This window comes from Monodelphis domestica, chromosome 4 (genome assembly GCF_027887165.1).
Source record: "Monodelphis domestica isolate mMonDom1 chromosome 4, mMonDom1.pri, whole genome shotgun sequence".
Lineage (NCBI taxonomy): Eukaryota > Metazoa > Chordata > Mammalia > Didelphimorphia > Didelphidae > Monodelphis > Monodelphis domestica.
In genome coordinates, this window is record NC_077230.1 from 44,195,036 (window position 1) to 44,267,124 (window position 72,089).

The 72,089-nt window shown below is 35.2% G+C and overlaps 1 pseudogene; it reads left to right on the forward strand.

Annotated features, from left to right (window-relative positions):
- The first annotated feature begins 25,657 nt into the window (after positions 1-25,657).
- Positions 25,658-33,834, forward strand: LOC100619894 (uncharacterized; annotated as a pseudogene).
- The last annotated feature ends 38,255 nt before the right edge of the window (positions 33,835-72,089 follow it).

Genomic DNA, 72,089 nt, shown 5'->3' on the forward strand with positions numbered 1-72,089 from the left:
ATATAAATTATGTGAGATGAGGAAGAGGAGAGAAGAGAGAGTTCATGAAATATGGCCTCAATTTTTTTGATAAAATATGAGGCAAGAATTTTAGCTGACAGGGTGAGCATTAGGAGACCCATAAGAGAATTGAGAAGGGATAAAAAAATTTTTTTTCAAAGAACTGTGGAGAGTGCAATAGTGAAGTGACTTTAATGTGAAGAAAATGAGAAATCAATAATGTGTTTTCAATTTTTATCAAAATATTTATATCCTCATGCCTTTTGGCTTATTTTTGGGTTTGCAGTCATTACTTTTCTGTCTATCTCACATGAATGTGCATTGATTGTGGATTTGGGGTAGCTCAGAATAAAAAAACGATGCTTGTTTTATACTTCACTAAATCAGTCTCATATTATGAGTAGGACAAAAGAAGACTTCTCATTTCAAGTTGAAATATTTTTGTAGGCATAAACTCATTTCTGGAGACAAAAAGTATAATTTAGATAGGTTGGGAATAAGGGGTATTAACTGTTTATGCATAGCTGTAATTTGGATAGACTCCTCTCCCAAATATAAAAACTTTCTTTGAAATGGTTCCCAAGGTATAATGAGAAAAACTTGATTTTTTAGTAAATGCAGTGCATTTTATCTTTAGATATAAGAATAACTTTTGAGTGTGGAATATTTTAGAATCATTAGGTAGTTTTCTTGTTCCTTTAGAGCTTCTATATGCATACTTATTACTTTATTTCATTGCTTACTATTTTATCTTCTCCATAACCATTATAAATTAATTAGGTTAAACTATTTTAATTTTTTAAATTATACAATTTAAGAAAAATCTATCTTTTTTACCTTGCATTTAAAAGTCTCCATAGATTAAAGACTTTACTCATAAAATCTCTAGAGTCACTTGATAATTAAGTAGACTGGATTTTCCATAGTTAGTTGACACATCTCCAAATCAAATTCTATCCCCAGACATTAAATTTGAATGAGGATCATAAGACAGAATTTCTCTCAGTAATATCCAAAAGTGTCTCACTGTGGTCTTGGAATTAATATTGTTTTTCTACAACCAGATCTATTTTTTTCCATATAATTTTCTTTCCCAAAATAGTTTTGGAATCATTTTAGAAATTAATTTCAAAGAACTGAATAGAGAAGTTGGATCATAAATCCTTGCTGAGTTTTCAATTCTGGACCTTGAAAATCAATAGTCTTCCATATAGTTCAACTTAAAACAATACAAACTATGTTTTAAAATTTCTTACCTTCAATACCCATGTGGGAACCTCATTAAGAGATTTGTTGACAATTTGTGATATTGGATGGATTAACAATTGGTACTCCTAAAATGGGAGAACATTGAATGGCCTTTAATCACCTGCTTTTACATAATCCCATTTTACCATGAATATATATATATATATATATATATATATATATATATATATACATACACACTATATCTTTAAATTCAACAATGTTGTTTAGAGATGTGGAGAAACTTGACAAAACTCAGTCTTTGGTTCTTAGAGTGAAGAACTTAACCATAGTTATAGAGTGAAAAGTACCAAATATCTTCTGGAATAGAACAGCATTGAAAGAAGTTATCATTATTGATGATATGATGATATGCTTAGAGGACACCAGAAAATCAACTAAAATTTAGTTGAAATAAATAACAGCTTTAGCAATGTTTCAATATAAAAGATAAACCCACTTAAATTAGTAGCATTTCTATATATTGCCAACAAAGCACAGGAAGAAGAGAAAAAGAAATTCCATTTAAAATATCTTTGGTCAATATAAAATACTTAGGAGTCACCCTGTCAAGAAAATCCCAGGAAATACATGAAAATAATTACAAAACACTATTTATAGAGATAAAGACACATTTAAACAAGGAGAGAAATATTAATTGCTCACTTGATAGGCTGAGCCAATATAATAACATGATAATTCTACATGGATTAATGTATTTATTTGGTACCATGTTATCAAACTACTAATAAATTATCTTATAGTTCTGAAAAAACAAAATTCATATGGGAGAACAAGTTCTAAAATAAATTAGAAAGAACTAAAGAATATTAAGAATATCAATAAAAATTTTTAAAGAAGGAAATTAGACTAGTAGTAAAAATTTCAAACTAAATTACAAAGTTGTGATCATTAAAATAATCTGGTATTGGCTTAGACATACAGTTTTGGGTTAGTGGAATAGAGTAGGTACACAACAGAGTACTACATGATCATAATAATCTAATATTTAATAAACCTCCAAATCCAAGTTTTGGGAGAAAGAACTCATTATTTGACAAAAGTTTCTGGGAAAATGAGAAAGCAATTAGGCCTAAACAAATCACATACCAAGATAAAGTCATAGTAAATACATGAAGGGTGATATAAGAAAATTAGGGGATCATGGGACTAAGTACCTGTCAGATACATGGATAAGAGAAGACTTTAAGACCAAACAAGAGATAAATGAGATTTTTTGAACCATAACAGATAATTTTAATTATATGAAATTAGAAAATTTTTGCACACACACAGATACAGCTAAAGTTACAAGAAAAGCAGGAAACTAGGAGAAATTTTTATAGCATGTTTCTCTGGTAAAAGTCCCATTTCTCAAATATATAGGGAACTGAGTCAAATTCATTAAAAAAGAGCTATTCTTAAATTGATTAATAGTCAAAGATATGAATAGGCAATTTTCATAAGAACAAATGAAAGCTAGTATAATAATATGAAAAATGCTCTACATAACTATTGATTAATGAAATGGTCTAACTATTCTAGAGAACAATTTGTAAGTATACCCCAAGAGCTATACAACTATGTTTATCCTTTGACCTAGGTGAATTTCAAAACTACTCCACCCTATTCAGACCATTCTTTAGAAGATTGAATTTATCTATTTCCTGATCAATAACAATAGAGATACTTGGAATAACAGAATCAGGTCTTGGAAACTATATTCTCCACCCTACTCAGTATAACAAGATTCGGAAGGGCTGCAGCAAACTCAAGATTTACTTATTTGAGAATATGGCCTTCAACAGACATATGCAAAAAAAAAATAAAAAAGACAGACCTCTGGGCAGTTGTAAGTCAAGCTTGAGCCAGCATTGGCACATGTGAGATGTAGGAAGTGGAGTAGAGAACAGCCCCTGGAGTTCTCGGGACTTCCTGTGAGGAGGGCAAGAGTCAGTGGAATCCTGGAGCCTGAGGTTGGAGGAGCCCTCAGACTGTTTTCCTTCAGACTGGTCATGTGAGTGATAAGGACTGACCCCTTTCCCTGCCTTGGCTCTCCAAGGCCCTAACACCTGCTTTGGCTCAGCCCAAGCCAGAGTGGTTCTGAGTTAAACTTCTTTCCTTCTCTCCTTTTCCCTTCTCTCTCTCTCTCTCTCTCTCTCTCTCTCTCTCTCTCTCTCTCTCTCTCTCTCTCTCTCTCTCTCTCTCTCTCTCTCTCCTCTAATATTTTCTTCCTCCTGTTGTAATTAAAACACCATAAAATTTGGCAGCTGACTTGGGTATTTTGTTATTTGGGATTTCCCTTGGTGACCATTTAATTTTAGATTTTTTTCAGTCTCAACCATAATATTCACCCTTTACACCTATTTATCTCAAAAAGATTAAAGAAAAGGCAAAAAAAAAATCTACATGTAAGAAAATATTTATGTTAACTTTCTGTGATAGTATTGAATTGGAATTAAGCCATGCCCATTAATTAGGGAATGACTAAACAAGTTGTGATATTCAATTGTAATGGAGAATTATTTTTATTTTTTTAAATAAATACCTTTCACCTTATAATCAATACTATGGATTGGTTCCAAGGCAGAAGAGTGATAAGGGCTAGGCAATGAGTATTAAGTTCCCAGGGTCACACAGCTAGGAAATGTTTGAGGCCAGATTCGAACCTAAGACCTATATGAACTGATTTAAGGTGTTCAAGTTGAAGTATTTATTTTCTTCATTTCCTTTTATTTTTTTTGCAACATAGATGTAATGGAAATATACTTTGCAATGTTTCATATGCATGATAACCTATTGTTTGCCTTCTCAATGTACTGGACTGGAGGGAGAAATAATTTAGGACTCAAAATTTTAAAGAATGATTATTAGATATTTAAAAAATTAAAAATACATTCTCATTTGATTGTAAACTCTTTGAGGGAAAATGCCATGACTTTAATTTATCTTTGTATTATCTTCAGGACCTATTACAGTGACTAGTTTATAAGAGCTACTTAAAATCTACTTACTGAAATGTTTACTGAGGTAAAATAAATTTAACAAGCACATATAACAATCATGAATTAAAATTTGATATTGAGCCTAATGGAGTTCAAAATAAAAGGACTTTCAAAATTTCCTTCTAAATAAAATTAGCATCACCTTTCAGGAGGCCAAAATGATAAAGGAAATATGAAGGTATTTGCAATTTTCTTGCTTTGTCTATGAATCCAGCCTATTATGTAGAGTCTGAAAAATTAGACGTGTACGTAAAACTTAAGATTAAAAGAGTAATGGTTTCTATTGTTCCCTGACATGATATATAAAACTATAGCTTTTGGGAAAGTTAAGATGTTAAGTAAGAAGGGTTCATTTACATTTCTTTTTAAAAATTTAAAAATTTTAATATCAAATATCCACATAAATTTTCTAAAGGCATATGATTCATGTTGTTTTCCTCCATTTTTCCCTTTGCCTTCTCAGAGCTGGCAAGCAATTCAATCCCAGTTATACATGTATTATCATGCAAAACATATTTACATATTATTCACTCTTATAAGTGAATAATCTTATAAAACCAAAACCCCAAAGCCCACATAAAAAAGTGATAAATCATATATTTTCATTTTCATTTCTACATCAATAGATCTTACTCTGGAGGTGGATAGCATTCTTCTTCATACATCTTTAGATTATTTCTAAATCATTGTATTATTGTTAGTAACAAAGAATTGCATTGTATTGTTCCACAATATTGCAGTTACTGTGTATAATGATCTACTTGTTCAGCTTATTTCACTCTGCATAAATTCACATAGATCTTTTTCCCCAAATTTTTTAGTTTCCCTTCTAATCTTGGTTGCATTGGTTTTGTTTATACAAAAACATTTAATTTAATATAATCAAAATAATTCATTTTATATTGTGTAATGTTCTCTATCTCTTGTTTGGTCATAAAAAAATTTTCCTTCTCCGAATATCTGCTAGGCAAACTGTTCTGTATTCCCCTAATTCGCTTATAAAATCATTATCTTTAAATCATACACATGTTTTGACCTTATCTTGAAATAGGGTGTGAGATATTGATCTAAACCTAATTTTTTTTCCATTTTTTTCCAATTTTCCCAGCTGTTTTTCTCAAGTAGTGGGCTCTAATCCTCAAAGCTGGGAGCTTTGGTTTAATCAAACACTAGATTGCTGAGATCATTTGTTTTCAATAGGAATGAGTGTTGCATTTTGCCAAAGGATTTTTCTGCATCTATTGAAATAATCATGTGATTTAAGTTAGTTTGATTATGGATATGGTCAATTGTGCAAATGGATTTCCTAATATTAAAGCAGCCTTGCAATCCTGGTATCAACCCAACCTGGTTATAGTGAATAATCCATGTGGATATATTGCTATAATCTCTTTGCTAATATTTTAATCAAGATTTTTGCATCAATGTTTATTTTTAAAAATTGATCTATATTTTCTTTCTTTGATTTTAGTTTTCCTGGTTTAGGTATCAGTACCATATTTATGTCATAAAAAGTATTTGGCAGAATACCTTTATTTTACCAAAAAGTTTAGTTTGTACTGGGATTAATTTTTCTTTCAATGTTTGATATAACTCACTTGTTAATCCATCTAGCCCCGGAGATATTTTCTTGGGGAGTTCATGGCTTGCTCAATTTCTTTTCCTGAGATGGAATTATTTAAGTATTTTATTTCCTCTTTTGTTAATTCTAGGACATTTATACTTTGATAAATGTTCATCCATTTTGCCTAGATTATCAGATTAATTATTACATAATTGGGCAAAAAGATCTAATAATTGCTTTAACTTTCTCTTCATTAGAGATGAAATCACCCTTTTATTTTTGATACTGTTTATTTTATTCTCTCCTTTTTAAAAAATAATTAAAAATTGGGACTTCCAGGTAATCATGGCTGCAATCTAGATGCCACACGCTTCCTCTCCCCGGCACCGAATGAAATAGACCACATCAAAGGACTTGATTTCACTGAGAGTAAGGTTTAAGTAATTGCACTTCACGCTCTCTTCCTCTCCTTCTCATATGAGAGTTCTTCCCCTCCCCTTCCCATGTGTATCTTTATATGGGAAAGATTATTCTATTGATTCCCCCCCTATTTCTTGAAGTTATTCTTAGTATTATCGACAGATCCCCCCTCCCTTTTCCTTTCTTTGCCCCCACTTTCCCCAAATCTTCTTAATGTCCCAATCTTTCCCTATGCATGTTTCTTCTAACTACTCTTATGATGATACAATTTATGAGAGTTACACAAAACATTTTCCCCACATATTAATATATATAGTTTGATGTAAATGTAGTCCTTATAGAAGAGAGTTTGACTTAAAGAAAAAGATAGGATTTATCTCCTTTTCCCTTTCTTTCATATTTACCTTTTCATGTTTCTCTTGCTTTCTGTGCTTGGATATCGAACTTTCCACAGAGCTCTGGTCTTTTCTTAGCAAATGCTTGGAAATCTTCTATTTTGTTGAATGCCCATACTTTCCCCTGAAAGTATATAGTCAGTTTTGCTGGGTAGTTGATTCTTGGTTGGAGACCCAGCTCTCTTGCCTTTCTAAATATCATGTTCCATGCTTTGCTGTCTCTTAGTGTGTTAGCTGCTAAGTCGTGTGTGATCCTTATGGGAGCCCCCTTATATCTGAAGCTCTTCTTCTTGGCTTCTTGTAGGATTTTCTCCTTTACTTGGAAGCTCTTGAATTTGGCAATTACATTCCTAGGGGTTGTCTTTTGGGGATTTAGTATAGAAGGTGTTCTATGAATCCTTTCTATTTCTATTTTGCCCCCTTGCTCCAGAATGTGAGGGCAATTTTCTTTTATAATCTCCTGTAGAATCATATCGAGTTTATTGTTTATCTCTGGTTTTTCTGGGAGACCAATAATTCGGATATTTTCTCTTCTCCCTCTGTTTTCCAGATCTGTGACCTTCTCAGTGAGATATTTTATGTTTTCTTCTAATTCATTAATTTTTTGGGTTTGCTTTATTGATTCTTGCTGTTTTATCATCTCACTTTCTTCGAGGTGCTTAATTCTGGTCGTTAGGGACTGGTTTTGCTTTTCAGCCTTGTCTGCCCTTCTATTGGATGCTTCGAGTTCTTTTTCCAATTGAGCATTCTTATCTGTCAGACAGCTGATCTCTTTCTCCCATTTTTCTTTCCAGGTTTCCATCTTTTGGATAAGTTCCAGTTTGAGATCTTCCAGAGCTTGTTGATAGTTTCCATTTTGGGAGGCGTGTTCTGAATTTTTTTGGATTTCCTCCTCATTCTCCTCTTTTCCTTGGGTACTTCCACCATAAAAGTTTTCAATAGTCGCTTTTTTCCCTTTCTTCCTGGAGGCTTGATTTTGGGCCATGTGAGCCATCCCTTTGGTGGTTTTATTCCCCTTTCCTTTTTGGTCTGGGATCTGGGTTATATGGGCGGTTTTTCTGTGAATTTAGGTTGCTTCAGACTAGTTCTTCCCAGCCTCCGAGGTTTCTTAGAGCGCTGGGTCCCTGATCACAGCCACACTGCCCAAGTGTTCAGCTCCGCCCAGATAATCAACACGTGGTCCACCCCTGGTGTTTAGCTCCGCGGAGATGTTCAGCTCAGCCGCCCCAAGTACAGCTCCGCTGAAGAGCTGGATTCTCCAGTGAAACTGCCCTGAGACATTTTTTCCTGGCAGTCCCCAGATCCCAAGGACCCTGGAGTGCCCCCCCCCCAGACAGAGACGTTCCCCACTCACTTGCTGTCCAGGTGAGTGCTCAGGTAGCTCACTCTGGTTTAGTGGGGGAGGTGGGGTGAGGGAAGGGCGGCTCAGTTCACTTTTCTGTGCAAGCTTTTCCTCCTTATTATAGTGTGGAAATGTTCAAACCCCACATACCTTTGCCTCAGTGGAGTACTGGGAGTACTGGGGTGTCCTTCTGTTCCTCCAAAGGTGATTTTTATGCTCCTTTGATGTAGTCTATTTCGTTCGGTGTCGGGGAGAGGAAGCGTGTGGCGTCTAGATTGCAGCCATGATTACCCGGATGTCCCCAGAACTCTTTTCTTAATTGGATTTTTTGTCTCTTTTTCCAGTACCTCAATTTTGTTTTCTAAGCTCTTTTTGCATTACTTTAATTTCTTTTACCCATTTTTCTTTAGAATGCCTGATTTTATTTTTGAATTTCTTTTTGAGCTTGAGATAATTTTTTTTTTTTTTTTAGGTTTTGCATGTGGTTGTTTGGATTGCTCCATTCCTTGTTGATTCAGTGCTTTGCTCTTTGTCAACACAGACATTTTCTAGGGTTAGAAGTTTCTTTTGCTGTTTGCTCATTTTCCCAGCCTTATTATTATTATCATTTTTTTTTTGCCTATGGACTGGGAAATCTGAAAACTGATGATTTTGTTTCTTCTGCTACTAGTTTGCAAGGATTGTCACTGTGAGCTATTTTTCACTGGTGCTAGGTCTTCATCACAGTAATATAGATCTGAATTGGCCCAGTGCTATAGACTTCTAGGCTTCTCTTCCAGCTGGTTTCAGGACCTGGGACTTCAAGGGCTTGGTCTTAAGTGCTTTTTTGTTGGTGTGGCCTGGGTCCTGATATCTGAAGGTGGTTTATGCCCAGGTTCAGAATCTTTCTCAGTGAGTGGGGATGGGGGTAGTTGCCCAGCACTCCTTTGTGTATAGTTTTTTTTTCTGGTTCCCCCTTATCCTGTGAAGATCAGCTCTCTCTTCTCTCTTCCTACCTTTCAAGTTGTGTTTATCAAGAGAGTACCCTCACTCTGTCTTGTTCATGGTTTTTCATTCCTGTCACTTTGAGGCACTTCTTAATGATTAGTTTTGAAGGGTGGTCAGAGCAGTTTCAGCTTTCTCTGCTGCTAAGCTACTATCTTGGCTAACCACTCCCTCACCCCTATTTCTTCACTATGACATTTCTTTGTATTTGTTAACTCCTACTTGGAATAAATATATAAATTAGGGAAGTAAAGAAATTTACTAACAGCAATGACAATTGCATTTTATTTATTAAATTCAAGAATTTAAATATCATTAACCATACAAAGAAGAAATTCATTGAATCATTTGAATAAGAAGTTCACAGGACCTAAGTATATTATGGCAGATTATTTGCATGGATAGGTTTCTTGAACTCTAGTTTCCTATTTTTTCTGAAGCCTTGCAAAATGATTGCTATTTTTTTAAATAATGAATTTAATATAAAATTATTTCAACTTCCCAATTTGGTAATTCTTCCTAAGCCCAATATCAATAAAGTCTGCTAGCTTAAACATTTTCTCCACACACACAAATCATTCTGGAAATTCCTATAAACCATCTCCACCTGTCTTCTTTCTTTTTTTTAACTGAATATAAAACATTTCTAAAAGTGTTAAATGAAACCATACTTACAGTTAAAATACCACAGAATTACCTGTTTCTTCAGTACATATGATCCTTTTAGTACCTGAAAATACTTTTGAAAATACATTTTTCTTCTCTAAGGTATTTGGCGTGCTTTACATGTGTGAGACTACTGCTCATACGAAAATTCTCAAATTGATATAATAGGACTTCAACACATTTTATATACAAATTCCTATTAAATCTCAGAACTTCAGAATTGAAAGAGACTACTAACATTTGATTAAGAATCTAGTATAACATCTCATATCTGTCAGCTTCTACATGAATTATTTTAGGTTGAGGAAGAACTCTTCCTCTTGAAGTATCCCATCCTACAGACACATCCTTTTCCATGCAAGAATACTTCTGCAGACTTTGCTTTGGCAGGATAAATGGCTTCTATCCATTCTTCAGGATATAATATGCCTTCCAAATTCCACATAGCATTCTCAGACAAAGAAAAAGAAAAAAAAAACTTCACAAGATTGCACAGAATGATAGATATATCATAATGATGATAACCACAGTTCCCATTTGACTAAATGTAAAGAGAGACTCCAGCTAACATCATTGGAATAAAACAGTGATATTTTTCTTCAGAGCCAATGAATTTTGTACATGCCTCAATTAAAGTAGGGGTTACCTCCTGAAATAGTGTCTTAATCATTAATGGATCCATATAGACACTCTATTACTTAACATATGCTCTTGAAACTTCATTACCTCTTTTTTCCAACTTGGGAAATAGCTATCATTTGTGTGACTTTAAAGGTTAGTTTGGACCAATTTGACAAATGGGGGACCCCATGGTAGATAAGAATATTATTAAAATAGCTTATGACCACTTGGTCACACAAATCTTGAAATAGTGACTTTGACAAACTTTGAGAAACTGGTGGGATGGGAGTGTTCACAGATGCATTGGAATAATCCAGCATCCATAAATCCTATATTGAATTTTGAAAACAATATGTTGGTTATCACATTTTCATTTTTTGAATGGATTTTATGGTTCTTAGAGGATTAATTTGGTGAATTATTTGCCCCCTTGACAAATCAATCCATTGTATCAGGCATCAGTAATAGAAAATACTAGTCCTAGAAAGATGACAGGTGACATAGTTGTGGTAGTCATAATTCCTATCTCTTTGCATGCATGTTTGTCTATCCTTAGTCCTGTTTCCAAGCCTATTAGAGTAAATAGCAATAGGAATACAAGGTAGGCCAATATCCAGTTCTTTTGTTTTCATTTTAGCAGCATATTTTATTCTTTTATTGTCTTCATTCCCCAAAATATCTTTATACACTGCCCTATCCAAAAAACTATAGCAATAATATATATGTTAATATATATTATTATAAAAACAAATAAATAAATAAATAAAAAGAAAAAAACATTAACAAAACAAAGTAACATACTGACTCAGACAACATTACACATTACAACATTGTACACACACAGTCTCCACATCTTTGCACAAAAAGTCAAATTCTGTCAATTCTTCTCTGATGTCAAGCTTGGACTTTATACTAAACATTATTTATCTTTTCTCTTCTTCTTTGTAGTATTGCAGCCATTGTGTATATTGTGTTCCTGGTTCTGCTTAATTTAATCTGTATCAGTCTTCTTGGAATTCTTCTTATACATTATGCATAATGTATAATTATACAAAATAACAATACAGTTATTTTTAATTCATGTACAATAATTTGCTTAACCATTCTCCATTATCTACTTTGAAAACTGGCTCCTCTTTAAGAACTCAAATAGGACTTCAATCTTTGTTAATGTATAGGATTTCCCTTACAAAATAGTGGTTCAAGAGATTTGTAATCAGTATAGATTGTACTTTGCTTATAGAGATAGATAGTTTGGGAAGTATAATGTAATGGAAAGTTTTAGAATGAAGGTTAAAAGACATCTAACTTTCAGTCTTCTGATATTTACTTGTAATGTGAACACTGGCAAACCCATTAACCTTTTCTAGCCTCATTTTTATCATTTGTAAAATGGGAATAATAATAGTAATAATTATATTTTATAATTTCAATACTTACCTCAGAGGGTGATTTTGAACCACCTAGGTTTTACAGTGGATAGAATGCTTGACCTGAATTCAAATTCAGGCTCAGACATTTTACTGGCTCAGTAACCATTTACAAGTCACTTAACCTCTCTGGGTCTGAGTTTTCTCAATTACAAAATAGGGTTATCAATGGTACCTATTATTGTGAGAACAAAGTAAGATATTTGCAAAGCATTTTGCAAACCTTAAAACACTGTATAAATATTTGCTATTAAATTTTAGCTATGAATTAATGTAAATACTTTATAAACTTTAAAATTTATATTATTAGTCATGAAATTTATTCATTTTTATGATGAGGAATACAAAATTAAATTTTGTTATGAATGTTTATATTGTTCTGTTTTAAAAGTATCAATATTCTTGAGTGATGGGGCAGTTAGGTGACACAGTAGATAGAGTACCAGGCCTGAAGTCAAGAGTCCTGGATCCAATACTGGCCTAAGACTTCCTGGTTATGTGAGACTGGGTAAGTCTCTTAACTGCCATTTGTCTAGTCATTGCCTTCCTGCCATAAAATTGTTACTAAGACAGAAAGTAAGGATTTAAAAATACTCTTGAGTTGTTATGGTAAGTGCTTCAGTATGATCGGATAGCTAATTGTTAGAGACCTCGATGCAAGTAAAATATCAGTGGTTAGAAAAAAATGTGTTATCTGCACTGTAATGTACTAGCACAGTTTTATGATTCAATAACCACTTGACATTCTAGAAAGCATTTTTAGGCTAAATTGACCAACATTGCAGACTAGCTTTTTGATTAGCTGATGCAGCACTTCAGCAATATGTGCAGTTTTGAGGAAGAAAATGACATAAACTGAATGGTTCTAGGAATGCTAGAAGCAGATCTTCAAAGGGAACATAATTAGAAGCTGGATGCATCATTTTCTAGGAGTTGAGTAGCTGTGAAAAAGAAACACTAGAAATTTAAAGTCCTCTCTTGATATTAAGATACTACCAGATCAAAATAATCTAGGCCTTTCTAGGTCTTTCTACTTAATTCATCCTTTACTGGTCTCATAGGAAGATCCTTAAAATATGACAGCACCATGCTACATAGATGTTTCATCAAAGCATTAGGCAATTCCATGGGTAACAGAAAAAAATGTTTTGGATAATGAAGATTGTTGGACAATTATTGAATAGCAACTATTGATACATTTGAGCAATTAAAAGTGTCTGATTACCTCTTTTTTCATTCTTGGTTTTTAATAGAACATACTGAAAATGTATTAATTTTTTTTATGATAGATCAAGTTAGTTTTTTTATGGGATAGATCAGAGATTGAAGTAAAAAAGACCTGACTTCAAATCCTGTCACTTTTTTCTACTAGCTATATAACTCTGGGTGAATCAATTAATTTCTATTAGTTTTCTAATGTGTAAAAAGGAGTGAGTTGAAATAGTTGGTCTCTGAGGTCCCTTCCAGTTATAATTCTATGATCTTGTGATTGAAGTAGCAAGAAAGCCTGGGACACTGATTCATAGAATTGTGAACATACACATAGAATCAAAGTACCTCAGAATTGAAAGGGAGCTAAAATATCTTCTTGTCCAACTCTTGCTTGAACAAGAATACAAAACATGTAATTATTCAATCTCTAAGACCTCCACATACAAAGATCATCCTGCTACCTGAAGCTGTCCATTCTAATTTCATTAGGAAGTTTTCATTACATGGAGATTAAATCTGGTAATCTGTAGTTAAAAAAAACAAACAAACAATTTTCTCTTATTCTGTCTTCTGGGGTGATGGTAGAAGCAAAATTTTAACCCCTCTACCCATCTTGTTTAGTCTAGATTTTTTTCTATAAAAGGTATTGAGACAATCTTCAAAATTTCATTGTTTGGGGCAGCTATGTGGCTCAGTGGATAGAGAACCATGCTTAGAGAAGAGAGTTCTAAACTGTTATCAAACACTTCCTAGTTATATGACCCTAGGCAAGTCACTTAAGTTCAATTGCCTAGACCTTATTGTTCTCCTGCTTTTGAACCTATATATAGTATCCATTCTGATATAAAATTTTATTGGCTGGAGTGGGGCGGGGTGGATTAAGGGCTCAGGCTATTATGGTGCTTGCTTTTTGTCAAAATACAAATCATCTATCAGGAGGTCTAGAATCATTCAACTTGGATGTTGGATGTGATATAACTGTTGGATTTCAGGGTATGGGTTTAGATGTTACTTTAGACCAGTAACCTGGTTTGGGAATGGCTATTCAAACTCAATTCAGGCAGAGCCAGACCCTGAGATGACATACATATACACACAGAGCTCTAGTTTATAAATTATAGGTGTTTAATACAATAAGGATAGGTTGGAAGGGATTTGGTAATACCTTACCCCATTATAAATATGTATACCTCCCCAGATCTACAAATCTGTCCATAGAGAGATTGCTTCTTAGTGGTTCCCTTTTCTATTCCCTATACTCACTATATACCCCAAATTACTAAACTTATCTAATACTAACCCCACCCCTTGGATAATCTAAAGGTAAAAGGTCTGTGTGTAAGTTGACAGGGCCCAGCAATGATCTCATGATCAGGGTTAGTTGTCACAGCACAGGAACTCAGTAGGTGTCAAAAAGGCCAACAAGTACAAGATAATCCAAGTATCAATAAGATGTGATGAACAAGCAGTCAAATTCACCAGGAAAAGCTAATTCTCCTCATGTCTACCCAGAGGGAAAAAGCCATAGTCCTTAGGCTCAACTGTCTCTCTCACCAACAGAAGCTGCTCTCTCAGAATTCCAGAACTCTGCCCTTTTGCTGTCAATCTGCAAACTCACACACATTTAACTTTTACCTACAACAGATGCTTGGATGGTAGATCATGACAAGAAATCCAATTAGATCTTATTGACTATCCTTGTTGAATATCCTACTATAGCTAAATAAAGTTTTTGTGCCCTGCTGAATGAACCTCCAACCTTATTTTGTTCCTATATCACCATTAAATTACTAAGGCACAGATCTAATATAGACCTGTTGTGGAACAGGGAAGAAGAAGAACCTTAATTTTCCTTTCACATGATAGCCTTTGGATTTTTGAAAATGATTATCATCTCCCACTCAAATCTTCTCTTCTTGTGGCCAAACATGTCCCTTTCTTCAACTGAATTTTATATGGAAGATATTCAAATTCTTCTACTGTCCTTTTGCAACCTTGTAAAATTTAGTGACAACATGTAGAAGCTGATGAATGGAAGCTTTTGTATGACAGTCATCTTTCATTCACATTCAGAACACAACTCCCAGCAATATGCAGTGAATTATTATTGTTATCTTGAAAAATGTGTGGTGGTCTCACCAACTTTAGCAATATGTTTGAAGTGAAGTACTGAAGAAGGTGTCTTTCAATTGAGAATGATTTCTGACACAACACAACATAAGTTGACTTCCATCTTTCACTCATAAACATTTTAAAATTTTCTTTCATATCTTTTCAAGAACCTTCTAAATATAATTCAGCTCTGAGGTTTTACTGTATAGTAAGTCATAAAAAGCATCTGCTGCAGACACTGCAAATCACTGTGACAGTACAGAGATTTCTTTTAGATAGTTTTTGAGTGGTTTGCAATCTAAATGCATTGCTCTGATGGTAGAATCTGCACCCCACATCACTGAATCCATAGTCCACTAGTGAGTGTAATTCTTTGCAAAATACACAAAATATCAGAATAATTTAAAAGATATTGTTGAGCCTAAACTTCCTGTTTTCCTGACAATGTTAGTAAGAACTATTCTATGATACATTATATTTAAAAATAGTTCCTTTAATTTCTAGACTATGTGATGTAATGTCAATAGTTAGGGACTTACCTAGGTCCATTATAAATGTCAAATTCTCAGTCATTGTCAGGAACTTCTGGCAAGATGGGCCAGCACATAATTGTTGCTAAGACCATTTTCCATTTATCATCTTGAAACCACAAGATGTGAAACAAATAATGCCATATTATAAACAAGCAAAAGCAATCAAAGTCTTAAAAAATCCTTCACAATGAAAATCACATAGAAAAAATACAAATAGTAAGGAAACAAATAAAGAGATGCCAAGTTCAAGAGATTCATTATCAAGGAAATACTTTTGCAACAGGCCAGAAAGAACTCATTCATTTATTAGAGAGCAATCATTCAAATCATATAAGAATGTACATCAATGACAAAATGAAAATACTAGAATATTGTAATTGGCAAAAATTGTAATAAATGTAAAAAAATACAAGAATTATAAGATTCAGTGCTTCCTAAAATAAAGGACAGAATTGATAAGGAGTCATATTAAAATTCTTGAGGAAAAATATATATGGATAAAAATGGCTTAGAGTAAAATTATAAAACCTTGTAATCAACAGTGGATTCACTAAGCATAAAAAGAGAAAAAAGAATAAAAAGTAAATAATGTACAAGTAAATATTAGTACAAATTCAAAACACAGAAAATGTAAGTGAGGCAATGCAGCATGGTATTTAGAGATTTGCACTTAAAAACCAAGACCTGGGTTCAGGTTCTAGTTTTGGCAGTACATACTGTGTAACTTCTGAGTTCAATGTCAATGATGTCAAATTTAAGTAGAAATGAGGCCACTAAGTTGTATATGAGGACCCCAAAAGGGGAATATCAACTTAGAAAATCATATGTTAACATTATCTATGTTTTATTTCATTTTATGTATTTGTTAAACATTTACTAACTATATTTTAAAATGGTTCTGACCCACTCAAGAGAGTTATGGGTCTTTTCATGAATTTGACATCTCTGCTTTTGTCAATTCCTTAAAAATATAATTTTTGCATGTTGATACATTTTAATAATCATTTTCTGATATTTTGCTATTTATATTCTCTTCTTCTGTCCCTTTCCACTTTCCCTCCCTGAAACCACAGGTAATATAATATAGGTTATACTTGTACTATCATGCATCACATATTTTCATGCTCATCATACCATGAAAGAAGGCATATATTGCTTATATAAGCGGAAAAAAAACTCTTCAAAGAAATTAATTGAAAAATGACCTGCTTTAGTCTGAATTCAGACTCAATTAGTTCCTTCTCTATTGGTTGATAGTTATTTGTTTGTTGTTGTCATGAATGTCTTAAAGTAGTCCTCAATCCTTGCAATACTGATAATAGTTAATTTATTCATAGTTGGTTATCCTACATTATTGCTGTTACCATATATACCATTCTCATGGGCCTGTTCATAGGCTTTTCAGGTTGTTGTTGTTTTTTCCTATGGTCTTCCCATTTGTCATTTCTTATGGCACAATAGCATTTCATTATAATCACACACCACATTTTGTTCAACCATTTCCCAGCTAACAATATGTTTGATGGTGAAAGTGTCCATCTCCATCAGTAAAGAAAGTTTCCCTTCCTAGGACTTCCTTATATCATTAAAATCACAGTTCTGTCATTAGCACTATCCCACAACAAAAAACAATTGATCTGGAAAAAGAAGATGAGGAAAGCCAATTTTTGAATCACGAATCATTAGACTGTCCCTAAATCCCAAAGAAACAAAGATCTTGTATGCCCTATAATGGAAGAAAACTAGCCAAAATGATTAGAACCACAAGTTAAAGTGAATTCATATACAATTCATGATCTGAAATTAAATATATATCCAGAAGGGAAATAGCATTATGATCAATAGTAAGCATGTCTGCCCACTAAAGATTTAAACTAGAGGCTGAAATAATAATGGAATCATAGATTTAGATTTGGAAGGGACTGCATACTGTGATATGGAAATCACATTAAAAGACTGATATATATTAATTTAAGGTCAACAAGGAATTCAGCTATGTAATTCCTAAATGAAAATTCAAGTCAGCAGTCAACCTTTTATGGAGTTTTTAATTACTAACAGGAGGAAGAAAGGTATTAGAGAGAGAGAGAGAGAGAGAGAGAGAGAGAGAGAGAGAGAGAGAGAGAGAGAGAGAGAGAGAGAGAGAGAGAGGAGAGAAGGGAATAGGGCTTAAATACCCACTCTGCTTAGGCTGGGCCAAAGGCCCAAGGCCTTGGATAGTCGAGGCAAAGAAAAGAGATAAGTCCCTATCACTCACGTGACCAAAATGGAGAAATAGTCTGAGGGCCTTCACTCCAAGCACCAGGCTCCAACCACCTCCTCTCCTTCACACAGGAAGTCCCCAGCACTCCTCAGCCGTCCTCTACCTCACTTCCTGTGTCTCACCTGTGCCAATGGTGGCTCTAGCTTCACCCAGGACCGCCCAGAGGTCTGTCCCCTTTGCACATGTCTGTTGAAGGTCATATTCTCAAATAATTAAATCTTGAGTTTGCTGCAGTCCTTCCTAAATCCTGTTACCCTGAGTAGGATGGAGATTGTAGTTTCCAAGACCTGATTCTGTCATTCCAAGTATCTCTATTGTTATTGATCAGGAAATAGCCAAATCCCATCCTCTAAAGAATGGTTTGAATAGGTTTGAGTAGCTTTGGAATTCACAATCCCCCCCCCACCGAGGCCCAAGGGAGGCTAACCTCTCTGATGGGTCTTGTAAACATACTAGCTATGAAATTACAATAGTTAGAGATAAAGGAAAAATAGGAGAGATAGAGAGACAGCAAAACCAATGTTTTGCTGGTCACAATGACAAAAGCCAATTAGGGGGCAGTCCCCTTTGGCAGAAGAGTGTACATTCAAAATAAATTCAATCAACCTTCAGTTCAAGCAACCATACCCCAAGGTTCATTCTTGATCTTGATGTAATGTAGGTTTTCTGGCATCTTTCTGCAACAGTTCATTCTCTGGATTTAGGAGTTAGCAAGCTTCTTCCTTGAAGATGTTTCTCAAACAAAAAAAGAACTTTTCAAAATCTTGGAGTTTTATTAAAATACAATCCCCCCTGAAGTGGGTGTTAAAAAAAATCCAGTTCAGCTCAGGATGCATTGTTGAGTTATGGGGGTATATGAGTCAGTTAGTAAAAGAATTCAAAAACAATAAAAACAAAACAAACAAAAACAAAAATATATAAAGGGAAGAAAAAAATTTCAAAATCAGAATCAAAATAACAAAATCTATGTATAAAATGTTGAGTAAACCAGAATAACTTCATAATGGGTCCTTGTAAAGGTCCAATTTACAGTAATTTCTATCCCACAAGTCTGTAGGACAGAATGTAGTAATATGTCACTTACCAATTGCAGCCAAGACTACAGGAAGTTGTCATATTTTAAGAAGGAAAGGAACTAGAATATTATTTTGATAGGGAAGAGTCATTCCCTGGTCTGACTTTTTTTCATTCTCAAGGATATAGGGAGCCAGCATAATAGTCAAATTTTTGTACTTGTATGAGTACTTCATAAAGAGTGTAGATACAAGGAAGTCCTACAACGTAACGTATGTCAAGCGTCGCAACCTCGAGTCCACATTAGTATTTCCTGTGTGCTCTTTGGGCAATATTCAGGTAAAGTCTGTGCTTCTTGTTTTTTTCCCATTTCCTGGAATCAGACACAAACATTAATAATAGTCCCATTACATTTTATCAATAAATGGCAGGTTCCCACAGTCTAAAGCTGTTTGGGTATGTATATTTAAACTTATATTACTGCAGAGAGAGAGAAAAAAATTAATTGTATGTACCTTTTGTACAAGAAATGAGGAAAGGGGAAAAATTAAAATATTCAAAAGAAAAGCAATAATAAAAAATAAGTGAAAGAGAAGAAAAAATCAGGAATTCAATGTGTTTTTGAAAAAACAGCATCCAAATGTCATGGATTATTATCTTCAATGCATGTGATAAAATACAGCCAATCAGTCTCAGCAGAAAATGCTCTCTTTACATGTGAGCAATGAATCCAAGAGTCCTTTTTTCCAATCTTTATAGATGTTGGAGTAGTTAACAATATTTGGAATGGTCCTTCCCATGAAGGCTGAGTTGCTCCAGTATGCTGGAAATTCTTAATATACACCTTGTCTCCTGGGTTCAGGTTGTGAAGTGAAAAGTCTAGTGGTCCGGCTTGTACTGCACCTCCAGATTCATGAAGTTCATGCAGTTTATGCTGTAATTCCTGTATATAGGAAGCAAGAGTAGTATCTCCCCCTAATAGTGATGTATATGCCGGGGAGAAAGGCTTAGCCTGTTTAGGCGGATGTCCAAAAACCATCTCAAATGTTGAAATATGTAAATCTCCTCTAGGCCTGCTTCTAAGATAAAATAGGGCCAGAGGGATAATTTCAGGCTATTTTAAATGGGTCTCAGTGCATAATTTGCCAATCATAGTTTTAAGTTCTTTATTCATCCTTTCAACTTGGCCTAAGCTCTGGGGATCATATGGAACATGGAATTTGGGAGTTATCCCCAAGCAAGAATATATTTGGTTTAAGACAGAATCAGTAAAATGACTTCCTCTATTGGAATTAATATGTGCTGGCAGGCCAAAACGAGGAATAATTTCTTTTAAAAGCACCTTAGCAACAAAAGCCACCATGGCTCAGGTCGCAGGAAATGCTTCCGGCCATCTGGTCAGTTGATCTACTATGACTAGACAAAATTGATAATGTCCGGCCTTTGGCATTGTTATGAAATCTATCTGTAGGTGCTCAAAAGGTGTGTAAAAGAGAGGATGCCCACCGAAAGCTTTGCCATGAAAGGCATGTTGGTTATATGCCTGGCAGTTAGTGCAGGATGAACACACTTTAGAGGCTATGGTAGTTATACCGGGGGCTATCCATACTCTCTTAACAGAGTCCCCAATGCCCTGGGTACCAAAGTGACCATTTTTATGCACAGATTGGCAAATTTGGTGATATAAACTTCTAGGGAGCAGGGGTTTCCCTTCAGACGATACCCACACTCCATTAATCTGTTTTGCTTTAAATTTTTGTTTCCATTTTTCCACTTCCTTTTCATTATAGGCAAGTGATAAATTTAAATTATCAGTGGTTGTTAATGTTAAAATTAATCCAGGTCCTTCTATGGCTGCTAGTTTTGCAGTGGCATCTGCTCGGTCATTTCCTCTAGAGACAGGGTCAGAGCCACCTGTATGGGCAGAGCAATGAACTACAGCTAGGGCTTCAAGCAGTTTGAGAGCATAAAGAACTTCATTAATCATTTCTGCATTAGCTATGGATTTTCCAGCTGAGGTTAAAAATCCTCTCTGGAGCCATAGCATCCCGACTGAGTGACAAATGCCAAAAGCATATCTAGAATCCCTATAAACTGTTGCCTTTTTACCCTTGGCAATTATACAGGCATGTTTCAGAGCTATGAGTTCTGCCCCCTGAGCGCTAATATTAGAGGGCAGCGAAGCTGACCACTCAGTGGCAAATTCTGTGACTACAGCAGTTCCAGTGTAGCCTATGCCATTTCTCATAAAAGAAGAACCATCAGTAAATAAGACCAGATCTGAGTTGTTTAAGGGAGTGTCCAAGAGATCATCTTGAGGCTTTTCTGCCATGGACACTAGTGTTCCACAACTATGTAATGGTTCTCCTGAAGTTGGTAAATCTGGAAGCAAGGTGGCAGGGTTAAGAGTTGAACAGCGTTTAAGGTAATGTTTTCATTGTTTAACAAGGTTATTGCATACCTTGCAATTGACTGATCAGAAAATGCCTGTGTTCTGTGTCTTAGCAAAAATGCTTCTACCTCATGTAGGCACATAATTGTGAATGGGCATCCCAACACTAGATCAACAGTTTTTGTCACTAGTAAGGCTGTAGCAGCTACTCCTCTAAGACATGGTGGTGCTCCTGATGCTACTGGGTCCAGTTGGGCAGAATAATTGGCAATTGGCACCCTGAAAAGGTCCCAAAGTCTGAGTCAAAACACCTGAAGCTACCCCTCTTTGTTCATGTACATACAAAGTAAATGGCTTGTTGTAATCTGGGATGCCTAGAGCGGGGGCAGACAGGATAGCCTTTTTTAGATCTGATAGAGCTGACAGGTGTTCTCGTTTTAATTTGAGAAGTTCAGGGACTAAATAGCACTTGTTAGTGCTATAAGGGGTTTAGTAATTTCTCCATAGCAAGGAATACATTGTCTACAAAACCCTGTTGCTCCCAAAATTGCTCTCAACTATTTCTTAGTGGTAGGTCCACTTAAATTTTGAATATTCTCAATTAGTTTGGGAGAAATCAAGCGGGCACCTGCAGACAGGATGAACCCCAACAAGTATTCTACTTTAGGGAGGCACCACTGGACCTTATCCTTCCAGATCTTATGACCTCTTTTGTGCAATTCCAAAAGAAGGTGCTTGCTATCTTCCTGACATGTTTGTGCATCTGTTGAGGCCAAGAGTAGGTCATCTATATACTTGATTAATTTGCTGTTTTTAAATTTTATATTATCTGTATCTTGGCTCAAAATTTGCTCAAATAAGCTCGGGATGTCTACGAAACCTTGTGGCAAACAACTCCATCAGTATTTATGGCCCTGCCAGGTGAAAGCAAAGATATGTCTTGAGTTCTCATGTATGGGTACGGAAAAGAAGGCTGAGCACAAGTCTACTACTGTAAAGTATTTAGCTGTCTAGAAATAGAAGAAAGAATAGTATTGATATTGGAAACTATGGAGTGTCTCTTTTTAACGTGATTGTTCACAGCCCTCAAATCCTGCACGAATCTATAGAGGTGTTTGCCATCGGGCCCTCTTTTTGGTTTTTTAATGGGCAGGATGGGCATGTTGTATTCAGATTTACAAGGGATTATTATTCCCTGTGCAATTAATGAGTTAATTACTGGGGTAATTCCCTCAATTGCCTCTGATACTGAGGAATGGAAGGAGGTGGGCTAGATTTAGTTTTTATCTGCACAGGAACAGCCGACTTTAGTAAGCCTACATCGGAAGAAGATGTGGCCCAAAGAGACTCCGGTATATCTTCAGGTATTGCAAAGGTGGGATTCTCTTTTTTCTCCTGACTCTCTGAGAGAATTACAAGGAGTAAATTTAAAGATTCCTGTGGTACTTCCAATGATAAAGAACCATCTGGGGAACAGGTTATTGTGGCTCTGAGTTTGCATAGAAGGTCCCTCCCCAGAAAATTTAAAGGGGAGTCAGGCATCAAAAGGAAGGAATGTTGTACCTCTAGGGGTTCTACAGAAACCATTCTAGGGGGAAGTCTTTTAACTCCTTGGGGGTATTCCTGATACTCCCATTAAATTCTCTAAGCCAACAGAATAACATTGTAAATCAGGTGTTCTCTTTAATACAGACCAGGAAGCTCCAGTGTCTAATAGACAATCATAATAGATGTTACCCACCTTTAAAGTAACATGGGGTTCATTAGTATGGGGGGTAGTGGATAGGGACAATGGGTAGTAGGACATCAGGGTCTGGAAAATAAAATGTTGTATCCTCTGATTCCTGTGCCCCAGCCCCCCCCCCCCCGGACACCTTCATTGTGTTTAGGAAGTTCCTTGCGTACCCCCCTGAAAAGTGCCCCCCTGAAGGGCACCTCCCTGAGGTGCATTACCACCTTGAGTATTTTTTGGATGAGCACCATTTTTTATATTTTGTTGTGGAGTTATTTCATTTGAGTTATCATTTTCCCAATATCCATTCCTATAGTCATCATTCCTAAAGTTGTGGTTTTCATTGTCATTATATTTATTTCTATAATTATCACTTCTGTAGTTGTCATTAAACTGAGTATTCCTTCCTATAATCTTGAGAAAAGCTCTACACTGTACCGTATTGTGGCCCTTCTTCCCACAGAAGTGGCAGGTAATGAATTGATAATTAGATTTCTGGAAACGGGCAATTATCGTTGGTTCATTATCATGCCCACTTTCTAATTTAGTTATCCTATCTATTACACATCTCATTTTTTTCTTCATTTCCTCCATGTCATCATTATTTTCTTCTTCCTTTTCTTTGTTTCCCTTTAAAACATATATAGCTGTTTTTCAAAATTATTCAAGGTCCATCTCTGACCATCTTGGACATTGTGTTCTAAAATAATTCTTAATTGCTTTGCAAGAGTTATTGACAAAGATCCTTCTAACTTCTGTTAAGCTAGTTTCTTTAGTTATGTCCCAATCCAGGTATCTGGCCACAAACTCGATTATTCTATCCACAAATCTGGAGGGTGTTTCTTCCTCCTTTTGCTTAATTTTTTCAAGTTCCATCCACTTATCTGTATTGTCTTCACATTCCTTCATTGCCTTAAGGATGGCCTCTCTACAACGGCATAGTTGTAGATAATCCTCAGGACTGTTATAGTCCCCTTCGGGATCCTGAGATGGCCAATGTGCTGCATTACACCCCCGGGTTTTGTTGACATGAGCAATTATTTTATTTTTTTCACATTCAGTTAAAAAAGCCTGTAGCAAGTTCTCAATGTCCTTGTAAGACGTATTATACTGAAAAAAATATGTCTCCCATCTTTTTTGTTACTATAAAGGGATCTTGTTGGTATGTTTACAAGACCCACTGGACAGACTAGTCTTCCATAGGTCTTAGGGGGAATGTATAATTGAAAATCTGTTATTTTAAAAAATGAATTACATTTCCCAAAAGCCCACTGACTTCCTGTCATTATGTACTTCCTGTAGAGTGAGGATAAATTCAGTAGGAGTTGAAGCTCTTGCTCTTTTCTTTTTGCATGCAGTCAGTGGTAATGGTGATGAGTGTGTATTGTGAAAATGAATAACCAACCATGGTCATGTGGTATTTATTTTGAATTCTCTTTATTCCTTGATTTCTAATGATTGTTTAATAAATCTCTTAAACTATTAAGATTTAATTTTAAAATTTACAATGTAGCCAGTGTTTTATTTGTTTTGGGGATTTGGGGGGATGGGATTAGATATTATTTAGGCCAGTATCAGAAGGGTAACCTGGTTTTGGGAAGGTGACCCAAGCCCAGTGCAGGCAGAGCCAGATCCTGAGATGAGACACACACAGAACCTGATGTTATAAAATAACAGTTGTTTAATAAAATAGGGACAGGTTAGAAGGAATTTGGATATAACTTACTCTAATAATAACTATCTACACCTCCCCAGATCTACAAATCTCTTCACAGATATTGCATCTGAGTCTTTTCCCTACTCTATTCCTATACTCCCTATATAACTCCAAATTACTATACTCAGCTAAGCTAACACTTAACCCTCTTTTTGATAATCTAAGGAAAAGGGTCTGTGTGCAAGTCTGACAGGGCCCAACAATAGTCTCATTATCAGCTGGTAGTTGTCACAAGAGCAGTACAGGAACTCAGCAGATGTCAAATAGCCAACAGGGTATAGGATAACCCAAACAGCAGGTAGGATATGAAGACAAGCAGTCAAAGGCCACCAGGAAAAAGCTAATCTCCTCAGATACATCCAGAGAGAGAAAGGCCACAGCCCTCAGGCTCAACTGTTTCTCTCCAATAGCTGTTGCTCTATACCAGGATTCCAGAACTCTGCACTCTGCTATCCATCTGAAAACCTACACACCTTACTTAATTATTCCTATAACAATCTTCACCTGAAAGAAGAATTCTAGGGAGTTGATTGGAGGTCATTGGAAAATGAAAAAAGAAATTGTACAAATAAAATAGGAACTGTGTTTTATTTTTTTCTTCCAGTGTTTTAAACTTAATGAATAATTGGAAATTCAATCAGAAATATAATCAACAAGTAAGAGACTTCTTTAAAAAATTGTATGAGTTTATATATTATTTTTTTAATCAACTACATCAACTCCAACAGATTTAAAATTGCCAAATGTAATGATAGAAGAAAAAGGAAAACAAAGGGAAAATGTAAGCCAGATACTTTCAACCTCTGGATAGTGTAATTGAAATGGAATGGTATGATTAATTGAAAGGCTAGACTTAGAGTCGAAAGATGTTGTTCTTTAAATACTTGGTAAGCATCTGTTAGACCTTGTATAAATCAATTTATTATGACAATTGAAGTTTATATCTTATTTTATGATTTACCAAGTGTCTTATATGCATGATTTCATTTGACTATTATAACTGCACTATGAGGTGAGTTTTTAAAATATTGTATTTATTTTAGAGCAAGAGAATAAAGTTCAGAGAAGTTTAACGACTAGCCTGACATCATGAAATAATTGAATTAAGCATTCAATATCCATACTTGGTATAGGCTAAGCACTGAACTATAAGATGAATACAGAAAGGCAAAATGAAGTTAAACCTACTCTAAGGATCTCTGAATCTATTGGAATGAAGGAAGAAAAAAATCAAGTGCCTACTATGTTCTATACCCTGTGCTATACATTTTACAAATTTCATATGATTTTATCTTCACAACAACCCTGTGAATAGATGTTATTATTATCTCCATTTTACTATTGAAGAAGCTGAGGCAGACAGGTTGCCTTAGCCACTCATAATTAGCAAATATCTATGGTCCAATTTGAACTCAGATCTTCCTATGCCCTATCTACTGTACCACTTAACTATATTTATTAAAAATATTACCTTGTATTATAAAAGTGCATATGGAATTAATACAAGATAAATTGGAGGAGGGAGACAATTGTAAGGAAGTCCAGAAAAGGTACTCTGCTATAGGAGACTGAATTTGAAGGAAACCAAGTATTGTGTGCAATAGCATTTTTGAACCAAATCTCAAAAACAGATTATTAAATTTTCATTGTGTACATTAACACACCATAAATCAACAAAAACAATAAATCATGGGTTGATTTTTTTTGTGGTTATTGATGATCTATGTTAGATTTTAGAAAGTAAAGGAGAAAATGTTAACAATGCATATTAAACTTAAAAAGTGGACCATATATACATTTATTGGGGGAGATAGCTACTAAATTTCCAGACTCTTGATTATAATAACCAGAAGTGAAGAGAGCATGCATTCTAGGTACTAGTGTAACCCATGTAAAGGTACAGAGTCAAGAAATGTATCATCATGTGTAAGGAGTAGTGAGAAAGAGAGTGAATATTTTACATTGGTAGGACTTGAACAAAAACATATTTTTATCAAAATTTAGTTCTCTTTCCCAGATGCAACATTATCTGTTCAGTTAAAAGTATGAAAAAAGATCTTTATCACCCCACATTAGACCTAATTAACTATTCAGTTAAGTGGCATTAAGTTGCAAAGCTCCTTTGTAAAAAAAGTATTTTTATTTCACTCTTTTATTTATTTTTCCTCTAAAACCTCTTAGACTAATGTCTTTGATAATTGCTGATTATCTTTTTTCTTGCTTCAAATCAACCTGCTTTTTTGTGAAATGTAAATTTTCACTCTTTCCTGTCTGTCTGTCTGTCTCATCTTAATATCTTTCATGAAATCAATCATCATCTCTATGCTGATGATTCCCAAATAAACATATCTAAAAAGATTCTCTCTCCTGTGTTCCAGGACCAAGCACATATTCAACTACCCGTTTGATATTTATACATTAATATACCTTTGTATCTCACATATGTCCAAAACAGAACTTATAATCTTTTTTCCTGTAAACCCATCCCTCCTTCTATCTTCTCTACATCTGTAGAGGACATCATCATGATTCTGACTGTGCACATTTGCAATCTGAATCATCCTCAATTCTTTCTTCTCCTTCATTCTGACATACCTAATAAATCGCCAAGTTTTCACAAATTATATGGCTCACTGCACTGTAATCTTTATGGCCCTCAGATGCAATATTGTGTTCAGTTTTGAATGCCTAAATTAAGGAAGGACATTTATAAATTGGAGAGTTCTCTGAGGACAGTAATCATAATATTATTGAAATCCATAACAAATGAATATCAGTAAAAGGAACTGGGCAGTAGTAGTCCAGACAAGAAAAAATTTAACATGGTAGCTTGTTTTAAGTATTTGAAGGTCTATTATGTGAAAGAGGGATAAGATATGTTCTGTTTGGCCAAATGGAACAGTACCAAGAACAACTGGTAGAAATTACAAAAAGCAAATTTAGGTTGGATGGCATAAATAATTCCCTAAAAATTAGAGTTGGCCAGAACTGGAATATTTTGCCTTGATAGGTAGTTGTGTCCGTCCAACTCTTAAACTCTCAATTATTCAATCTTCTAAGGGGTTTAGTGAGAGAAAAAAATCAATAAGATAAATTAATCATTAAAAACTACCAAACATCCATTTCATGAGTCTGAGATAAATATATTTTCCACTAGCAGAGTTCAATCACTGGTTTCTGCTGCAGACCTTCTAATCAAAAGTACTTCTTGAACTCCCCATGATAATGAAAATTCCCAATTGATATTCTTCAAACATTGTGGATAGTAACAAGTAATCAAAACTGGTTAAGAGATGGGCAAAGTGGTTGAAACTGTGACTTTATTGATTTGGAGAAATTCAGTGTAAAAATCTCTTACTCTCTAGCTATGTAAGTCATTTCTATCTTAAGTCTTAAGAGCTCCGATTAGATCACTGAGAGATTTAAATACTTTACAGTCAGCTGGTATATATCAAAGGTGGAGTTTGAGCTGTAATATTTATTGGGAAAGGATGGAATGGGGGGGATAATGGGAGGTTTGTATGGGGTATTGAGGAATTGAGGGGAGAGAGGGAATATTGCTCAGTGAGGCAAAGGAGAGAGATGCCCCCTGCTGAGAGGAAGCAGCAGGGGTTTAATAAGGTCTGTTTATCTTGAATGACTGAACTGATAATCAGCTCCCTTTATGCCCAGAAAAGATAGTCCACTTATTTGACTGAGAATTCAAATAATATAAAGTTTAATAACCAGTTGGGATTGGAGTTTTTCTCAGCTTCAGAGCTGAGGCCAGGCCCCAGAGGCTGGAAGAGGGTTTCTCCCACTCCCATCTACTCTATGTCAGTCTTCGCTTTGTCTAATTTAGAATCTTAGCAGTAGATAGAAAGCAAACAAGAACAGGTCTAACCTTCAGAAGTGATTGGGCCTGAATCTTCAGGCTTAACCAAGAAGAGGCACACCACTCAGACTGGGCTGAATGAGTTCCTCCCTCCTCCAACACCAGGAAGCAAGTATACCCCAGCAGGAAGGAAGTGCTAGTCACCAGACCCAACTGCCACTCCTGGCAGGAAGGAAGTGCTAGTCACCAGACCCAACTGCCACTCCTGGCAGGAAGGAAGTGCTAGTCACAAGACCCAACTGCCACTCCCAGTTGCCCCTTCCCCCACCAACTGTTAGTCTATTTTCCTTTCCACAGAGAACAGGTTAAAAACTCTCATCCTCTATTGACCACACCTAAATATCTTTCAACTAACATTATTTCATTCATATTTATAAAAGAAACCAACTTTCAGTAATGACAAATCTAGTAGTCTAAGGTACCATTGTTGTAAAGTAAAGAAAATGATTGAATGGATATTTTGCAACTTTTATCTACATTCCTTGCAAACCAAGTTTATACTTGTTGTTGTTGTTGTTTTAAACCACCCTACATTCACCAATATTTATATAGCAAAGAATGAGGGACATTTTGTATGGGGAAATAAAGACATGCCCAGCCAATCAATTGATTATTTATGGAGAGTCTTCTGAGTATTTAGCACTTTTGTAGGCATTCTAGTAATATGAATGTAGTGGATAATATAGAATTGCAAAGCACAAGGGAAAGAGACAATTATGATATGTATTTCCTTATGTCATCCAGCAATCTTGCAAATGTGAATCACAGGACTTATGAAATACCACATAATTGGGGTAAATAGCTCACCTTTAATTGCTACTGGAAAATCAGTGACATAACCATTTACAGAAGACCTGTGCCACTTAGGGGAGGAAGACAGTAGCAGGGGAGAGAAAGGAAGTCTTTCTATTATAGGATACTGTATATAATCTAAATTTGAAGTAAACTAAGAATTTTAAAAGAATGTGCTTGAGCATTCTACATTTGAAATGTAGATTCTTAAATTTTCATTGTGAGCATTTACTCATCAGAAATCAGAATACAATACAAATCAACATTGTATATTGTTTTGTTCATTCCCTACACTAGACTTGAGAAAATAATGATCACAACTCCTAAATACAAATGTCCTAAATGCAAAATCAATCAACAAAAAGTGTATTAGCCACCTACTAAGTACCAGGCACCTACTATGTAGTATGGGCAGGAAGGTGGCGAAGCAGATGGAGTACCTGGCCTGGAATCAAAAAGACCTGAGTCTAAATCCAGCCTTAGACACTTACTAGCTATGTGTCCTTTAGCAAGTCACTTAATGATTTTTGCCTCAGTTTCTTCATCTGTAAAATGAGTTAGAGAAGGAAAAGTTGAACAACTGTGATATCTTTGTCAAGGAAACTCTAAATAGGGTAACAAAGTGTTGAATATGACTGAAAATGACTAATTAGTGAAGGAAATGATTTTACACAGGGATGAGATGGAATGCAGGAGAAGCAGAGATGACAGACAGAGGCAGTTGGAATTATGGGGAACAAGGGTCTCTGGGAAAGCAATGAACTCTGAAACAGTTCAGTTTCTGAACCCTGGAGAGACAACAGATCCTATTCCCACTTCAGGATTGGCACAACTCCATTCCTGAGGATTTTCCCTGCCATATCTGAAGCCCATTGGAACTCTTTTACTGATCCTGTCTCTCTGTAAATTCCAGACCTGTGTGGACTGATAAGACACAATAGACATGATAAGCCTGAGAGGGTTTACCCTGAAGGGCAGGCTGGGTAAAGCCAGAACTTCTTCATCCATGCCAGCTACACCTAAAGACATTGGCTGCTTCTTTAGTTTAGCTTAAGTTAGCTAGCATAGAAGAATCAAGAAGACAGAGAAGGCTTCCAGTCTAGTCCCCGTGATTAGCCAAGTGCTAAAAGGACCTGCCACCAGTCTGTGTTTTTAGCATAGTGAACCCTTGTTTGACCTTCTTCCCTAACCTCACCCTTGTTGTACTATCCCCAAATAAATATCTGTCATTGTTTAACAAGCAGTCAGATCAATATCAGCAAGAAGAGGGAAGGTTGGTGTATAGCTTTCTCAGATCCAAGTCAAGTCAAACTCCTGGATCAATTGTTACTACTCTTTCTCTCAGGCAACTTTCTGTGTAGAAGAGGACATTGTGGGAAAGGCTATGGTTAGCAAACATCCTAGCCAACCAATTATCCCCTTCTCCTGAGGTGTTCTCTATCTTGACACAGATTGCTGCAACTGCTAGCCCACCAAAGTGCCTAAGGCATAGAGTAGCATTTTGCTCTCTGTCTGGGAGAGGATGGGGGGAAGGAATACCCTGACAGGTCAGGTTGCTCAAAATACCCAATCACTCATCTGTATCATCAACCCAGGGTTTCCTTCCCTTCTTTAATCAGCAAAAATGTGCTAGGTATTGTACAGAATGGCAAAATTGATCATGAACAATCTTGAGTCATTCAAAATGCAAAAATATTTTGAAATAGGACTTGAAGTTGACCAAAGATGAAACTAATTTTAATAAACTAGGGACAAAAAGAAGTAATTGGTATATGTGCAAAATCTGAGATCCTGGCTATAATAGTTTTGAAAAGCTGAGAAAAACTTTTGAACTAATTTCTACATGGGCAGTCTCTTTGGTTATGCTTAGTTCAAATCATCTCTATTAATACAATTAGTTTCAAAAGCTACATTGACTGTTTTGCACATTATCACATTAATTTATATACTATAAATGTGAAAAAAACAGTTTAGGCAAGCAAAAACTTCCCTATTCCCTTAAAAGACATGAAGGCAATTCTGGGGAGGAAAGCAAAAGGATTGATGGAGCCTCAGAGTAGCTATTGTTTCTATCCATTTCACTGACATATTAGGTTTCCTGATGGGAAAAAAATAAAAGGAGAGTCGCCCTAAAGAAGTTAAATTTAGAGACTACTTTTAGCATAGATACACAGAAGAAATAATAATAATAATAATAATAATAATAAACAGAGGAACAAAGAAAATTCCTCCCATCTCCCAAAGCAAATTAGAGAGGATGCTCAGTGCAGAGATGCACAAGACAATTCCAGGAGACAGTGAAAATGTAAGCCTTTTTTTACAAAATTTCCCAAAGAAACCTTGGTGTTTTAGCAGTGTTCCATTCAAGACATTCTTTAGTTCTCAGGTGACCTGTAGAAGAGTTAGACAGCATAGCCTTGTTTAAAGAGATTCTGCCTATTCATTTCTAGCATCAGTCTCTGTCTTTATTCTTCTCACTGTCATTTCATTGAGTTTACCAAATGTGTTTCCTTGAGATCTTGCAAAATGACTAGCTAATATAAATAATTATCCATACTCAAAAGCAAGGAACTCAACTCACAAGGCATGGTATAATTAAGCAACTCCAGTCTCATGAGCAAAATAAAGGATGGGACCTATTATATTGCTCTTTTAAAATATTAAACAAGCCTATTGAATTACTAACACTTACTTTACATAGCACTGAAATTATAATAGTTCACATTTGTGGAGTTCTTTATTTACAACCACCTCCAATACATTAACAAAATTGATCCTAAAAACAGTCCTGTGAGAGAGGCAATACAAATATCATTATTTCCAATTTTTTAAAAATTTTCATTGTTGTTTAGTTGTTTGACACTTCATGAACTTATTCTGGATTTTCTTGGCAAAGATAATTGGATGGCTTGCTAGAGAACTGCTTATTTTGCAGAAGAGGAAACTGAGGCAAACAAGGTTAAGTGACTTTTCCAAGGATACATAGCTAGCAAGTAATGAGGCCATATTTAAAATGACTAAGATGAATCTTCCTAACTCCAGACCCAGCAATTCATCCACTAAACTATTTAGCTACCCAATACCATTTTAGAGATGAGGAAATGGAAACTCACAAAGATTTCAAGATTTACCTAAAATCAATCAGCAGAAAAGAGAGCTCTGCCTATCTGACATCAGAACCAGTCCACTTTCTCCAAGTCAATCAAACTCTAGAAACAACTTTGTGAGTTTTTTCATATAAATATTCAATTACAAAGAAAGGTAGCATTGTATCATAAATAGGAAACTAGTTTCAACCTCAGAAAAAAACTGAATTCAAGTTCCAAGAGATTGGAAGATAATAATTCTTAAGACATCAAGAAACAATAAAATAAAAGCAAAAGAATAAAAAAAGCAAAAGAAAACATGAAATATCTCATTGAAAAAGAACAACTGACCTGGAAAATGGATCCAGGAGAGACAATTTAAGAATTACTGGATTAAAAATCATGCTTGAAAAAAAAAGCCCAGACATCATAATTTAAGAAATTATCAAAGTAAACTGCCCAGATACTCTTGAATAAGAGAGTAAAATTGAAATTGAAAGAATCCACAGATCACCTCCAGAAAGAAATTCTCAAAGGACAACTCCTAGGAATATAATAACTAAATTGAAGAGTCCCTAAGGCAAGGAGAAAATATTGTAAACAGCCAAAAAGAAAAAAAAAATTCAAATACCATGAAGCTGCAATCTACAAAAATGATCACACAGGATTTAGCAGCCTCCATATTAAATGATTGGAAGGCATAGATTTTGCTATTCTGTAAAGAAAAAAGATCTAGGTTTATAAAACAGAGTGACATACACAGCAAAATTGGGTAAATTCTTTTGGGGGTGTCTTATACTTGGTGTCCAAGAGTCTTCAGAGGAAGATGAATGTTTTGGAGAAGACTATTCAATAGATGACAGCATTTTCACACCACTAGGTTGTCTGCCAGCCCAACTCCAGGCTCAAGCATATAAGAATGCTTTGGAAATTATCAGAGGTGCCAAGTATGACATCAGAGAACTCTTGTACCAGCTCTATGAAACAATTGAATTGACTCATCAAAGCAAGCAAGGGTCTGAGAATCGCCAGATTAGCCAAAAGGCACTATTTGAACGATGGATCAAGTGGAGTAGGAACCAGTCAGAAAATGCGGATGGTTCACAGCTCCTTGAATCCCGAATTCTGGCCATGCCCCTTAACATTACCCTAAAATTACATTCAGCCTTCATGGACCTCATGCCTAAAATCCAGCAGCCTACAAGACAGGCTCCAATAGGCCTATTGTGACATGTAGGAGCTTCATACAACCTTTTCCATGAGTAATGGATTTAAAGATCTAGAGAGGTATCAACTGACCCAAAGCCAGTTTAAGCTGACCCAAGCCCAGGGAAGTATGGAACAGCTGCTATGTTTCTTAGAAAGTAGTGTTCCTTCTGAATGGGTTGTAGGACCACTATGCCCTCTGACTTACCAAAGAAAGATGTGGTAACCCCTAAGAACTCTTGAATTGTGATACGGAATCAGACTGTCACTTCCCAGACTTCTGGCAAGTAGTCTTACACTAGTATATAGTTAATAAGTGTACTCTGTAATTTTTGGATTGTGAAAATAAAGTTGCATTGAAAATAAAAAAAAATAATAATTCAATAAAATAGAAGATTTCCAAACAGTTCTGTGGAAAAGATCAGCCTCAAACAAAAAATTTGAAGTCTAAACACAAAATTCAAGAAAAGCCTTAAAAGGTAAATAAGAAAGAAAAAATGTAAAGAACTCAATAAGCCCTTTAAATAAGTCAGACTATATGTATTTATAATTTTTTACAAGCAGATGGAGGATATTTGTAATTCTTTAAATTCTTATTCATAGTAGAGTAGTTAGAAGGAATATACTTAGACAAGGGGTGGGAAAGTAAGTTGATTAGGATGATATGATATGAAAAAATTAAGGGGTAAAAAAGAGATTTACACTGAGAGAAAAGTGAAGGAAGAGATGAAATGGGGTCAATTATGTACTCTAAAGAGACATGAATTACAGAGGAGGGGAGGATGAGGATAGTGACAGCCAACACTTAAATGGTATTTTCATCATAATTGTCTCAGAGAGGGTATAGTATCCTATCCTAATCTATAAAGAAGTATAAGGGGAATAAAACAAGGGAAGGGGGGTGGTGATAGGAGGGAGGGGGAAATGAGGGGTGTTATAAAAGCAAAACACTGAAGAAGAGCAACAGAGGGAAAGAGAATAAGAGCAGAATCAAAAGGGAAAAATAAGTAGGGGAATACACAGTTGATAATCATAACTGTGACTGTGAATGGGATGAACTCACCCCAAAAACAGAAGTGGATAGCAGAGTGGATTAAAAAATGGAACCTACTATATGCTATTTATAAGAATTACATTTGAGGTAGGGTGACACACTACCTCACTCTTGTGTGGAAAGGGACTGGAGCAGAATTTATCATGCATCACCTAAATTTTTAAAAAGCAGGATAACCAATCATGATCTCAGACAAGCTAAAGCAAAAATAGATCTGATTAAAATAGATAAGGAAAGGAATCATATTTTGCTAAAGGGCACTACAAATAATGAAGTAATATTCATACTGAATATAAATGAACCAAATGGTATAGTCATTAAATTTTTCATGAGAAATTAAATGAATTTCAGGGAGAAATAGACAATAAAACTGTACTAGTGGGAGACCTCAACTTCTTTCTTTCAGATCTAGATAAATCAAATAAAATAAATAAATAAGAAAGAAGTAAAGAAGGTGAATGAAATCTTAGAAAAAGTAGAACTAATATATCTCTGGAGAAAATGGAATAGCAATGGAAAATAATATACTTTCTTTTCAGCAGTATATAGCTCCTATGCACTTAAATTAATAAAATAGTGAAAATTCAGGTCCATGAATTGGAATGTAATTAATTTTTTTTAAAAAAAGGACAAATGAAAAACCTTCATTTAAAAACTAAATTAGAAATCCTATAAATTAAATGAAAAATTAACAAAAGTTAAAATGAGAGAACCACTGAACTAGTAAATAAGAGTAGGAGTTTATTTTATAAAAAATAAAATAGACAGTATTGGTTAATTTGATTTTAAAAAGAAAAGAAGAAAATCAAATTAGAGCATTTATTAGGAGCTATTTTGCCCAATTATATGCCAATAGATCTGACAATCTAAGTGAAATGGATGAGTCTTTACAAAAATACAAATTGTCCAGTTTAGCATAAAAGGAAATAGAATCCTTAAGTAATCCCATATCAGAAAAAGAAATTGAACAAGCATTATTGAATTCCCTAAAAAAAAATCCACAGGGTCAGATGCATTCACAAGTGAATTCTCCAAAACATTTAAAGAACAATTAATTCCAATACTGCATAAATTATTTGGTAAAATGGGTGGAGAAGGAATCCTACCAAATTCTTTTTTTATGAAGCAAATATGGTACTGTTATCTATGCCAGGAAGAACAAAAACAGAGAAAGAAAATTATAGGCCAATTTCATTAATGAATATAAATGCAAAAATTTTAAGTAAGATACTAGCAAGAATACAACAATATTCAAAAGGATCATTAACTATGAGCAGGTGGGATTTGCATCAGGAATGCAGGTCTGATTTAATATTAGGAAAACTGTCAGTAAAATTGACCATATCAATAACCAAACTAACAGAAATCACATAGTTACTTCAACAGATGCAGAAAAGACCTTAGACAAAATACAACATCCATACCTATTAAAAACACTAGAAAGGGTAGGAGTAAAAGAATTATTCCTTAAAATAATGAGTATATACCTAAAATCTTCAGCAAATGTCATCTATAATGGAGATAAATTAGAAGCAATAAGATCAGGGTGAAACAAGGTTGCCTATTATTATCACAATTACTTAATATTATATAAGAAATGCTAGCTTTAGCAATAAGGAAAGAAAAGTAGGCAATGAGGAAACTGAACTATCACTCTTTGCAGATTATATGATGGTATACTTAAAGAATCCTAGAGAATAAACTTAAAAACTAGTTGAAATTATTAATGTTTTTAGCAAAGTTTCAGGATACAAAATAAATCCACTTAAATCATCAGCTTTTCTATATATTACCAATAAAGTTCAACAGAAAGAATTAAAAAGAGAAATTCCTTTTAAAATCACTCTAAACAAAATAAAATACTTGGGAATCTACAAAGGAATCATATGAACATAATTATAAAATACTTTTCACAGAAATGGATCTAAAGAATTGGAAAAAATATTATTTGCTCATTGGTAGCCAAACTAATATGATAATGACAATTCTACCTAAATTAATGTATTTATGCAGTGCCATGCCAATCAAACTACCAAGTAATTATTTTATAGAACTAGAAAACAATAACAAAATTGGTCTGGAAGAACAAAAAGTCAAGAATATCAAGGGAATTAATGAAAAAAAAATGTGAAGAAAAGAGACCTAGCTGTATCAGATCTCAAACTGTACTATTTATAGTACTGGCGACTGGCCAAGGAATAGAATGATACATCAATGGAGTCAATTAGATACATAATATAGAGGGCTAAATGGCCCTGAAACTTTGACTCAGCTGGGGAGGGGACATGAATAGCACTCTATTATGGCTGATCTAGCCACAACAGAAACCCTTCCTCTAGCTCCTAGAAATATCACAATAAAAATATTTGACTGCATGTAAGATTTTATGAGCAATGACTATAAGGAAAATTGGGGAGTTGGAATGGGGAAGTCGGGGTCCCTGATTTATTCCCCCTAATGGTCATTCACTCAGGCAGCTGTGAAGACAATCTAAGTTTCACCAACCCTTACCCACTAATTCTCTCAAACCTGACTTTCAGGGGGGCTCAGGTTATTAAGGTCTGAGTTCCCCCCAAACTTGAGGAGGTAGGAAAAGGGTTTAGATAGAGACAGGGACCTACTTTTCCCACTTTCCTTGTCCCATTCTTCCCTGCCTATTATTCCTTTTGTATTATCTGATTGAGTTAACTTTAAAAGTTATCTGTTCCCTGAGCTTAGTGTGAGTGAACGGATTGAGGGGAGAACTTTTGGTCTCGAGTAGTGGAGGCTTGGAGAAAAGAGGGACAAGAGAAAATTGGGGAGAGCAGCTTTAGCTAAGGAGGGAAGGCAGAAGGGAGAAATCTTCAAACCCCCTCTCCTCTCTCTGAGCCAATCTATTAAATCTGCTGTCTCCCCTGTACCCTGCTTTGTGGAGTAGGAAGCTCTCCTTCCCTTTCCCCATCTTTATACATTGGGGTCCAAGCCTCCCCTCTACATTCCCATCCTTTTTTTACTTTTTTAAAACACCTCCCATTAGATTGTAATCTCCTCGAGGGCTTTTAGTTCTTTTTGCATTTCAGTGCTGGCACATACTAACCTCTTCATTGATTAAAATTAGACACATGATTGGCATTTTGGTCACAAAATATAACCTTCCCTACACATACACAAATCTGAATTCCACTAAAAAAGGAAAAAATCAAAGATATTATCAAATTATCACCTCAACTTGTTGACACCTAAGACCACATCCTGTAAAGGTACTTCACTGGGAGCCAGGAAACTTGGGTTCAAGTTGTGACACTACTGTTTACTAATCCTGTGATCTTTGGCATTTGACTACTATAAGCTATAACATTTTGTGATGGTATAGTTTCTCAGTTGGGTTATAATATGGCTGTCAGGGTGGGAGTAAAGGAAAAAAAATACAGGGTTGTAGCCTCAAAAGGAAAGATGGCAGGATCCTAAAGGCGATTGTTGCCAATTTCATAATTTTCTTCAAGATATTCCTAATAAATTTTAGTACACTGATACTTATGCTTGCCTCATCTTAATCTTATAGAGCACTGTCTGACATCATGGTAGATATAATTGAACAGAAATTCACTTCCATTTATTTAGATTGATATAGGAAAAATTGATATAATATGAAATAGACTTTAGTTTTGGATAACTTCTTTAATGGAAATAAAACTTTTTAAAAAAACTCTAAAGATAGGGATCAATCTCATGGATTTACCAATAAGCACAACTTTCAGGCAAGGAAGGTCAATGCAGAACAATATCTCTCCAATTTAGTCTTGGACATTAAGCTATTAAGCTGGGACTACCAAATAATCATGGCTGCAATCTAGACGCCACACACTTCCTCTCCCCGGCACCGAACGAAATAGACTACATCAAAGGAGCATAAAAATCACCTTTGGAGGAACAGAAGGATTCCCCAGTACTCCCCAGTACCACACAGAGGCGAAGGTATGTGGGGTTTGAACATTTCCACACCATAATAAGAAGGAGGAAAAGTTTGCATAGAAAGGTGAACTGAGCGGCCCTTCCCCCCCCCCCACCTCCCCCACCAAACCAGAGTGAGCTACCGGAGTACTCATTGGGACAGCGAGTGAGTGGGGAATGTCTCTGTCTGGGGGGGCACTCCAGGGTCCTTGGGATCTGGGGACATTCAGGAAACAACGTCTCAGGGCGGTTTCACGGGAGAATCCTGCACTGAGCACAGGGGGCCCAGGGAGCCATACTCGGGGAGGTTGTGCTGAGCATCTGGGTGGAGCTAAACAGCAGGGGTGGACCATATGCTGATTATCTGGGCAGAGCTGATCACCTGGGTGGTTGCACAGAGAAGAGGGGCCTGTGCTCTAAGAAACCTCGGAGGCTGGGAAGATCTAGTCTGAGGCAACCTAAATTCATAGAAAACCCGCCCATATCACCCAGACCCAAGACCAAAAAAAGAAAGTGTTATAAAACCACTAAAGGGATGGCTCACATGTCCCAAAATCAAGCCTGCAAGAAGAAATGGGGGGAAAAGTGACTATTGAAAACTTTTATGGAGGGAGTAACCAAAGAAAAAAAGAGAATGAGGTTGAAATCCAAACAAAATCAGAACATGCCTCCCAAAATGGAAATTATCCACAACCTCTGGAAGATCTCAATCTGGAGCTTACCCAAAAGAAGGAAACCTTTTGGGAAAAAAAATGGGAGAAAGAGATCAGCAGTCTGATAGACAAGACTTCACAATTGGAGAAGGAGCTGGAAGCATCTAATAGAAGGGCAGACAAAGCTGAAAAACAAAACCAGTCCCTAATGACCAGAATTAAGTAGCTGAAAGAAAGTGAGATGATAAAACAGCAAGAATCAATAAAGCAAAGCCAAAAAATTAATGAATTAGAAGAAAACATAAAATATCTCACTGAAAAGGTCACAGACTTGGAAAATAGAGGAAGAAGAGACAACCTCCAAATTATCGGTCTCCCAGAAAAACCAGAGATAAACAATAATCTCAATTTTATTCTACAGGAGATTATAAAAGAAAATTGCCCACACATTCTGGAGGAAGGGGGCAAAATAGAAATAGAAAGGGTTCATAGAACACCCTCTATACTAAATCCCCAAAAGACAATCCCTAGGAATGTAATTGCCAAATTCAAGAGCTTCCAGGAAAAGGAGAAAATCCTACAAGAAGCCAAGAAGAGGAGCTTCAGATATAGGGGGGCTCCCATAAGGATCACACATGACATAGAGGCTAACACACTAAGATACTGCAAAGCATGGAACACAATATTTAGAAAGGCAAGAGAGCTGGGTCTCCAACCAAGAATCAACTACCCAGCAAAACTGACTATATACTTCCAGGGGAAAGTATGGGCATTCAACAAAATAGAAGATTTCCAAGCATTTGCGAAGAAAAGACCAGAACTTTGTGGAAAATTTGATATCCAAGCACAGAAAGCAAGAGAAACATGAAAAGGTAAATATGAAAGAAAGGGAAAAGGAGATAAATCTTATATTTTTCTTTAAGTCACACTCTCTTCTATAAGGACTACATTTACATCAAATTATATATATTAATATGTGGGGAAAATGTTTTGTGTAACTCTCAAAAATTGTAGCACCATAAGAGTAGTTAGAAGAAACATACATAGGGAAAGATTGGGGCATTAAGAATATTTGGGGAAAGTGGGGGCAAAGAAAGGAAAAGGGAGGGGGGGGAACCGTCGATAATACTGAGATTTACTTCAAGAAATAGGGAGGGACTTAATAAAATAATCTTTCCCATATAAAGATACACATGGGAAGGAGAGGGGAAGGAGAGAAAGAGAGCGTGAAGTGGAATTACTTAAACCTTACTCTCAGTGAAATCAAATCTGAGAGGGAAGAACATCTAGATCCAGTGGGATCCAGAATTCTATCTTATCCAACAGGGCAAGAAAGAAAGGAAAATTAAGGAGGGGGAGGGAGGGAGTATAAAAAAGGAGGGAAGGAGAAGGGGCATGGGAAGGGAACAAAAAATGGGAGGGGCTAGAAAGGGAAGAATATCAAGGGAGGGGACTAGGGGGACTGACCCAAAGTAAATCACTGGTTCAAAAGGAAATAGCTAAAGAAGAAAGATCAGAACTAGGGGAAGATATCAAAATGCCAGTGAATCCACAAGTGACAATCATAACTTTGAAAGTGAATGGGATGAACTCACCCATAAAACGTAGACAAATAGCAGATTGGATTAGAACCCAAAACCCTACCATATGTTATCTTCAATAAACACATATGAGGCGGGTTGACACTCACAAGGTTAGAATTAAAGGTTGGAGTAAGATCTTTGGGCATCAACTGATAGAAAAAAGGCAGGAGTTGCAATCATGATATCCGACAAAGCCAAAGCAAAAATAGACCTGATCAAAAGGGAGAGGCAAGGTAAATAAATTCTGTTAAAACGGAGTATAGACAATGAGTAAATGTCACTAATCAACATGTATGCACCAAATGGTATAGCATCCAAATTTTTAATAGAGAAACTAGGAGAATTGAAGGGGGAAATAGACAGTAAAACCATATTAGTGGGAGACTTGAACCAACCACTATCAAATTTAGGTAAATCAAACCAAAAAATAAACAAGAAAGAAGTAAAAGAGGTGAATGAAATCTTAGAAAAATTAGAGTTAATAGACATTTGGAGAAAAATAAATAGGGACAAAAAGGAATACACCTTCTTTTCAGCACCAAATGGCACATTCACAAAAATAGATCATACACTAGGTCACAGAAACATGGCACTCAAATACAGAAAAGCAGAAATAATAAATGCAGCCTTTTCAGATCACAAGGCAATAAAAATATTGATCAGTAAGGGTACCTGGAGAGCCAAATCAAAAATTAATTGGAAATTAAATAATATGATACTCCAAAATTGGTTAGTTAGAGAAGAAATCATAGAAGCAATTAATAATTTCGTTGAGGAAAATGACATCGAGACATCCGTTCAAACCTTATGGGATGCAGTCAAGGCAGTACTTAAAGGAAAATTCATATCCCTGAGTGCATATATTAACGAACTAGGGAGGACAGAGATCAAGGAATTGGAAATGCAAATCAAAAAACTTGAGAACAAATAAATTAAAAACCACCAGAATTAAATCAAACTAGAGATCCTAAAAATTAAGGGAGAAATGAATAAAATCAAAATGATAGAACTATTTAGCTAATGAACAAGACTAGAAGCTGGTACTTTGAAAAAAACAGACAAAATAGACAAAGTAATGGTCAATCTAATTAAAAAAAGGAAAGAAGAAAGGCAAATTAACAGCATCAAGGATGAAAAGGGGATCTCACTTCCAATGAAGAGGAAATTAAGGCAATCATTAAAAACTACTTTGCCCAACTATATGGCAAAAAATATACCAACGTAAGTGATATAGATGAATATTTACAAAAATATAAATTTCCTAGACTAACAGAAGAAGAAATAGATTTCTTATATAATCCCATATCAGAAAAAGAAATCCAACAGGCCCTTAAAGAACTTCCTAAGAAAAAATCCCCAAGGCCTAATGGATTCACCAGTGAATTCTATCAAACATTCAAAGAACAGCTAACTCCAATACTATCCAAACTATTTGACATAATAAGCAAAGAGGGAGTTCTACCAAACTCCTTTTATGACAAAAACATGGTACTAATTCCAAAGCCAGGCAGGCCAAAAACAGAGAAAGAAAATTATAGACCAATCTCCCTAATGAATATAGATGCAAAAATCTTAAATAGGATACTAGCAAAAAGACTCCAGCAAGTGATCAGAAGAATCATTCACCAAGATTCATACCAGGGATACAGGGCTGGTTCAATATTAGGAAAACCATCCACATAATTGACCACATCAACAAGCAAACCAACAAAAATCACTTGATTATTTCAATAGATGCAGAAAAAGCCTTTGATAAAATACAACACCCATTCCTATTAAAAACACTGGAAAGCATAGGAATAGAAGGGCCGTTCATAAAAATAATAAACAGCATATATCTAAAACCATCACCTAATATCATCTGCAATAGGGATAAACTAAATCCATTCCCATTAAGATCAGTAGTGAAACAAGGATGCTTATTATCACCTCTATTATTTGACATTGTATTAGAAACAATAGCCATAGCAATTAGAGAAGAAAAAGAAATTGAAGGCATTAAAATAGGTATGGAGGAGACAAAATTATTGCTCTTTGCAGATGACATGATGGTCTACTTAAAAAATCCTAGAGATTCAACCAAAAAGCTAATCGAAATAATCAACAACTTTAGCAAAGTTGCGGGATACAAAATAAACCCACATAAGACATCAGCATTTCTATATAATTCCAACACAGCTCAGCAGCAAGAACTAGAAAGAGAAATCCCATTCAAAATTACCTTAGACAAAATAAAATACCTAGGAATCTATCTCCCGAGACAAATACAGGAACTATATGAACACAACTACAAAACACTTTCCACAGAACTAAAACTAGACTTGAACAATTGGAAAAAACATTAACTGCTCATGGGTAGGATGAGCCAATATAATAAAAATGACCATCCTACCGAAACTCATCTATCTATTTAGTGCCATACCCTTGGAACTTTCAAAAATTTTTTTTTACTGATTTAGAAAACACCATAACAAAGTTCATTTGGAAGAACAAAAGATCAAGGATATCCAGGGAAATAATGAAAAAAATTACAAAGGAAGGGGGCCTTGCAGTCCCAGATCTCAGACTATATTATAAAGCAGCTGTCACCAAAACAATCTGGTACTGGCTAAGAGACAGAAAGGAGGATCAGTGGAATAGACTCGGGATAAGTGACCTCAGCAAGACAGTCTATGACAAACCCAAAGATCCCAGCTTTTGGGACAAAAATCCACTATTTCATAAAAACTGCTGGGAAAATTGGAGGACAGTGTGGGAAAGATTAGGTTTAGATCCACACCTCACACCCTACACCAAGATAAATTCAAAATGGGTGAATGACTTGAACATAATGAAGGAAACTATAAGAATATTAGGCGAACACAGAATAGTATACATGTCAGACCTTTGGGAAGGGAAAGACTTCAAAACCAAGCAAGACTTAGAAAGAGTTATAAAATGCATAATTAATAATCTGGAATACATCAAATTAAAAAGTTTTTGTACAAACGAAACCAATGTAACTAAAATCAGAAGGGAATCAACAAATTGGGAAACAATCTTTATCAAAACCTCTGACAACGGTTTAATTACTCAAATTTACAAAGAGCTAATTCAATTGTACAAAAAATCAAGCCATTCTCCAATTGATAAATGGGCAAAGGACATGAACAGGCAGTTCTCAGCCAAAGAAATCAAAACTATTAATAAGCACATGAAAAAGTGCTCTACATCTCTTATAATCAGAGAGATGCAAATCAAAACAACTCTGAGGTATCACCTCACACCTAGCAGATTGGCTAACATGATAGCTATGGAAAGTAATGAATGATGGAAGGGATGTGGCAAAATGGGGACACTAATTCATTGCTGCTGGAGTTGTGAATTGATCCAACCATTCTGGAGGGCAATTTGGAACTATGCCCAAAGGGCAATAAAAGACTGTCTGCCCTTTGATCCAGCTATAGCACTGCTGGGTTTGTACCCCAAAGAGATAATAAGGAAAAAGACTTGTACAAAAATATTCATAGCTGCGCTGTTTGTGGTGGCCAAAACTTGGAAAACGAGGGGATGCCCATCAATTGGGGAATGGCTGAACAAATTGTGGTATATGTTGGTGATGGAATACTATTGTGCTAAAAGGAATAATAAAGTAGAGGAATTCCATGGAGACTGGAACAACCTCCAGAAAGTGATGCAGAGCGAAAGGAGCAGAATCAGGAAAACATTGTACACAGAGACTGATACACTGTGGCACAATTGAAGGTAATGGACTTCTCCATTAGTGTCAATGCAATGTCCCTGAACAATCTGCAGGGATCTAAAAAATACTATCCTCAAGCAGAGGTTAAACTGTGGGAGTAAGAACACCGATGAAAAGCACCTGCTTTACTACAGGGGTTGAGGGGATATGACTGTGAAGAGACTCTAAATGAACATTCTAATGCAAATACCAACAACAAGGAAATGGGTTCCAGTCAAGAACGCATGTGATAATCAGTGGAATCGTGCGTTGGCCATGGAAAAGGGAAAGGTGGTGGGAGGGGGGGGCGGGGAGGAAAAGAAAATGATCTTTGTTTCCCGTGAATAATGTTTGGAAATTACCAAATAAAATAATGTTTAAAATTAAAAAAAAAAGAAGAAAAAGATATTAAACCACTTGCCCAAGGTCACATAGCCAGTACTATCAAAGATTGAATGAAGGCAATTGTTTCAGGTGTTGAGGTTAGTTCTCTACTCACTTCTCCCATTTCTTTTTCATTAATATTTACTGAACTTATATTCTTATTCATACCTTCACTTGGGGTTGTTGAACATGTCTGGAATGTACTCCCTCCCTATTTCTGCCTGATTGAGTTCTTATCGTCCCTTAAAATATATCTCAGAGTAGTGGCAGAGTCAAGATGGCAGCATAGAGGCAACAAACATTCAGACTTCTGAAAACCCTTCCTTACTGACTACAAACTAAATGCTCCTAGGGGTCTGAAAATCAAACTAACAAGACAGAGCAAAGGAACCCTCCTGCTGGACTCAACTTAAATGGTATTCCCCCAAAAGCCAGAATTTGAGAACACTTCAGTTTAAGGGAAGGAAGAAGGAAGGTCCCAGGATTCCTCCCCGACCTAGAGCACTAAGCCACCAGAGGCAGCTGGAACCTCTGGGTGAGCAAAGGCACTGGTATGGATGTAGAACCTTGTGGGCAAAGCTGTGCCAGGCTCAGAGCATCCAACAGAGGAAGTGGAGAAGCAGATAGAGGAGAAATGAAGAGCACAGAGTGGGAGGCATAGTTACAGCAGTGGAGACACTCCATATTGATTCCCCCATTCCTGAGGTTTTGGGCCCAGGGTACATCCAGCAACTCAACCGAACTTAATCCCATTAAAGATTCCAGAGGACAGGGTAGCTCAAGCTCCAAAACCCCTCCTCCACAGACTACTGAACTTAATCCCATCAAAACTTCCAGAGGGGCAGAGAAGCTCTAGCTCCTCCACCACAGACTTCACTGAGAGATTTACTGACAAAACTCCAAGGGTGAAAGCAGAAAGAAAAGCCCAAAACCACACACACACTCACACACACAAAAATAAAAATGAGAGGAGTAAGAGCTCAGGTAACTTCAGTGAGTAAAGAAGGGGTAAATATGAGCAAAGAACAAAAAAAGAAAAAAGAAATTACAATAGACAGCTTCTATACAGGCAGTGAACAAAGAGTAAACAAAACAGAGAAGGATGAAGGAATCCAAGCATAAAAACAGAAAACCCAGCGAACTGGATACAGACTCTGATAGAATTCAAAATACAATTCAAAACACAATTAAGAGAAACTGAAGGCAACTTTAAAAGCAAGATAAGTCATTTGGAAACAGAAATCAGTGTCTTGAAAGCCAAAATTAATCAGCTTGAAAATGAGGCAAAGGAGATGAAAGAGGAGGCAAAGACTATGAAAGATGACCTCCAAAGAAAATCAGATCAGAAGGGGAAGGATGACCAAAAATCCAGGGATGAAATCCAGTCTTTAAGAACCAGAATACAACAATTAGAAGCAAGTGACTTCACAAGGTAGCAGGACACTATAAAACAAAATGAAAAGAATGGAAAAAATTGAGGAAAATATGAAGCATCTCATTCGCAAAACAGAAAATATATTTCAACCAGTATGTAATACTCAACTTCTTTGATCTTCTTCCCCCAACATTTCTAGTTCTCTCTCTTTCAAAGCAACTTGTTGATATTTTTATTTATAGCATATCTATCATGTCTTTATTTATATATGAACTTATTATTGCCCCCCTTGGAAAATGAGATCCTTAGAATGGGAGATTTTGCATTTACTTTATTTATATTTCCAATGTGTAATACAGTGTTTGGCACATTATAGATGTTTAATAAATTCTAACTGATTGGTAAATGAAGAAAGTTTTGAAGAATGCATCAATTTTCTATTTGTGTATGCCCATAATGACTAAATATTGTGTTGGGTGAGAAATTTTTCCCTCACACAACTTTCTGGATTCATGGTGATATCAGTGGGACCATTTTAATGAGTTAAGTAGAGGTTGGTTTATCATGAGCCTTAACCAAAGTACTGTGATCAAGGCTTTGTTCTTGGATACTAAACTTAGAAGACAATGACATATGTAATTTGGAACACTGAGGTCAGCTTCTTCCTTTCTCAGACCTACTCCCCTATTCCATGGTGACTTCTTCAGAAATGACCTCATACTTATATTCTGGTCATCTTTATCATTCCAAAAAGGGCATTCTTGGACTTCCCTCTTACAATAAGCCACAAAAAAGCCACTGTGCAAGCTCAATCAAGGATATTTTTGTGACATTTTCCTTGGGGAAATATTATAGCTATAGTTCTGTATTCATCTCAGAATAAACACTGAAATTAGGGTATGTATCTGTGAAGTATAATTCTATGACTTCCTGAATTAATTGGAGACCTAAAATGTAGACTTAGAAAAGCTTTAATATGACTTTTAAAAAAAAGCCTAACCATGGCATTTAGTTATGGAAATAGCAAAGAACAAAATTTTCAGCCAGAAAGGAAAGCATTTGGATAATTTAAATGCTTAGGGTTTGTTTAGGATTTCTTCTTTTATCAAAGGTCACTTTAGTGTCATCTTCTCTATGAAATCATCTGCCCCTAGACCCTAACACAGCAGAAAATTTTCTCTCCAGCCTCAAAGTTTTCTAGGTCACTTTAGCTCAATATATTGCAGATAATGGTCACATAATAAATATTTGTGTTTTTTAAATAGATTTACAAAACAAGAACCTTGACTGGACCATAAAGATCATCTGTTCCCTATTTCCCTATAATGATAATTTCATTTCAACTAATAAATAGAAGAGCAGAGAAATCAGGAAGAAAATATTTCCTAACTATTAAAAAGGGGGGGGGGGCAAAATTAGAAAGAAAAATATTTGAGAATTATCTTGGAAAAACCTCTATTGAATTCCAACTATCATATTGGAACAGATGAATACAACAAGCACAAGTAAGTCTGATTTTTTAAAAAATTACTCTGAGATATCATTTCACACCAATAAGATTGGTTCAAATGATAAGCAGGCAAAAGGATAAATGTTGAAAGGAATGTGGGAAAATGGGTCCTCTAATGAAAATACAGTGTTGTTGGAACTATGAATTGATCTAAAAATTTTGGAGAGAAATTTGGAATTTTGCTCAAAGAATAATAAAACGGTGTACACCTTTTGACCCAGGCATACCACTATTACATTTATTTCCTACAGTGATGCGAGAAAAAGGAAAAGAACTTATATGTTCTAAAATATTTATAGCAGCTCTCTTTGTGACGGCAAAAAAATGGAAACTGAAGCCTATCAATTGAGGAATTGCTAAACAAGTTGTGGCATATTATTGTGATGTAATACTACCATGTTGTTAGTAATATTGATCAGGTTTATTTTGGAAAGACTTTGAAAGACCTTCTATTTGAAATTATGAAGAGTGAAATGAACAGAACCAAGAAAATGTTATGCACAGCAACAGAAATATTGTTTGAAGAATGACTTGTAATTGCCCACCTACAGAGAAAGCATAGACAAGTAAAACTAGACAAGAAATAGTTTTATACAGAGATACCTTTTTGTCAAATGATGATCACTCTAATAGTTGGAGGTGAGAAAGGGAGTAAGGTAACTGGGTATTTTAATGTAACAAATCAATAAATAATATGTAAAAATAAATAACAGAAATGGCAGGAGTTTATAGTACTTAAGGAGTAAGTTATATAAATAAAAATTATTTATATTCTAAATGGCTCTCCTATGCATATAGATTTTATATTTTCAGCATAAATAAGAATTGAAGTCAAATGACATAGGTCCAAATCAGATTTGCATTTTATGACTGTATGAACTTGGATATGTCACTTAATCTCTCTTTTTCAATTTCCTGATATTTAAAATTAGAGTTACATTTAAAGATTATAAGGTCCATCCCAGCACTTTATTTATGAGCCTCTGATATATTATTTCATAGGCTTCCTCTGTCTGTATTGATATAATTGTGTACTCTTGATTATTCTATTTTTAATATGAGTAATTATGAAATTGTTTTTCTGTGATAGAACTAGCCTTGTTATGGAAAATTTAAAAATATACTGATCTAAAATTTTGTTTGCGATCAATTTAAAATATGTATCAAGAAGAATTGTGATAGTAGTCTTATAGTTTCCTTCTTTTATTTTTCTTCTTTTTAAAACTTGTTTTTCTCTTCTTGGTTTAGTATCAAGACAACACTGGTGTCATGAGAGGAATTTGATAGTATTTTCTCAGTTATTGAATAAACATTAAAGCATAAACTTTTTTTACTTTAAGCTTCATACATTTTTGTCACAGTAAAGTTATTTTTAACTTTTTTCATTTGTCTATTTATTGAGCTATTTATACTTATTTGTATTTGGTATCTCCTTTGTGTTTCATCCAATTTTGCTTTCTGAGAGGCTAGATTTGATAAAGATCTTGGTGTCTTATTTTGTGAATTTGAATATTCTTGAAGAATCTTATAATCAGTTATTTAGAATTTGAAGAAATATTTGAGGTAATGTAACTGACTTCTTCAGTTTATCTAGAGAGATTTAATGCTTGGTCAGAACAATAAAAACAGTAAGTAGAAGGCAATCCAACTTGCCTGACTCCACATTAGTCACTCTTTTCATTGGCCTATGTTTTCTCCCTATTTTCTAAGTAATCATTCATTCCTTTTTAATTCTCAGTTTTGCTATCATATAAATACATGCAGTTTATACTAGGTATTTTTTGTTTTTATTCTTTCTCTTCATTGTCAATTTGCTTATTTTTAATTTTGTTAATTTTCTTTTCCTTTATCTTTTCAAAAATGAGATTAACTAAAGTCACTTGACCCCCATTGCCTAGCCCTTACCACTCTGCTGCCTTGGAGCCAATACACAGTATATATATATATATATAGATCTTAAGTCTATTCAAAGAGCCAGATTCTAGGTTTTTAAAATTTTTCAATGTTTTCTGTTTTTTATTTTCTCTATGTATAATCTAACTCTCAATGTTTAATCTTTTGTGTTTAATTTGAGTTTTTTATTTTTCAGATTCTAAAAATATTCTTAATTTATTCTTTTACTATTTTATGTGTGCTTATTTTCAGGAGTTCAACTTTTTTCTTTGGTCTATAATTTTTCCATTCAGAAAATACCCTAATTCTTACAAATAACTTTTGCAACAGGTTTTTTTTCATATTTTTTTTTGTTTTCTTCTCCTATTGTTAAGTCTATCTCTCCCCCAAGACCCCTTACCACTCTTTTTACTGTTTATTGTTATTGCCACAAATGCCCTCTTTTAGAGTCAGATATATTCCTGTATGCACAGCTTTTGGTAACAGAAATTGATCTCGTATTTTTTCTTATGAGTAGATAAGTGGTGCAGCAAATAGAATGCCAGACCTAGAGTCAGGAAGACTCATCTTCCTGAGTTCAAATCTGGCCTCGGACATTTATGAGGTCTGTATGATCCTGAGTAAGTTTTTTTTTTTTTTAACTCTGTTTACATTTCCTTATCTTTAAAACAACTTGGAAAAAGAAATGGCAAACCACTGTAGGATGTCTTTGCCAAGAAAACCCCAAAAAAGTCATGAAGAATCAAAAATGATTTTATGACAAGTAAAATTTTCCCCATTCTTTCTAAACAAAACCCTATCATGAGGGTTCTAATTTTTGACACATACACACATACACACACACACACATATATGTATACATACACACACACACACATATATATAAATCTTTCCTTAGATGACATTGGGATATTTTAGTAGCATTCTTTCATTATGCAAATAAAGCATATCTTAAAGAATCAGAGTTAATATTTCTTTAACTTAATCCTAGGCTTGCCTTTAAGCAAATCATTATGAGAGAGAGAGAGAGATCACCTTCATGTTTCCTACCTCTCAGTTTCAGGCCCTCCTATCTATTTTCTCATGGCTACCTATTATCATAGAAAAAATTAAAGAAATTATCATTTTTCTAGCATTATAGACATACATATATAGGGATATATTCATATACACAAGTATTTATATATTTGAATATATGTACATATTATCAACATATTTAAATAATAGCCATACTTTCTATAATCTAATCAAAATCATCATGGTTTCTTGTAAGCATATGTCAATAGATAGCTCTATGATTCTCCCCAACATAACTTTCATTTCCCAGTTTAAATCATCTTTCCCTGTCCATTAATCCCCTATATATGTTGTGTCCTCCTATTTGAATGTAAGCTGCTCTGAAATACCAATGAAGCACTAAACTATGTACTTCTGAAAGAGAGGTGATGAATTCAAGATGTAAAATGAGATGTATATTTTCAAAAATGACCAATGTAGGAATTTATTCTACTTAACCATACATATTTGTTATAAGATTCTTCTTTTGGTTTAGTTTGGGAAGGGGATAGGAGAAAGACAGTTGTTTCATATTCTCCCTTTCCCCTGAAATTGGTTATCATTGAAACTCTTGAATTAATCTCTATATGCCTTGCAATTTCAAACATAAGGTTTTTCTCTGACAGGGATCTGTAGATGTAAACAAGTAGTACTTGATTTCATAGTCAAACATTTCTAGTCCTTTTTCTGCATAATTTCTTGCAGGATAGTACTGTTTCTTTTAAATTTATTTTTTTTGTTGTTGTTTTTAGTCTCATCAACTTGAAAATATAACCTCTGTTGTATCGTGTCTTTGACATCAGTCACTCTTACAGAATTCACATGACAATCAAATATGTTGTCTTTGATTCTGTTTGGTCAATTTTTCTTCCATTTTTATATTTGAATTTGTCAATCTCTTTTTGTATACTCTACTTTAGAAAGGTGTGCTCAGTTATTTACTATGCTATTTACTAAAGTCGCTTCAGTAATAAGAGATCTGATTTCACCTGTTTTTCAACCTGAAATCTTGACTTAAGATATTTCTTTTTCATTTTAACCATTGTGGAGTCTCCGACTATTGGTTTATATTTATACAGAAGAGGTATTGTTTTCTTTGTCAATGGTGGTCTTTAATTTCTTTTAATATATTAATATCATTTTTGGAATTTTACTTATAGTTCCTCCTGATTTATCAATTGAAAAAAATCTTTTTGCTAGCTAATGCCAATATGAGTTATGTGTGTGTTTGTTTTTCTTTCAGCCTTTTTCTTAGATACTATGCATATTGTTTCTAATTGTCTGTCTCATCATTTGTCCTCACTTCCTTATACTGTTTAATATTTATAGGTAAAATGGGTGGGATTGAAGAACAGGGGATACTGAAGGTTTTATAACAGGGAATGGAGGAGTTGAAAAGAGAGAGGGAATATGGCTGCTGGTGAGGTAAAAGGAGAGAGATGCCCCCTGCCGAGAGGCTATTTTTGAAAAATGGGGTTCCCAAGAAATGGGCCACTTATGATAGCCTGAGGGAATGTCTTCTCTATGGATTGATATGGAACATACCCCAGAGCAGGTAAGCACAGTCCCTCCTGAGGCACAAGCCTCTCCCATACCAAGGTCACCCAGCAGAGGTCCAATAAGGACAGTTTATAGTTGAATGGCTGTCCTGAGGTTCAGCTCCCTATATGTCCCCTGAAATATTAGTCCTCTTATCTAACTGCGATATTCAAATAAAGATAAATTTTAATAACAAGTTTGGATTGGGGAGGTATCAGGGAAAAGGGGAGAGGGATTTCCCTAGATGAGGTCTCAATTCCCCTAGATGAGACTCAAGTCTCTCTCAGCTTTTGAGCTGAGGTCAGGCCTCACAGGCTGGTGGAGGGTTTCTGTTATTCCTGTCTAGGCTAATCTGTGCTAGTTTTCTTAAGTTCCAAGTCTTAGCATTAGACAGCAAGATGGAGAAAAGTTCTTACTTTCAGAGCTCATTGGGCCTGTCTCTTTGGGCTGATGCCCTAAAGACTGGCCTTGCAGTCCAAACTGCTTCCCTTGAGTCCTTTTGTCTGATGAACATGATCACAAGGATCCAGGTAGAGCACACAGTTGGGAAATTCAGGAATAGAGGCACTTCTATCCAGAGACAGGGAGAGAAGCTCCTTCCAGTTCCAGGGCTAGGGCCAGGAAGGAAGTGCGAGTCACAAGACCAACTGTCACTCCCAGTTGCCCCTTCCCCCACCAACAGTCAATCTTGTCAGTATCTTCTCTCTAACACTCCAACTGCTGTTGGTTCCAATTCAGTGGCAGAAAGTCCAGAATTTGCTTTACTTTTCCTTTCCACAATCTATATGCTATATGGACATGCAATTTGGCAAGGAAAGAACACTAAACCAGCTTACATCCCAATGATCAGTGGAGATTGTCAATTAACAAAATATGTTCAAGCTTTATAAAGAAAAATAGCAGAGTTGCATGAAATGGGCTTGATACAACAAACAGTACCCCTGGATTACAATGTGTACACCACCAAACCAGGAGACAGTATACTTAAAAAATTTCAATAGAAAATTGGCTACAGACATAAAATGAACTGGACCACATGAAGTATTGCTTACTACTCCAATAGCTAAAAGAATTTCAGGGATAGACTCATGATTCCACTGTTCCCATGTAAAGCCATAAAAATTCAACATCACTGTAATAGACATAGAAGATAATTAGACAAAAGATAGTGCTGAGAAATGAAAACAAAAACTGATTAACATCAAAAAGTACACCACAAAGAAACAATAGCAACACATTATGTTTGAGACAACAAGATCCCAGCAGTCAAGCATGCCACAGTGAGAAGACAACTTTCCAGCCCAGAGGAAAAGATTTTAAACCAGCCCAGAGGAAAATATTTTAAAGCATCCCAGAAGAAAAGCATCAAGAAAAGTGGCTAGAGAGAAGAAACAAAGAAAGAAAGAATGAGCTGAAATGGACTGCTAAGACTTTGAACTTTGTAAATTTGTTTACATAAGACGAGGACAGATGGGAAACGAGATTTATATGTAATACTGAGTGTGCTGAAATAATAAAACAAAAGTAATGTCACATATTAAGGAAATAGCATGCAGTATTACATAACTTGGAAGAAAGAAGAGATCCATCAGTCAACATGAGAAGTGGAAACCTGAAGAAACTTGATAAGTATTAATTCAACACAACACTATTAGATACAAAACACAAAATCACAAAGTGACATATTGGGAGACCTTGTTTAAATAAACAAATGTCTGAAACTGTATTTATGCAAAATGTAAATATGTATATATTTAGTTCCATAAGGTCTTAGGCAAATAGAAAGATCAATAGATATTTTTATTTGACTGACATTAAGATAAGGGAAATATGTATATTATTGTATTATATGTAAATAATCTCTATAAATAATGTATATACTATAATTAGGTTAGTAAGAGTAATAGAGTCTGTAAATATTTAGCATAGCATGTATATATGTTGTATGTAAGATTAGGCTATAGATTAGACTAGAGACGTAGATAATAGTTATAATAAGTAGGGAATAGATTAGGAATGAGTTAAGTTAAACATAGCATAGACAGTTATAGATAGCAAAAGACAGGCTGCTTTTGCAGATAGAAATGTTTTATTATTTATTGTAAAGCTGATGCTGAAATTGTGTTTAATGGAAATATATATATAGATAAAATAGTTTGCAAATAATAAGATGTACAAAATAGGAAAACTGTTTGTTTTAGTTAACTTAGCAAGAGTAAGTAGTATTAGCACTAAGATTCAAATTTTTTGGCAATGCTTTTGTTCAAACATTTATTGTATTGAATTTATTGTAAAACCCTAAAATAGCCTCTCGGCAGGGGGCATCTCTCCTTTTACCTCACCGGCAGCCATATTCCCTCTCTCCCTTCAACTACTCCATTCCCTGTTATAAAACCTTCAGTATCCCCTATTCTTCAATCCAACTATTTTCCCTATAAATATTACAACTGCTCTGGAATATATATATATATATATATATATATATATATATATATATATATTTCCTCCTGCCCTGATTCATACAACATTTTAATCTCCTGAATTGTCACCACAAAATCATTCTATAGAAAAAAAAATGTGATTTGTATAAGTACATCTAGATAATAGGTAGTGGAGTTGTAGAACCTGGTTCCTTAGTCTCTCAACTCAATGTAATTAAACTGTGTAGAAGCTACTTTCCAACCAACTCATCAACATGCTGGTAAAATTGAATATTCTTAAGAAAATAATTTTATTGGTATACTTTTTTTAATATCTGCTGTATTTCCCATTTTATCCCCATTTGCTACCAGATAGTCAGAATCTATAACAGAACAAAATATGCATTAAAACTATACAATTCATTGAAAAAGATCTTTATAGTTATAATTTTACAGCATGCTATTTTGGATGTTTCATTGTTTTTTTCCTATTTTTGCTTACCTTCACTTTGATATAAGTTCATGTTTCCCCATAATTCTCAATATGTATTCTATCCTCAAATTCAAAGTATTCTTGCCAAGAATTTCAGGTGGGGTTGGGTTGGGTACTTAACCTTTGATTTCATTGATTTAGAAGCTTTCTGTGAGGAACTTCTACTAGTGTTTCCTGTCATGTTCTTTTCAATATAAAGTCTTAGATAATAATCAAGGGGCACTGATGGATTAAGTAGCTTGACCAGAGTCACACAGGAAGTATGTGTCAGAGGATTCACTTGGCCTGTATTGGTTCCAGGCTAATTTTTTTTATTCCCTATACCATATTGTTACTCAGGTACTTAAGCCATACTGTATACCTCTTGAAGAATAACAAAATAATTATTTTACTTTGTATATATTATTTAATACACAGTTGTTATGGAGATAAAATATCTTAACCTCATATGAGTTATATATATCATGATATTATGGAAATACAAAAGCATTTATATAGTGTCTCCTATGCACCAGACACTATTAAGTGCTTAACAAATATCTCATTTAATCCTTATAACAAGCTAAGACTATGAGCTAATATTATCCTCATTTTTAAGGTTAAGGAAACTGAGGCAAACATGGGATAAATGCTTTGCCAAGGATCACATAGCTAGTAAATTTTGAGCCCATATTTTAATCCAAATCTTCCTGAATACAGGCCCAGAGTTATATAGGATTTTAATCTCTATGACCCAATTTGGAGTTTTCTTGGCAAAGGTACTGGAGTCGTTTGCCAGAGGCAAATGGGGTAAGGGACATTCCCAGTACCACAGAAAGTGTCTGAGGACAGATTTGAACTTAGGAAGATGAGTCTTTCAAAATTCAGGGTTGGTACTCTATCTTCTGTACCACCTACCTGTCTATTAGTTACAGGATTTCTGTGTTAATATAGAAGCTGTAATTCCTTGAAAGGATTAATTTTACATAAGACTGATAATATTCTCAGTTCTGAAGCTTAATGTCAAAATTATAAAATGAGATAGAGATCTATGTCATATCAAAGTTTGAAAATCTTTTATCAATGCTGGATTGGGTAAAAAAAAATCGTCTGTCATGAAAGAGTAAGTCATGGACTCAGACTAATAGAATATACCAAAAGGAAAAAAAAAAGAGATAAAACATCAAAATGGAATTTCATTGTCCATTAAAAGAGGTTAACACCTTTTAGGAAATAACTGAAAAGATACATTGGCATAGTGGAAAGTATGAGAGTGAGGAAAATAGTGGACAAGAAAATTAAGAAGAGAATTTGTATAGGGGAAAACAGATAGCAAAGAAGAATCATATTGTCAATTCTCTTTGGGGCATTCCTGAACCAACAACAACCCTGAATCATCTCTAAAATGAATTTTGAATATACAAGCTTAAGACTGAAAGCATTCAACATAATCATATGATATTCACCCCAGGTTAGGGGTCAGTCCCCAGAAGAAATGACTAACTCTCTGCAACAATTAATCATAATGATGAGGATGAAATTATGGATGCAAATTTATGACCAGCCCATGGGAGTGCTGAGAAATTTTTGCTGGCAGCCTCCTGGCCAGCTAATGTTATTAACAAATAGGAATTCCAAATGCAAATCAATCTCACATCCTTGCATCCAATTTGCTCTTTAACCATTTGCATAGTTGACTAGTAGGTAAAAGAAGACAGAGCAAGAGGAGGAAGACACAATCCCTAGAAGGAATATTTTAAATTATTTTTTTAAAGATATATCAGATACCAAAATAGATAAATAGACAAAATAGAGAAACAAAGGGAGCTGATTCCATTCTTCCTTGCAAGTACCAATTTGTTCTTTGAAAATATATATTATTTTTAATATTCTTTTTTTTAATTTTGATTTCCAAACTCCCACCAGTCCTTCCCCTATCCACTATAACCATAATAAGATATCAATTATACATATGAAATCATGTATAATCTATTTCTTTATTAGATATGTGATAAAAAGAAAGAATATATACTTCAATTTTCCTTTAGAATTTTTCAGTCCGTTTTTTTAAAATTTAGATTATTTTTTCCATGGTTACATGATTCATTATCCGCCTTCCTTTTATCTCCCCATCCATGAGCTGATAAGTCATTCCACTGGGTTATACATATCATTGTTCAAAACCTATTTCCATATTATTTATATTTGCAATAGTGATCTTTTTAACATCAAAACCCTAATCATCACGCTATCAAAGTATTTGATAGATCATATGTTTTTCTTCTGTGTTTCTGTTCCCACAGTTCTTTCTCTGGATGTGGATAGTGTTCTTTCTCATAAGTTCCTCTGGACTGACCTGGGTCATTGCATTGCTGCCATTAGAAAAGTCTATTACATTTGATTGTGCCATAATGTATCAGTCTCTGTGTACAATGTTCCCCTGGTTCTGCTCCTCTCACTCTGCATCAACTCCTGGAGGTCATTCCAGTTCACATGGAATTCCTTCAGTTCATTATTCATTTCAGTACAATAATATTCCATCACCATCAGATCCCATAATTTGTTCACCCATTCCCCAATCAATGGACACCCCCTCATATTTCAACTTTTTGCCACCCAAAGAGTATGGCTGTAAAGAATATATCAGTTCTTGAAGGAGATAGCATTTTTCATCATAACTCCTTTAGAATTGTCTTGATTCATTGTATTGGCTAGAGTAGTTTATACTTTCACAGTTAATCATCTTTAAAAACATGCTATAATTCTGTACAATGATCATCTGGTTATACTCCCTTCACTCTGCATCAGTTCATATAGGTCTTCCTAGCTTTTTATGAAACCATCCTTTGTCATCATTTCATATTACACAATATTATTCCATCACAATCCTATTCCAGAACTTGTTCAGTCATTTCCCAAGTGATGGTCATCCCATCACTTTTAAATTCTTTGCCACCAAAAATTAATTACTATAGTATTTGTACAAATAGGTCATTTTTCTTTTTCTTTTGTCTCTTTGGGATACAGGTCAAATAGTAGTATTACTACATCAAGAGGTATGCACAGTTTTATAGCATTTAGTTCACAGTTACAAATTTTTCTCTAGAATCATTGGACCACTTACAATTTCACCAATGATGTATTAGTGTATCTATTTTCACACATCTTTCCAGAATTAGTCACTTTCCTTTTCTTTCATGCTAGCCAATCTAATGGGTCTAAAGTGGTCCCTCAAACTTGTTTTAATTTGTATTTCTCTAATCAGTAGTGACTTAGAGATTGTTTTCATAAAACTATAGATAGCTTTGACTTTTTTATTGCTATATATGATTTGGGAAATGGCTCATATTTTATAAATTTTACCAAGTTCTCTCTATATTTGTGAAATGACTAAAATTTTTTAATGTTGCTTCATTATTTATTGTACTTTTTGAAAAATGTATTATGCTTCTTATCTTTCTAAATATTTTAAAATTAGGTGTATTTTATGGTTTTGCTTTATCTAAGATCATGATTGCTATCTGTATCATTTTTTTAACTTCAGGTGAATCATAATAGATTCTTCTGTAGCCCATTATTTTAACTTGATGAGTTTGACTTTCTGATTCATCAATCTCTTGAAAATGATATATAGTTGAATTCTGGTTCCTAAGATATTTTGTTAGACATTTCTGTTTTAGGGTCAAGTTCATCCATTTCACAGGGATAATTAATATGTATTTCCCTTTATTATATTTTCTTCTGTTTATCCTTCATCCTAGCTACTCTCACATTCCTCTAAAGTTTGCTTCCCTTCTAAACACTAATTTCCCTAATCAGATTTCCCATTTATCACACCTCCTTTCTCTTCTCCACTTCTGAATGTACAAATATATTCTTCCCTCCTTGAATCAATTTTGATGAGTACCATTTAACTTCCCCATTTGTCTCTCCATTGAAAAAGCTCTCCATTGTGTACCAATTTTATGTGAAATAAAATTTCCCATTTTTCCTCTCTATTTACCTTCTCCCAATGTATCCCTGCTTCCTTCTCATCTATCCAATTTTTGGAATTATCCCCAAATAATTGGCTTATGTGAACTTTAAAACTACTCCACCCTACTCAGACCATACTTTAGAAGATTTGATTTAGCTATTTCCTGATTGTAACAATGGAGACACTTGGTCTAACAGAATCAGGAATATCTTGGGAACTTTATATCACTCCACCCTACTTAGTTTAACAAGGTCAGAAATGTCTGCATCCATACTTAATGATTAAGTATCTAGGAGGATGGTCTTTGATAGACATGTGCAGAAACAGCTGACAGACTCCTGGACTGTCCTAAGTCAAGCTAAGATACTATTGGTACAGATAAGATGCAAGAAAGTGATGTAAAACCATCTATATAGGGCGTGTCACTTCCTCTCTTCACTTTCCCTGGAGAGGTGGATCTGGCTGATCACTTCCTATGAGCATCCTAGGTGCCAGTTCAATCCTGGAAATCTAGCTTGGAGGAGCTTCCTTGAGATGGTCTCGTGCTGAGTGATTAGACTGATTTCCTTTTCCCTTGGACTCAGGGGAGGCCCCTTTGGCCAAGGCCTTTAACTCCTACCTGGCTCAGCCTGAGCTGGAGCAGTTTAAATTAAATCTTTCCTCTCTCTCTTCTCCTTAATTCCTTCTCTATATATTAATTAAAATCACCATAATTTCCAGCTGATGTGGGTATTTTATCATTTGGGATATTCCATGGTGACCAATAATTAATTTAGATATTAAGTCACAACTATAAAATTATCCTCACTTACATCCATACCCTTTGTCTAAATAGTTTCCTTTTACTCACCCTAATAAAAGAAAAGTCCTTATAAATTACATATATATCATCTTCCCATATAGGAATGGGAAAAGAGTTTTACCTTATTAAGTCACCTAAGAGTTATCTTTCATATTTATCTTTTTATGCTTCTCTTGAGTCTTGTGTTTGAATGTGAGATTCTCTATTCAGTTCATCTTTTCGTTAAGAATGCTTGAAAGTTCTTTAATTTGTCAAATATTTGTGTTTTCTCCTGAAGGATTATAATCAGTTTTCCTGGGTAGATTATACTTGATAATAATCATATTCCAATCACCCTGCTTCTTTAACCTTGAAGGTGGTAAATCTTGTGTGGTCTTGCCTGTGGTTCCCTAATATTTGAATAGTTTCTTTTTGGATGCTTTTCTTCTTGAATATGGAGCTGTAGAAATTGGCTATAACATTCTTGAGAGTTTTCATTTTGAGATCTTTCAGGAGGTGATTAGAAGAGTCTTTAAATTTTATTTTATGCTTTGGTTCTAAGAAATTATGGGAGTTTTATTTATTTAATTTCTCAAACTATGATTTCAAACTATTTCTTTCATCATGGCTTTCAGATAGTTCAATAATTCTTAAATTCTCAATTTATTTTTCAGGTCAGTTTTTTTTCTGATGAGATACTTCATATTTCCCTCTATTTTTTATCCTTTTGCCTTTATTTTATCATTTATTGATGTCTTTTGGAGTCATTAGCTTCTAATTGGCCAGATTCTAATTTTTAAGCTATCATCTATTCTGTGAGCTTTTGCATCTCTTTTTCCATTTGGCCAATTTTTTTATTCTTTTTCTTCAGAATTTTTGTGACTCGTATTAAACTGTTAATTCTATTTCCATAATTTTCTTGTACCATTTTCATTTCTTTCCCCAATTTTATAACACTATTCATCTCTTTTAAATCTTTTAGAAATTCTTGCTGGCCTTCTATCCAGTTTATTTTTTTTCTTTGAGGTTTTGTTTATAGATGTATTCATGTTTTTTTTTTCTTTTTTCTGAGTTTGTGTTTTGGTCTTCCCTGCCACAATAGTAACTTTCTTTGGTCAAAGTTTTATTTTCTTTGTTTGCTCAGTATTCCAGATTATTTTCTTGCATTTGAATGTTATGTTGAAGGTAGATTGTTCTCATTTTGGCATTGGAAGAATTATTCCAATCTTCAGGCTCTTCCATCAGTGCTGTTTTCAGAGATAGTTCTGGGGGTTTGAAAATTTTTAGTGCTTCCAATATTGAATAATAAAGAGAGAGATTTCATCTGCTCTCATTGTTTGTTGTTGGGTTTTTATTCAGGAAGGATCCCTGCTCTCCTGCAGCTGCAAGTGTTCTCTGCCCTGGGACTGTGACCACAGTTCCTATTTCCTTGTGATTAACCCCAACCACTCCTCTCTGTTTTGGAATTGTAACCTAGAATACATATCAGCAATAGAGTTGTCAAATAGCACAAAGTCTTGTGCCAAGTTTCAGCTCAGAAGCCTTTATAATCTCTTTCTCACAAGTTTTCTTTTCCTTTACCCTCTCTGGGCTGAGCATTCTTGAGTTTCACAAGCTGTTGTCAAAATTGCCTTCAGGATACAGGGCTACTCTTATAGCTACATGTGCTATAGGCTGGCTCCTATTTTAGTGTATCAAACTTCTACTGACTTCCTAAGTGGTTTTGGACTGGTAAAATATCTTACCCCAGTTTTTGCTGGCTTTCTTGCTAGGGAATTCAATTTGTAGCATTATTTTAAAGTTGTTTAAAAGCAATGTCGGGAGAGTTCATTTGAATTGCTATCTCTATTCTGCCATTTTGGTCACAAATATCAATTTCTGAGGATCGGGTGGCCTAGTATCAAAGTAGAGTAAACAAAACCCTTTGGGAAATGTCTTCTTTATCCCCATGTTTCTGCTTTCTTCCTAATGCTGATTGCATTAGTTTCATTTGTATAAAATTTTTAATTAATATAATCAAAATTATCCATTTTACATACTTTAATGTACTCTATCTCTCATTTGTTCATAAAAATCTTCCCTCATCCATATATCTGACAGATAAACTTTTCAAAGTCTCCCTAATTTTCTTTTATGTTTATATCATGTGCCAATTTTTAGCTTATCTTGGTTCTTGATCCTATTATTCTTGATCATTTTCTATTTTTTTTCATTACAGGTTCTCCTAGTGATCTCAATTCTCATAGGTTCAATGATCTTCATTGTACAATTAGATGACTACAAAATTTATACATCAGCTTTAATTCCTCTTTTGTACTAAAGTCCTGCATTACCAAAATCCTGCTAGAACTACTCTTTTCTGGTTATCTCAAAGACATCTAGAACTTAACATGTCAAAAAAGAATTCTAAACTCATACTTTTTTTCCAATATTCTCTTTTTCTATTGAGGAAATTATTATCCTTTCAAGCATCCAATATTCGCAATCATGGTATCCTCCTTAATTCTTCCTTCACTCTCATTACTTGTCAATTCCATATGCACAACATCACTTACATATGTCTCTACTTCTATCCATTAATATACTCTCTATGCTTACTCAAGTGTAGGTCATCTCTTGTATGGATTATTGAATTAATAACTTAAAATTGGTCATACCACTTCTAGTCTCTTCCCTTTTCATTTCATCCTTAACACCACTGTCAAATAAGTGGTTGTAAAATATCAATCTTGTCATTCTGTTATTCAGAAATTCTCTGTAAGTCCCTATTGCTTCTACAGTAAAATGCAAAATCCTCACCTTAATATATAAAACCTTCTACCATTTGACCCCTACTTACTTTTACCGGTAATTTCACATTCTATTTCCCTGTTCTGTGACATTGTATGCTCTATCTCTTGTATCCAGAATGCACCTTTCTGCTGACATCTCTTAGAATCCCTAGTTTCCTTCAAAGTAAATCACAGGTATCAAGTCCTCCTGTCAAATGTGAGATATTTTCTTATTCCTACTCCTTTCTTATTCCTAATCTCTATCTCCATTATTAGAGCTCCATTCCCTTTGATAATGCTTTGCCTTACTGTGTATATATCTTGGATTTAGTTGTATGTGTAGAGGACATTTATCAGATTAGATGTAGCTCCAGAGTCTCTGATCTTCCATAAACATTGCTAAAACTAGCATATATTTGGCAATATTTTGGTGCCAGCATATTGGTCAAGTGAAAATGAATGGGCAAGTGTATAGTGTCAAGGTCAAGTTAAGAGATTAAAAGGGATAAAATGGGAAGTTAATGGTTGCTCAGTACTATAACCTGCCTGCTGGCCATACCTATTCATACCTCAACTTGTGAATAATGAGGGTCCTATTTCTTTTCCACTCAAAGGAAATTGTAGCAGACCTTCCAAGGCACTCACCTCTGCAGGCAGTGGTATGCTAGTCCTGTGACTTTTGTTTTCTGTGTCAGGGAATCTTGACTTAGGAGGATACTAGGGAGATTTGAAGTTCCCAGTCAGGATAATGGGAGAAGAGTCATAGAAGACCTGAGTTGCCACACTCTTTTAAGTAACTCTAGTAAGTTATTTCTCCTCATTTCTTCTTGCTCTACTGGAAGACAGGAGCATTGTAAATGCAGAAAACCTCCTGATGTTTTTTTTGTAGTTGTTGTTGTTTCCTGCAGCTCAAGAATGTTAAGAAAATGTGCAAAGTGTTTTAAATTGGAGAGGGGAAGGAAGAGGTTTTGCCAAAAAAAAAAAAAACTTTGCTCTTGAACAGTGATAATTCCTACTGAAATCAGGCTTTCTATTCAATGTATTTACATGGAACCTATGGTGTTTGACATAAGCATACTTTTTCTAAACTAATTGAAGAGTTCTGTTAAAGTGTTATTCTAAATAATGTGGCTCAGTTGAAAGAACACTGAATTTGGAGACATAGAACCTATTTTCAAATCCTAGCAATGTGATTCAATGCCTCTGTGACCTTTGGGAAAATAGTTTTTTGCCTCTCTGTATTTCACTTTTCACAAACTATATAATTTGCACTAAGTAATCCTTAACATCCAATCTAGCACTAAATCCACAATTATTTGAGCCTTTGAATTTATCAAGAGCTATATCTAAGAGGAGGAATGCTGCTGTTAAGAGTTAAGTGAATGTCCAATTCATCAAGTATTATTTTTATAAAGTTTATTATCTGACAAAATAGAACCACATAACTAAATTAACCTACCTGCTCAAAAATCTCTGCTCCACCAAAATCACCAATAGGAAAAAAAGAGAGCTAGACACAAAACTCCACCCAATTTATCTCCTGACTACATTAGCACATAATGACAGGAAGTGAGTGGACTCCTGGGAATTGTGGTTTTGCTGGGAAGAGTAGTTTTTAGCATAGCAGATTCCAATTCCAATTCCAAAAAAAGAGCCTTTGGAAGACTAGTCTTCCCAATGGATCTTATAAACATAACCAGCTTAAATATTACAATAATTCATGGATAAAAGGAAAAGATAACAAAACCAATGATTGCTAGGCACATTGACAAGAAGCCAATTAGGGGGCAGTCCCCTTTGGCATAAGAGTATACTTACAAAAAAAATGTGTTACAACCCTCCACAGTTCAATTTCACTACAACCCAAAGTTCATTCTGGATCTTTTGGTGCAGTGTGAGGTTTCTGCATGCATCTCCATGGTGCCTTCTCCAAGCAGTTCACTTCCTGGATTCTGGGAGGTAGCTCCTAAAATTGCTCTCAAACAAGAAAAAACTTATAAAACTAGAATTTTATGACACTTATACAATCTCCCCTGGGGAGGGTGTTGACAAACAGATGGATCAACTCAGGTAGCCACTGAAGCTCATAGCTTTCAGTCTTGGCTGAAATGCTCCCTCTTTGGGATCATTTAGTGGTACCCTGTCCCTTAACTTTCCTACCTCTCATAAAAGACTTGATTACCCATCACAGGGTAATCAAACCCCTTGGTTCTGCTCCCTCTTTGGCATGAGACTGTAAGAGCTCTAAAGGCATGTCTTTTATATTTATATTGTATTTTGTAGGCAAGGACTAGAATAGTGAAAATCACTCCAAATTTTCATAAATGCAGAGGTGGGGAATATAATAGGCACTTCATTCCAGAAGGCCCTTTAAAATCAATTTAATTAAAAAAAATTTAAATAATTATATTTTCCTGGATTTTTACAATGCTATAATGTTGTTGTTTGTCACAGTAGCTCAATAAGACTAAGTCTCAGAAGAGACCTGTCCAGAGTTTCCCTACATCAATAGCATTATTAAGCCTTAAGCAATGAAGGCTTATCTTTTGGATCCAGTTTGTATTTTAAGAATTGCTGATCTCAGTCAGTGGCATAAACTCCTCACTGCTCACAACAGATATACAATCTCATATTTTGGTTGCAGAAGCATGCCAAGGAAGAAGTTAGAAGTATAGGAGGATAAGCAGGAGGAGGAGGAAGAGAGGGAAGAGGAGGAGAAGATGGAAGAGAAAGGAGAGTAGGAGGAAGAAGAAGAAGAAGAAGAAGAAGAAGAAGAAGAAGAAGAAGAAGAAGAAGAAGAAGAAGAAGAAGAAGAAGAAGAAGAAGAAGAAGAAGAAGAAGAAGAAGAAGAAGAAGAAGAAGAAGAAGAAGAAGAAGAAGAAGAAGAAGAAGAAGAAGAAGAAGAAGAAGAAGAAGAAGAAGAAGAAGAAGAAGAAGAAGAAGAAGAAGAAGAAGAAGAAGAAGAAGAAGAAGAAGAAGAAGAAGAAGAAGAAGAAGAAGAAGAAGAAGAAGAAGAAGAAGAAGAAGAAGAAGAAGAAGAAGAAGAAGAAGAAGAAGAAGAAGAAGAAGAATGCTACTTTGCTAAACCCCTCTGAATCCATAGGCCAGGCAGCAGAAGCCTGAGGCCATGAATGCTATCATTATTATTGCACTATTTGTGTATTTCTTAACCATTTAATATGTCTAAAACTGCAATAACCTTTAAGAAGATACCTATATTTTTTATGTGCCACTGATAAAGTTTGGATGTGTTGTTCACATAGCCCCATTTTCCAATGACACTGACATTTTATTGAATAATTTTGCTTAGTGAGGTGATTTTTAGGAAGGCATATTTCATTTTACAGCAGAACTTCTGTACAAGGAAGCAAGACAATTTCTGCCCTCAAGGAGTTGAAATTATAAGGGGGAAAGACTACAAAAAAGATGAAGGAAATAATTTAGTGACCTGATTCTAAGCAAGATAAAGTAAAGGAAATTTTATTTTATGAGTTCTGAATGTGTCTTGATAGGTTAACTCTTAGATATTTTATGCATTTTGTTGTTATGCTGAATATACTTTATTTTTGTCATCTCTTCCTGGCTTCTGTTCATACTTAACTAACTATATCTACCTATATATGTACATATTTACATATATATGCACACATATACATTCTGATGATTTTTGTAGATAGATTTTATATTTTACTTTGCTAAAGCAATTAATCATCTTAATTAGTTTTTGATTTTTTGGAGGCTTTATAACCAGAAAATCAATCATAAATAGCTTAACCAATGCTTGGAGTATGATTTTTAGAATTAAGGGGAAATTTTTTTATTGTAATTTATAGTATGAATTTAGTGCCAGGCAAAAAAAAAAGTCTTTGTATGTAACCAGATTAAGAACATACTCCCAGACTTATGAAAAGAATGCTCTCCACCTCCAGAGAAAGAACTGTTGAAGTAGAAATGCAGAAGAAAACTTATGATCTATCACTGGTTTATTTGGGTATATATTTGGGGGTTTTGGTTTTAAAAGATTACTCTCTTATAAAAATGAACTATATAGAAATAGATTTTGAATGATATAAATCATGTATTCATGTATGACTTATAACCCAGTAGAATTGCATGTCAACTTTGGGAAAAAAAGGGAAGAGGGAAGGGAGAAAACATCAATTATGTAATTTTGGAAAACTTATGTGTAAATTTGTTACTGGAATAAAATAAAGAAAAAATATGTATATATAGAAATATCAAAAGAATACAGTCCCAGGATAATTCCTTAGTTATAACTTAAAGTGTGTGTATTGTTATACATTTTATCATATTAATCTTGTGTTATATTAATCATAAGTCATTTACTAGCATATGGGAAGAGGAAGACATGCCCCCAGAACTCAGAGATGCCTCCATCGTAGCCCTATACAAGAACAAAGGCGCACGAGCAGCCTGTGACAACTACAGAAGCATCTCACTACTCTCCACTGCTGGAAAGATCCTCGCCTGTGTTATACTCAACAGACTCCTGTCATCTGTTCCAGAGCAGAACCTGCCTGAATCACAATGTGGCTTCCGACCAGATCACAGCACCATCGACATGGTCTTCACGGTGAGGAAAATGCAGGAAAAATGCCTTGAGCAGAACCTGAGTCTCTACATTGTCTTCATAGACCTGACAAAGGCGTTCGACACAGTGAATAGGGATGCATTGTGGGTGATCCTCAGCAAGCTCGGTTGCCCAGCAAAATTTGTCAAAAGGATCCAGCTCTTTCATGTCGACATGACAGGCGATATCCTATCTGGTGGAGAGACTTCCGATCGCTTCAACATCTCCTATGGCATGAAACAAGGCTGTGTCCTCACTCCGGTACTATTCAACCTATACTTCACCCAAGTTTTACAACATGCTGTGATGGATCTAGACCTGGGCGTCTACATCAAATACCGACTGGATGGCTCACTATTCGACCTTCGCCTCCTGACTGCAAAAACAAAGACAACAGAGAGACTCATCCTGGAAGCTCTCCTTGCAGATGACTGTGCTCTCATGGCCCACCAAGAAAATCATCTCCAAACCATTGTGGACAGGTTCTCCACCACAACAAAACTTTTTGGCCTGACTATCAGCCTCAGAAAAACAGAGGTGCTGTTCCAACCCGCACCAGGGAGGCCAACGAACCAGCCGTGCATTACAATCGACGGCACGCAGCTCTCTAATGTCAACACTTTCAAGTACCTGGGCAGCACCATCGCCAACGACGGGTCCCTAGACCACGAGATTAATGCCAGGATCCAAAAGGCCAGCCAGGCACTCGGGCGGCTGTGCTCCAAAGTCCTCCAACACAGAGGTGTAAGCACTGCGACGAAGCTCAAAGTGTACAACGCAGTGGTCCTCAGCTCGCTCCTGTACGGTGTGAGACATGGACACTGTACCGAAAGCACATGAAGCAGCTGGAGCAATTCCACCAACGCTCCCTCCAGTCAATCATGAGGATCCGATGGCAGGATCGAATCACCAATCAGGAAGTCAGAGCCAACTCCACCAGCATCGAAGTCCTGGTCCTCAAAACCCAGCTACGATGGTCTGGACACGTCATCCGCATGGACCCACAGCGAATACCAAGACAGGTATTCTACGGTGAACTGTCAGCTGGACTCAGGAAACAAGGCCGACCAAAGAAAAGATTCAAGGATCAGCTAAAGTCCAACTTGAAGTGGGCTGGCATGACACCAAAGCAACTAGAACTCGCTGCCTCTGACAGAAGCAGCTGGCGAACCCACATTCACCATGCCGCCATCACCTTTGAAGATGAGCGACGTCGACATCTTGCCGCTGCGCATGAACGCCGACACCAGGCCACAACCGCACCTCCCATAACAACTGGTGTCCCAGGCCCCATGTGCCACAGACTCTGCGCCTCAGTCTTTGGACTTCAAAGTCACATGAGGGTACATCAGTAGATGATAATGCACAAAGACAGTATTCATTCTCGATCACAGAGAGACTACCACTAACATCTACTATGTTCATCATAAGAGTGTCAACTCATTCAACAATGTACCCTAAGCAACCTAGCTCACTTAGGAAGGAAGAGGTCACCCAGAGGTCACAGGGTTCCAGACACCAGAAGTCTTAGCTCTGGAAATCCTGTACCATAAGCCTCTTTTTTTCTACTTGAGAAATGAGATGGTGGAAGTAAATGAACTCTAATGTTCCTCCAAACCTAAGAGCTAGCTAGCTTCTATGAACATGGATTAACAGCAAATGAGAATTTCTCTTTTTGTTTGTTTGTTTTTTGACAGCACTAATGAATATTGAGTTGCTCTTCGAAATGAGGTTAGAAATGTTCATCTCTGCATTGCAACTTACAACAGTTTATAGCTGATTATAGAAAAGATAAACTGTCAACTGAGAGTCTATGCACAAGATTACTTATTTTTAAGAGAGTATAAAGAACAATATGGAATCCCTCTGTCTGGTTGCATGGAAAATGAAAAGTTATGCATAGAGTCCACATAGCAGATACAATGGAGATACTTTATTGCATTAAATGAATCACATGCAGGAATATGCTGGGAAATGGTTAACAAGAAGCTTTGTGAAAAACAAAACCCAACAACAGAGGACAAATTGTAATTTTCATTATTAGCATCATCTTTAAGTTTCCTAAGTCTAAAAAATTAAAAAACAATAAATTACAACAGAGTTTGTAGATTTGCTGAATTGATCACAATGATTTTTTTTTATCTTTTCAATTTTTTTCAATTACACATAGAAACAATCTGTAACAATTGTTATAAGACACTTTGTGATTCGGATCCTCTCTCTCCCCACCCTCTAAAATAGATTGATATGGGTTATACCAGTGCTATCATGCAATTGATAGTTCGATATTCCTTATGTGTTAAAAGAAGACATATCAAATGTAAAATTAAAAAAAAAAACTAATGAATGAAATGAACAACATGCCATGCTTTGATCTGTAATTTGACACCAATAGTTGGTTCCTTCATTATCTTTGGGTAATATTTCATCATGAGTAACTTGGATTCATCTTGGCAACCTGCTTTGCTGAGAATAGCTTAGTCCTTCATAGCTGATCACAATATAATATTTCTATTAGTATATACAGTGTTGGGTTTTTTTTTTCTGCTCACTTGACTTTACCTCATTTCATATGTCTTTCCTGGTTATTCTAAACTCCTTCTGTTCTTCATTTCTTATGGTTCAATAGTAGTCCATTTCAACCATATTCCACTTGTTCAGTCATTCCCTAATTGGTGGACATCCCTATAGTTTTCAATTTTCTGCTGCTACAAAAAAAAGCTGCTAAAATAGTTTTCTAAAAGTAGGCACATTCCTCATTTCTCAGATCTCTTTGGTGTATAAATCCAGTAATGGTATTGGTGGGTCAAAAGGTATTCATACTTTTATTGGCCATTGTGCAAGGTTCCATGTTGCTATCCAAAATTGTTGTATCAGTTCATAGATGCACCAAAAGTGTGTTAGTGTCCCAATTTCCCCACATTCCCCCCAAAATTTATTATTTTACTTTTTTGTCATTTTAGCCAATCTGATGGATATAAGGTGGTATCTCAGGGCTGTTTTAATTTGCATTGTTTAATCAATAATGATTTGGAATATTTCTTCATATGGTTTTTTAGTTTTAATTTTTTTACCTAAGAACTCTCTGGTCATATCCTTTGACTATATAACAGTTGTAGAATGCTTTGTATTCTTATAAATTTGGCTCATATCTCTATGTATTTGAGAAATAAAGCCTTTGTTAGACATATTTCTTAGAAAAAAATGTTTCCCCAATTTTTTATTTCCTTTCTAGTCTTGGTTGAATTTGTTTCATTTGTACAAAACCTTTTAATTTAATGTAACCAAAGTTAATGATTTCATTTTTCAATTTAATGTAACCAAAGTTACTGATTTCATGGAATCAAATGTGTTCTTGTTTCGAAACCATTTCCATGTTGTTGGTATTTGCATTAGAGTGTTCATTTAGTCTCAACTCAGTTATATCCTCTCAACCCCTGTAGTCAAGCAGTTGCTTTTCCTTGGTGTTTTTACTCCCACAGTTTGTCCTCTGCTTGTGGATAGTATTTTTTCTCCTAGATGCCTGCAGATTGTTCAGGGACATTGCATAGACACTAATGGAGAAGTCGGTACAACCTTCGATTGTACAACAGTGTATCAGTCTCTGAGTACAATGTTTTCCTAGTTCTGCTCCTTTCGTTTTGCATCACTTCCTGGAGGTTGTTCCAGTCTCCATGGAATTCCTCCACTTTATTATTCCTTTTAGCACAACAGTATTCTATCAGCAACATATACCACAATTTATTCAGCCATTCTCCAGTTGAAGGGCATCCCCTCATTTTCCAATGTTTGGCCACCACAAAGAATGCAGTTATGAATATTCTTGTACAAGTCTTTTTCTTATTATCTCTTTGGGGTGCAAAACCAGCAGTGCTATGGCTGGATTGAAGGGCAGACAGTCTTTTATCGCCCTTTGAGAATAGTTCCAAATTCCCCTCCAGAATGGTTGGATCAATTCACAACCCCACCAGCAATGAATTAATGTCCCTACTTTGCCACATCCCCTCCAGCATTCATTACTTTCCTTTGCTGTCATGTTAGCCAATCTGCTAGGTGTGAGGTGATACCTCAGAATTGTTTTCATTTACATCTCTCTGATTATAAGAAATTTAGAACACTTTTTCATGATCTTATTAATAGTTATGATTTCATTATCTGAAAATTGCCTTTTCATGTCCCTTGCCCATTTACCAATTGATGAATGGCTTGATTTATTGAACAATGATTTAGTTCTTTGTAAATTTGAGTAATTAAACCTTTGTCAGAGGTTTTTATGAAGATTGTTTCCCAATTTGTTGCTTCCCTTCTAATTTTAGTTACATTGGTTTTGTTTGTACAAAAACTTTTTAATTTGATGTAGTCAAAATTATTTATTTTACATTTTATGACTCTTTCTAAGACTTGTTTGGTTTTCAAATCTTTCCCTTCCCAAAGGTCTGACATGTATACTATTCTGTGTTTGCCTATTGTAAACCTTAAAATTTCTTAGACTTATAAATGTTGGAAATTTCACCATTGGGAAATTTCATACTTGAAAAATTTCCTATTGATAGTGGGAACTCTATTGGAATGTGAACCCAGTTGGCATGGGAGGTTCCTCCTCCTCCCTTCTTAAGATTACTTTAGGACAGAAACCTTTTGCTGAACAATGGAAAGGGCTTTGACCTATGCTTAAGCATAGAACAGGAATTTCTTTGAGTCATGATTGATTTTAGAATTGATACAATAGAGATACTTGGAATGACTGAACCAGGTCTTGGAAAATACAATTT